Source organism: Trichosurus vulpecula, chromosome 4, assembly GCF_011100635.1.
Source record: "Trichosurus vulpecula isolate mTriVul1 chromosome 4, mTriVul1.pri, whole genome shotgun sequence".
NCBI lineage: Eukaryota > Metazoa > Chordata > Mammalia > Diprotodontia > Phalangeridae > Trichosurus > Trichosurus vulpecula.
The window spans coordinates 239234754-239306842 of NC_050576.1; positions in this window are offsets into that span (position 1 = coordinate 239234754).

Genomic DNA, 72089 nt, shown 5'->3' on the forward strand with positions numbered 1-72089 from the left:
TAAATGGAAAATTGCAATGCAGAAAAGCCCTCTTAAAAGAGATAAGATTTGAGCTCCAACTTAAATGAAACCAAGGACTCTAAGAGTAAGAGGGTTCAAGGAAGAATATTGCATTGGGGGAAGAAAAAGCCAAGACATGGAGATAAGAAATTGAACATAATTTCTGAGGAATAGCAAGTAGGTCAATTTGGGTAGACCATAGAGTATGTGTAGAGGAATAATTTGTTCAAAGCCTAAAAAAATAGGAAGGGGTTAGGTCACACACGAAGTGTTTTAAAAGACAAGCATCAACTGTTGTATTTGTTGGCCATTGTTTACAGAATGGAGGGTAGCAGGAAACTTGGTAAGACCTATGCTTTTAGAAAATTATTTTGGTAAGTGCAGAGGACGGATTGGTATAGGGAGATACTTGAAACAGATCCAATAAAAAAGGAAAATAATGTACTGCACTGAAAACAGGACAGAACTTAAATTTATTTTAGATATATCTTCATTAATCTGTGCATAACTAGGGGGCTGTGGGGATCTTTGAAGTGTCTAACATCTTGTTATTGGATTCTCCAGGAAAAAACACATTTGGCTTTGGCAGAGTTCTGAAGACCTGGGCAAATCATTTACCGAAGAATCAGAAAGAATGTTAAATTGCCCTGTTTCTTAAACTTCAGGTCAGTTCTGGTTGTCTACTGTGTATCTGGCACTATTACAGTAGGTTCTAAGGATCCCTAAATAACCATTAAGCAGCCCTTGCTCTCAAGGATTTGACTTTCTTTTGGGTTTTTTTTTAGAGATGGGAGGGGTAACTTGTACACAGACAAGGAAATATAAAATATGTGCTCAGAAATTACAATGTAATTTGCTGGTAGGGGTTGGGGGAAGAAAGAAACAATTATGAAATTTGGAAGTGTCACCTGTTCTCTGATTTGGCAGAAGCCAGGGAACCTATGAGAAGTCTGTGAGGAGAGAGAATAATCCAGGGAAGGGGAACAGGTTAGCCAAATATACCAAAGTAGGAAATAGAAAGGCGAGTAGGACTGTTTGAGCCGAATGAAGAATGAATATGGGTCAGTAATGTGTGCTAGGTTGGAATCCAAGTGCTAATACAAACATGTAAAGCATAGATGTTTGTACTTATCATAAAGGAACTAGGGAGTCACTGAAGCTTCTTGAGAAGCAGAATGACATGGTCAGATATGTACTTGAAAGATACCATTTGGAATGCTGTGTATAGATAAACTGGAGAGAGAAGAAAGTAGTATTTCTACATGCTCTAGTTAGTGTGATGTTTTGCAAATACATTAAGAAAATAATGAATAGGTGTTTAAAAATTTTAAAATAATGGAGTCTCTGAGTGTAGCCCCATGTGCAAATAGGGAAAAAATATTCTCTAATTTTAAGAAAGACTGACATTCGGGGGATCAGTGTCTAGAGACACATGCCTGTAAGGTACTGAGCCTTTCTTTAACTAAGCCAAAGAGGCTTAATTAGCCTGGTTTGGGGCAATGAATAGTAATGTATTTACTTATCCCATGGGAATGCTTTAAGGCTTAATTAATATTGCAAATCATTCTTATGTCCTTGAGTGAAGTGCAAATTATTATTAATATTATGTTGCTGGGTTGAATTTAATGAGGTAAGCCCCATTAAAGAAACCAGCAATCACTAGATTGAGTATCACAAGAGAAGAAACAATTGAAGTTATTTGACATTACAGTTTTGAAAGTTTCAGAGAATCCTATATTTTCTTAAAGTTTTTAAGGTTTCTGTCAGTGTGACTTGGTGCAGTAACAGACAGAAGCTCATCATGTGATTGAGCTTTGGTAAAGAGCTCATAAACCTACCACCTTGAACAAGCTGCTAAAGAGTTTGGCTATTCTCAGATGTGATATATCCCCATGTTGACACATCACTTTGTCAATCAGCAAGCATTTATCAAGCACCAAATATAGTCAAGGTCCTGGAAATACAAATATAAAAAATGGAGCAATCCCTATTCGAAGACTTTAAATGGAGGATTGGGGGCCATGGTAAAGTAGTAGTTAGGGGAATATATAGAAACCCATAAATTAAAAATTGTCAAGTGCTTACCATGACAGAACACTGTGATTCATCTCTGGGGATAGCGATAGAAAGGTGGGATCCCTGCCCTTGAGGAGCATGCGTTTCTCAGATAAAAGGCATATATAAGGGTTTCACAGGTTCACATCAGATGAAAATGTTGATGATCTTTAGGGTTTGGTGGCAAAGTAGATGCCAATATATTTTCTTGAATGGTATTTCCAGTGATGCACCATACTTGTTTCTGATCAGAAAATTTGCCAGTCCAGAGGACTTGGGTGGTGAGAACTTTCTTCGTAATGACTAGAGTAGACGTAATTACTTAGGGAATGGGAACCCCAGATATTGTAGAAGAAACTAACACATCTTAACACGTGTTGTTTCCCTTGGAGATGGCTATGGATTCTGAGCTGGAAGCTGTGCCAGGCATTGGAGGTAGGAATGATCTGCTCTACCTGAGATTTGTATCTACTGTCAATCTATCATCAATGAGAAATGGACAATGGTTAGTGTTGGTAGTAGTAAGGATAGTTGGTCCACAGGGATTTCTCTTCTAGATTATGGCTGTGGGGGTCAAGCTAGGAAAAGAAATGTTGGTGTGGAGAACCCTGTTTTATTCAAGGTTCTTGGACTCATTCCTAGGCTATCTCCATAAGAGAAAGAAGTGATGTTGTATGTGAGGTAGTAACAGTGGTTTGACTGAACTGGACATTGCCATCTCTTCTCTCTCCCTTATATTGCTTTGCTGTTTCAGCCATGTGGGCCCAGTGGGTGGTATAATACAAAATGAGATAATAAATACAAATGAATACAAGACTTTTAAGAAATAAGATTAACTAGCATTTATCTAGCACTTTAAAGTTGGTAAAACACATTAAGGGAGTTCTTTCATTAGATAAAGTACATTATAGTTGGTGAGAGACAGTAGAAGTTGCCAGGATAAGGAAAGCATTTGCGTTAGTGAGGGTATTTGAGCTCTGTCTTGAAGGAAGAGAGACATTATGAGGCAGGTGAGGAAGGAGCATATTCTAGGCACATGGGAAGACCAGTTCAAAGGTAAAGAGACAGGAGATCAAGGGCTATGTGTGAGAAACAAAGATAATGCCAATATCCCTGGATCATATAGCACTGAGAATATTATAAAATGAGGCTGGTAGAAAAAAATAATAAAAAGTTTAATAAATGATTCTCAGAATCTCAGAAACATAGTGGAGCTCAGAGGTCACCTACTTTAACCTATATCCGAAAAAGAAAGTCATTCACAAGATTCTCTAGGAGTAGCCATTTACCCTTGTTTTCAAAACCTCTTAATGAATGGGAACCCACTATGACGTCAAGTTAGTCTATTCTACTTTGGGACAACTTTAATTGTTGTGGAATATTTTCTTTTCTTTTCCCCTGACAGCCAGACTAAATTTGCTTGCTTGCATTATCCATGCTTTACTCCTACTTTTGTTCTCTATAATTCTCTAAGATCAAGAAGAAGCAAGTGTCATCATTCTTCCCCATGTCATTCCTTTACATTCTTGAAAATATCATTTTGTCTCTAAATTTAATTCAGAAGGTGGCATATATAAGCTGTTTTCCAAACAAAGATACTGACAAGACTTGAGATGGTCAGCATACATGGACAGGCAGAAAAATAATCTAATTTTAAAAGCAAAACAATAAGTCATCTTGGAGTAAAACATAGCTTTCAGGTCATGTGTTAGTTATGCCTCCTTTCAGTTAGACACATGACACTTTTTTTCTGCTCAGGCAAATGTTAACAGTAGAAGCTGAGTAGTATTGGGCAGTTGTCATTTCATTGCCTATGAATTCCTTTGCAAGAGAGTAGATTTCAATTTGGAAGTTGAGTCAGTTGACTTGGCTGAGTGACAGAATTTCAGTTTATGAGATTTTGGTTATATCAATAAAAAAACCTACATTACATCTGGGTGTCTAGTGACAAGTAAACTCTGAGGTAGTATAGTGGCAGTCATAAAAAAGCCATACAGGAATAAATCCATAAATCATCAGCTGAGTAGCACAGAGCACATGAGTGCTATGAATGTCAAGTTCCTACAGCAGAGAAAAATTCGGCAAAATGATGTTGCCCAAAATTATTCTAGTAGAATCTCCAGCTGAGAAGAAGGGTCAAAGAAGCAACCTCATTGAATCAATCTGTGGCTTCTAAATCAAAGCAATGATCAAAAGATATTACATTTATCAGTTCCAGTGCCAAGATGGTGGAATGAGGAAAGAACCCTTTGAAACTCTCTCAAATTCCCCTCCAAAGAACTAGAAAACTTACTCAGAATTTCTCTCAGAGCAGGGAAATAGCTAACCAGTATGGTAAGAAAGGTCTTCCTCACTTGAATCGGAGGGGAGCAAGGTCCAAGAGCAGCAGCAGGCAGCCTCACAGTAGAAGGCCTGCAGGAAGGATTCAAGACTGAGTCAATCCACCAGTGAGGCCCCACTCACGTGCAAACCAGCAGACCCCATGCAAGTGAGCAGTCTATGTAACAAAGGAAGCCCCACCCTCCTCAGCTGAAGCTATTAGCCAGGTCTTGACTCCATTGCTGACCAGTAGTAAAGTCCTTCCCTGGGGCTGGCCAACATTATGACCCCACCCTTGGGGCCTACAGTAGCAGGGCCCATCCCCTGGGAAAGACCAGCAACATGATCCCCACTCCAGGGCCAGTCACCAGGAGGACTATTTCCAGAGAAACCTAGAAGCAAGGCCCCACAACTGGAGGAGGACACAGCTAAATCCCCCATCCAGGAGAAAGCAACAAGGAGTCCCTATCCCCCACTACAATCCAGAAAGGAAATCTACCCTTCAGAGAAAGCAAGTAGATAAGCCCTGAAGCCCAGTGAAAGTTAGCAAGACTCAGAGCCCAAGCACAAAAAGCTTGGAACAGTACAAGACTAGAGCCCAACTCTCACATAAAAACATTAAGTCATAAAAGAGGTGGAAAAATGATAAACAAAAAGGGGGAATAAAAGAGCTTAACTACAGAAAATTACTATGATTGGGAAGATTAAGGCATAAATTTAGAAGAAGACAATAGTGTCAAAATGGCTACATGTGAAGCCTCAAAGCAAAAGGCATTTTGGTCTGTGGTGCAAAAAGAATTCTTGGAAGAGTTTAAAAAAGGATTTTAAAAAATTGCAGCATAGTAGAAAAATTCAGAAAAAAAATGAGAGAAGTGCCAGAGAATCATGAAAAAAGAGTCAATAGCATGGAAAAGATATAAAAAAAATTGCTGAGGAAAATAACACCTTAAAATAGAATTGGCCAAATGTAAAAGGAAGTAGAAAAGCTCACTGAATAAAATTATTCCTTAAATATTAGAATTGAATTAGTGGAAAACTAAAGACTCTATGAGACATTAAGAGGATAAAACAAAATCAAAAAAGTAAACAAAGAGAAGAAAATGTATAATGTTTCATTGGTAGAACAACTGACCTGGAAAAGAATGGATCTAGGAGAGATAATATAAAAATTATTGGACTACCTGAGAGCCATGATAAAATAAAATTAAATTAAAATAAAGAAAAGACTAGACAACTTCTTTCAAAAAATTATCAAAGAAAACTGCCTTGATAACTAGAGGGCAAAATAGAAATTGAAAGAATCCACTGATCATCTGAAAGAGATGCCATCATGAAATCTGCAAGAAATATTACAGTTAAATTCCAGAGCACTCAGGTCAAACAGAAAATAGTTTGATCAGCAAGAAAGAAATCATTCAAATACTATGGAGTCATGGGTAGGATCATACAAAATTTAGTAACTACCACATTAAAAGCCAAGGGCTTGGAATATGATATTTCAGAAAGGAAAAAGATATGGGGTTACAACCAACTACAACCTACCAAGCAAAACGGGGTATAAACCTTGAGGATAGAATGAATTTTTAATGATAAAGAGGACTTTCAATCATTCCTCATGAAACAGGAATAGTTGAATAGAAAATTTGACTTTCAAATGCAAGACTCAGGAAAAGCTAAGAAATGTAAACATGAAAGAAAAATCATAAGGGAGTAAATATGGTTAAACTGTTTACCTTTACATATGGGAAGATGATACATGTATCTTCTAAGAACTTTTTCATAATTTGGGCAGTTAGAAAGATTCAACATAGAAAAAAAGGTGCAGTAGTGAATTGGTTATGTTGAAATTATGTAAAAATATAAAAAAAATACAGGCAAGAAAGAGGCATTCCTTGGGAGAAGGGAGAGAGGATGAATGGAAAAAAAATTATCTCACATAAAACAGGTACACAAGGAAAAGCTTTTACAGTGAAGGGGAAAATTGGGGAGGGGGGCATGGCATGGGCTTGCATCTAACTTGCATCTAAACTGTTTCAAAGGGAGAATACACACACACACACACACACACACTCATGCACACATGATAGGTAATAAAAATCTCTTACCTGTGACAGAGAAGTAGGAGAGGATATATATGGGTAGTGGTGATAAAAGGAAAAATGGATAAAAGAAGGCTATAGTCAGAAACAAAACAGACTTTAAAGGAAAAGTAAGATAAAAAGTGTGAAATATGAATGAAAGAAAATAGGATGGAGAAAAATTCATCGTTAGTCATTAAAACTGTGAATTTGAATGTGATGACCTGAGCTATAAATGAAAAGTAGATAGCAAAATGGATTGGAAACTAGAATCCAACAATACATTTTGTTTAAGAAACACACTTGAAACCAAGAGACACAAATGTAGAATCTATTTTGTTTTAACTAAAGTTGAAAAAATCATAGGCAAAAACTTTTGAAATTTATCTTGCCCTACAAGAAAGGAAGGGAAAATGGGATGGGAGGGGAGTGGGGTGACAGAAGGGAGGACTGAACAGGGAACAGGGCAACCAGAATGTACGTCGTCTTGGAGTGGTGGGAGGGTAGAAATGGAGAGAAAATTTGTAATTCAAACTCTTGTGAAAATCAATGCTGAAAACTAAATATGTTAAATAACTAAATTTAAAAAAATAAAAAAATAAATATATAAAAAATCATAGGTAGCAATCATAATCTCAGACAAAGCAGAAACAAAAATATACATAAATAACAGAGATAAGCAGAGAAACTTCATGTTTCTTGAAATGAATTGCAGACAATGAAGTAATATCAACACTAAACATATATGCACTAATCGGTATTGTATCCAAATTCTCAAAGGAAAAGTTAAAATGAATTAAAAGATGAAATATATATATATATATATATATATATATATATATATATATATCTTTCCCCCTATATTACTGGGGGACTTCAAATTTACTCTCTCAGATCTAGATAAATCTAATCATAAAATAAAAAGAAATAAGTTATGGAGATGAATAAGGTCTTGGAAAAATTGGATATGATTGATCTCTGTAGAAACGTAGAAAACAGAATGAGTATAGAAAGAAATATAGGTTTTTCTGACTTGTACATGGCATCTTCACACACATTGACCATGCATTAGGGCAAAAGAGCAGAAATTTTAAATATAACCTTTTTAGACTACAAGGCAATAAAATTATATTAAAGAAACAGCCTTGTAAAGATAGATTTTTTCCATTGGAAACTAAATAATTTAGTTGTAAAGAATAAGCAGGTCAAAGAACAATTCATAGAAACAATCAACAATTTCATTAAGGAGGATGATGAGATAGCATGCAAGAATTTTTTGGATGCAGTCAAAGCAGTACTTAAGGGGATGTCTATATCTCTAAACATGCCATCAATAGAAGAGAAAGTACAAATCAATGAAGAGGATGTTTAACTTAAAAAATAGAAAAAGAATAAATTAACTATCCCCAATTAAATATCAAAAATGAAAATCCTACAAGAAACAGAAGAAGAAAGGAATGAAAGGATCATTAATAAGAGAAAGCAATGTGGCACTCAGGTAGTTAACATGTTTTGAGAATAAAAGAGCTGATGTCCAAATAACAAAAGAGAAGAAAATAGCATGAATAAACACGTCAAGTAATTGTGGAATCCATTTAAACTGGTCCAAGTTATGACGAGATACAAGCAAAAAAAAATCCTATCACCTGATGGAGAGGATAAATTACTGATGGACACCTCAAGTACTCTGCTAGTATCCATACAACATCAATAGGAAGGATGGCAGCACATTAGGATGATGGATACTTTGTGTAGGAATTATATGAGGATATGGATAGAACAGAATTAAGTGAATTTAGAGGATGGGCATGGTTTGCAAACTCCACTGGTGAGTAGGGTATGTCCATCAATGTATCCATCAATTTACTGACATTTGCAGAATGGAGAAAAGGAAAAGAAGAGAATGGATTATTAGTTTAGAGTATGTGATCATTCTCCTTGTTCATGTTCTATAGGTATACATTACATTTTATCAAAATGAAAGGAATTAGCATCTTTTGAAAATTTTGACTGCAAATAAGGGGAGTAGATGAGGCATTGGATCCTAGGTGGAGAGTATCTTTGAAGCAATTGTGTCCAATTCCTTCTTTTTATATCTTTTCAAAGACTCTTAATCCCAAGAGATTAAATAATTTGCTCAAGATCACACATGTATAGTAAATAAGAAAGCTGAGATTTGCCCAGGGTCTCCTACTCCAAATCCAGAATTCTTTGCCCTGTGCAATTCTTGAGGCTTGAAATATTGTTAATTGATCACATGCTTCAGTTTAGTAATAGAATCTCAAGAAATGATGATTTATCTCTTAAATAACATCATCGGCCAAAAATAATTATCAAACAAAAAAAAATATATAGCTCGACGGTGTGCTTCCCCATACTTTACTGTTCACCTTCCTATATATCTCTACTTTTAAAAAGTAAAGGGCAAAAAGATATTGAATATTTCTAGAAACAATGACAGATCTTCATGTCATCCAAAGTATCAGATATCATGCTTGCTCGAATGGAAACAACGTGCAACTCTCCAGCCTCATGAGGAAGCAACCAAACTTCTCTCTTTAAATGAACCTAGTGGGCTCTCAGTCTGTATATCATGGTCTCTAAGCACCATTTTACCAGTGGATTTTAAATTAATACTATGGGAAAGGCAAGATTTTCTTTTATGGGTACTGAAGTTGGTTTATAAGGACCAAAAAAATATCTATAATTTTATCACGGTGGGTGAAAATAGAATAAATGACCAAAGGATGTTCTTTTTTCTGTTAACTTTTTTGTACTTATTATGCACACATTCCTATGCAGCAACACACATAAACACAGACACACACAACACACATGAAAAATGAATGCCTACTTGACACGTATATACATTGCACAGAAACAAAATAACATGATCTTCATGTTGATCATAGAAATAAAATGGAAATTACATTGTGATATTGTAGACAAAAAGGATCTCAGGCCTTGTTTAAGATGAATCATGGTAATGTGGCATACTACTGCAAAAAATGGCCAGTTAGCCAGGCTTCCATTAGAAAGAGTCAACTGCCTTGAAACATTAATAACAGTGTTGGAATGATATGAGCTTGAGAAAGACATTCATTTTTCTTGCTACTAGATCTGTCCAGAGAACAATTCTTGAAAGGAAAGCACAGCCGTGAAGCATGTTCCTCTGTTCTATATTTTTGATATTCAACCTCAGCTTATGGTGATTCAGTATGATCCAGTATAAGTTCCTTCAGGATGAGGACAGAGATGGTTTGATTTTTGGCTTTGTAGCCTGAGAGACAATTACAATGCCTCCATGTAGTATATGCAGAAGAAATGTTCATGCACTGACTGAGAGAATTTGATTTATTTCAATTAATTGTGACCCAAACTCCTCTGACACAATAAGGAAATTAAAACAGCAGATATACTAGTGAATTTAAATTGATCTATTTTTTTTCTTTAATGTAATTAAATGGCATGTAATATATTTGTATAGTATTTCATCCCTGTGATGCCTCACGATTTGCATTGAATTCTAAACACCTAGAGTACAGGGATAGATTGTCAGATTATATATACATATATATGTGTGTGCATGTGTGTGTGTGTGTGTGTGTGTGTGTGTGGGTGTGTGAGGGAGTGTGTGGGTGTGTGTGGGTGTGTGGGTGGGTGTGGGTGTGTGGGTGTGGGTGTACATGCATACAGAGAGAGAGAGAGAGAGAGAGAGAGAGAGAGAGAGAGAGAGAATTACAATCAAATGTAAGCTCTGTCAGAGGGCAGAATCTGTTTTCATTCTCCACAGTTCACCCACCCACCTTCAATCATTTCATCATATCACTAGTGATTAACACCAGGCATTACATAGGAAAAAAAACACTTAATTAACAGGGTATAATTATTTAAATTTTATGTACAACACCAATTACAGCAGTGTGCCAAAAGGTTTTTAATAAATGATCTTTCAAATGTTTCTTAAAATTCTGATTCCCTGTTAAAATTAATTCATTTTTTTGATCTAAGCCATGTGTATGTTTGTGTGTGTATATTTATTTGCATGTTTAATTATCTTTTGCTCAGTTCAGATAAAAGTGAGGCTCATGTATCACTCGGTCCCCCTACACCTTCTTTACACAAGGCAATAAAATCTTCTTTAGTGTATCATTTCCATTTTCTTTTCTTTTAAGATTCTCATAATATATTAAAAGTTCTCACAGGCTTCTATCTTTTTTACTTCCTTGATACCTTGTGTATTTTGCAGTTAGTTTTCAGAGGAACACTTGTTTCTTCTTCTATCATTAAAAAATAATAAGAAAACATAATCGTCTTTTATGCCATTCCAGTTGTTCAAATATATTTACCTTTATGTGTTTCTTTTGACTAAGGCATTTGCATTTTAAAGCATCTTTTGGTGGATGCAGATAGCAACTTTGTTCATACATCCTTTATAGTTAATTTGCATATCTTAATGTTCTCTCAAAGTCATTCTTAAAACAATGTTGCTGTTACTGTATACAATGCTATTTACTGTACACAATGTTCTCTTGGTTCTGCTCATTTCACTCTTCATTCTTTTATTCAAGCCTTTCCATGTTTTTTTTTTCCTAAAATCATTGAGCTCCTCATTTCTTATACCACAGAAATTCCATTACAATCATATACCACAACTAGTTCAGTCATTCCCCAACTGACAGGCATCCCTGCCATTTCCAGTTCTTTGCCACCACAAAGAACTGCTATAAACATTTTAGACCATACAAATCATTTTCCCTTTTCCCTAATTATCTTTAGAAATAGGCCATCTAGTGGTATTGCTGGACCAAAGGGGATAGGTAGTTTAATAACTGGGTGTGATTACAGATTGTCCTCCAAACTGATTGTATCAGTTCACAGTTCCATCAACAATGATTTAGTGTTCCAATATAATTTTTCTTAATGCATATTTCTATGTCACCCTTTTGCTAAATGAACTTCAGTGACTTACTGTTGCCTATAGGATCAGATATAACCTTTTCTGATTTGACATTTAAATTCCTACATAAGTTGGTGCTGTCTTAGCTTTTCAGTGATATTATACTTTACTCTCTTCCATGCATTTTATACTGAAGCAACATGGGGCTACTTTCAGTTCCTTAAGACAATCCATCTCTAATCTTTATGCCTTTATACTAGTTTCCTATTGTCTAGAATGTTTTGCTACTCCATCTTTATGCATTAGTTTCTCTGAATTTCTTCAATATTTAGATAATCAACACGTGATGGTATACACATATAAGTAATCTTTAAGATGAAAGAGGCTGAGGACAGTTGAACACTTGAGCTTGATAGTTATGACTTAACAGTGTGCTAAGCCAGTTGGTTGTCCACACTAAATTTGGTATCAATATGGTTAATCTCAAGGTCAAAGGAACACCAAAGTACCTAAAGAAGGACAAGCTGATCCAAGTTAGACATGGAGAAGGACAAATCTTGGATAAACAGCAATGGAATAGAAAGCATGAGTCACTATTGTACTTGCAGCTTGGGTAAGAAATGGAGAAGCCATCTACCTCCTGCTCCAAAAATAAAATAGCTTTAGCTTAAAGACCAACTATTTCAACAAATATTTATCTTATCCTTTAACTTCTAATGTCTCTGTGTTCTGTATACTTTCTACATATTATTTTCTCTCCCTAGTTGATCACATGGTATCTTTCACATTTGAATGTAAACTCTTGAGAGCAGGGATTAGATTTTGCCTTTTTAATTTTTTTTTGATATCTTCAGTGCTCAGCATAGTTCCTGGCAGACAGTAAGCACATAACAAATGCTTGTTCACTTGACTTGACTAGGCTGTATATTCTTTTAATTTTTTCTTTTAGAATTCTCATTTAATTTATAATATTATTAATGAAGAAAAAAATTCTCTCCCCTTATTTCTTCCAGGAATTCTCATAGAGCTTGTGAAAAATTTGTGATTTTCTTTGAGACTTCAATTATACTTAATATGAAATTATTCTGTTGTGCTGGTTTTATGTTTTGGAAGTCTCCTTTATCATTATGTTCATTTACTATCTCTATTTTCTTCAGTTTGTGCATTATTCAAGCTTTACTTCCATAATTTGTAGTTTCTATGGGAGGATAAGAATTGTAGTTTTATGGAAGGAATTTAAAAGCATATTTTGGTATCCTAATATATATTATCTTGTTCTTGGCAATAAGGTATGGTTTCTTTGAGAACCTCAGGAACCTGTCTAACATTGGGTACACTTTCCTTGTTGCTCTCCTGGTTTAAGCCTCACAGGGCACTGGGTTGCAGTTTGTAACCAAAGCAACATAGTTACAGGCTCTGTTTTCCTAGCCAACCTTATCCAAGGCTTCTATCTCCTGGATTCCAGTGGGTATCATTAGATTCAGGCCTCCCTAGCTTCCTCCTGATTTAGAAGGCTTCAAAAACTTGCCACTGGGCCAGACCTTTCTGCTTGAACTCCTTCTCTAGTGTCACTGGGCTTGTGGCTATCTGTTCATATGAACCTGAGCTGACACAAATACACTTTATTCTTCCTTTTTGTATTTCTTGACCTTTATTCAGTTAATGCTCTTTTATCTCACCGTTGCTGAAGTACCTGTAAGGAGCTGGACTATCTTGGTACACTTTACTATCTTGAGGAGAGTTTTCTGAGGTCTTTTTTGTAACAATAATAAAATTAATAACTATGATGACAATGATAGCAATGCTCAGCTAGTTGGCATAGTGAGTAGAGCACCGGCCATGGAGTCAGGAGCACCCGAGTTCAAAAACAGCCTCAGACACTTGACACACTTGCTAGATGTTTGACCTTAGGCAAGTCACTTAACCCCAATTGCCCTGCCTTCCCCCTGCAAAAAAAAAAAAGTATTTTGATACAGAAGCATTCCTAATCAAGCCCTTCAAAGAGATAGTGAAATGGTTAAAACAAATACAGTAAAAGGATTGTAAACTCACTTGAAAGAAATTAGCAAATTCCAAATAAGAATAAAACCAAACTAATTTCAGAGAAACAACATGCTCAAAATGTATCAAGGAGGTGATAAGACATTCTAAAAGAGGGGCAGCTAGGTGGTACAGTAAGTAGAGCACCATCCCTGGAGTCAGGAGGACCTGAGTTAAAAACCAGCCTGAGACACTTGACACACTTACTAGCTGTGTCACCTTGGTCACTTAATCCCAATTGCCCTGCCTTCCCCCCTCAAAAAAAAAAGGCATTCCAGAAGGAAGCTACAAGATCGCAACTAGATGAAATTCTGATAACATGTCCAGGAACAGAAAGTAATTGTATTGATAAGGCAAAAGGAATGAAGTGTTTCTTCTGAAAAAAATAGCATCAATAGAAAGTCACTTTTTTGGAAACAATACTCAGAAAATTTGCTATATATTAAGAACATAAGATAAGAAGTAGCAGTAAGAATGTCTACGGCACTTAGAGATGAACATATTTTTAAGTGTCATTATTCATCATGGCTGTTATACAAATTTGTGTTTTTTCTACCACATGCTGTTGTAGAAATTGTCTTTAATTTTTTTTGTTGTTGCTAGCATATTTTAGCAGAAGAACAGGGCATGGATTAAAGACTAAATTCAATAAGGAAAAAATCTGGGGTTTAATAGCTTTTGAAAAGGATTTTGTGGGGATTCTCCTAAGGTTTTGTTTTTTGTTCTCTGCCTTGCTCAATCAATGACCTACCCAATTAACTGTTAAGACATTAGACTTTTCAACTCAAAGTGACAGCTGCAAGAGGAGTGGCTCATAGAGAGGGTCTGGTAAACCAACAGCTTCCAGAAATTTTCATTTATGGCAGTCATCCTTCCGGAGACCCACTCTCATTTCATAGTTTATTTTCCATTGCCTTAAAAGAAGTTTTCCTCTTTTCTCTATTAGAATATTTCAGCTCAGTTCATTGACCAGCAAGTCCAGTGTTTAATTGCTCTTTAAGGGCTCACATTTTGGGGATGGCAAGCCCATTGTTACAGTAGTTAAGTTTCCAATGGGCTTGTATACCAAATACAGATGGTCCTGTAATTAAAATCAAGCCAACCTAGTAACAGCTGCAAACTCTTTATTTCAACAATATTCCTCCCATCCTGGCCCCCACTAAAAATGAAAGAACAACCAAAACACACTTTTTAATTACATAAAAAAGAACACTGTGTGCATTTAAGTTAGACATCTATAATAAAAGTACAAAGCTCTTATTCAGCACAGACACTTTTCTGGCTAGAAGACAGGTACAACTTTTATAGATTTATTAAAGTCCCTCATTTGTTAGTCTTTTCTTCATGAGGTTAGGAATAAGTCTTAGTACTACTTTGGAAATCATATAATCCACACTTCACCTTTCACAGAGGTGCAAACTCCCTGTGAGCTCCAGGGAGGTCATATAATTTAATAGAAGCATGATTTGAACCCACATCCTGGGATTTCAAATTCAAACTTTCTTTTTGTTTAAATAAATTTTAATGACATATTAAAAAATAATACTCCAGCACCACCCCATTTTAGAGAACTATACCATATGACAATTAGTGCTTGTAAAAATTTTAAAAAGGAAAAAATGGAGAGGAAAAGATCAGTAAAACTGATAAATGCAATAAAAATTATGAAAATAGGTGTGAGGTACAAGACTTGTTTACCTACTTCGGCAAAGAGCTAGAGTGAAGTAAATTTTCATATGACTTCTTTTGATCTATGATTATTCTGTACAGTTTTGCAATGTTAATATTTTCTTTTACTATCTTTTGTTGGTTTTTAAAATTTGCATTGTTGTAGTCTTTGTTGTAGGCTTCTAGGTTGCACAGCGGATAGAACATTGGGCTTAGAACCAAGAAGACTAATCTTCACGAGTTCAAATCTGGTCTCAGATGCTTACTTAGCTAAGTCACCCTTGGCAAGTCACTTACCCCTGTTTGCTTCAATTTCACATCTGCAAGATGAGCTAGAGAAGTAAGTAGCAAACAACTCCAGTATCTTTGCCAAGAAAACCCCAAATGGAGTCATGAAGAGAGAGATAGATCCAAAACACAACAAAGTCCTTGTTACATTATTTCTTTAGCTATGTTTAACTTCATTCTGCATTACTTCATGTAGATATTTCCAGGATTATTTGTATTTATCATATTAGTCATTGCTTACATCATGGTAATAATACATAATATCCTTGTAATAAAATTTGTTTAGTCATTCTCCATTCAATGAACATATACAATTAAAATATTTATTTTCACAAATATGCTATTATAAGTATTTTATTTTATAAGTAGACATTATGGCTTTCTTGAGTTACAAGCCTACCAATGGAATTTCTAGGTCAATGGATATGGATATTTTAGTTATTTAATTTGCATAATTACAAATTGCTTTCCAGAATATTTGTAGTGATTTACAGCTTCACCAATAATGCACTAGTATGCCTGTCTTCCCATAAATCTTCTGGCACTAACTATTCACAACTTTTGTCATCTTTGCCAGTTGATAGATCGTGAGGGGAAACATAAGGTTTGTTTTGATTTGCATTTCTTATGTTTTTAGTGATTTAGAATATTCTTTCAGATAAATGCTAATAGTTTTCATTTATTATTTGAGAACTGTTTGTTAATATTTTTAACTACTTTTTCCATTGAGAAATGGCTTTTGGTAATAAATAAAGGTATGTATATATGTATATGTGTATGTATATACACACACACAGACACATGCACACACACACACATATACACACACAAATGTAGGTTAAATATTGATGTAGCTTGAATACATATCTTACATATATATATATTGAAAACTAAGATGCATTTACAATTATGCATATATATTCACATATGCACACAAAGACATATAAACACACATGCCAAAACCTTATAAGATAAATTCAATACTGAGATTTCCCTCCAATCTACAATTTCCCTTCTTATCATAGGTCCATTAAATATGTCTGTGCTCATGGTCCATTTTATATAAGTTCTCTGTTTTATCTTTATTAAATTTCTCTATAACTATGTTTCAAAAACTCTCCTACCTGTAACATTGAGTGGTATATGCTTTTCTTCTATTTTTAAAAGTGTGAACTTTAATATTAAGGTCACATAGTCATTTAAATGTATTGTGGAATATAGTGCAAGGTGTTATTCAGTGTCATATTTCTTACAAATTGATTTTCAACTTATCTACCAATAAAAACAAAATAAAACAATTAGGAATTTTTTTTCTTAAGTAAATCACGTTTTTTTTTTAATTTAAAACACTGCACAATTGAATTCACTTTTTCTCCCTGATTCTCACTTTTCTAGTCTTCTCCATTGATCTATCTGTTTCTTTTTCTACCAATACCAGATGATTTTGATTACTGCTGCTTTGCAATATAGTTTGAGATTTAAAAATACTACTCCTCCTTCAGCCCTATATTTTAAAAAAATATTTCCTTTGATATTCAAAATCTATTTTTCCCAAGTGATAGTTTTTTTTTATTTTATTGAGGTCTGCAAAGTATCCTTTTGATAATCTGATTGGTATATCATTAAAACTATAAATTAATTTTGGTAGTATTGTCATTTTCATTATAGTTGCATGACCATGCCTTAAGCACTGAATTATTAATTTAGCTATTTAAGTAGTTTTGAAAATATTATTTCTTTGAATAATACTTTGTACTTGAATTTATGCAATTATTCAATATGTTTTGATAGATCCATACACACACACACACACACACAAACACACACACACATCACACACATATCCATATACATACATTCATATGTATCATTTTATACTTATTTATAATGGGATTGATCTTTTTACTATTACCCCTTGGATTATTCTTAGTGTTTTATAAAATACTTTTTGATTTTTCACAGTTTTTTACAGCCTACAATTTGTGAATTTATTGTTACAATTTTGATCTTTGTGAATTTCTTTGGATTTTCTAAGTAAGCTATCATATAAGAAACCAAAAACAGAAGTGATTGATTTCTTCTTTACTTATCTCTATACCTTGAATATCTTTTCCTTGTTGCTATTATTTGCCTTTTAATAACTTTAACAAATAATGAGGAAAATGGATATCTTTGCTTTATTCCTGTATTTATTTGGAAGGATTCTTTTTTTTTTAAATTTTATCATTTTTATTTAATATTTTTGTTTTCAACATTGATTTCTACAAGATTTTGGGTTACAGATTTTACTCCCATTTCTACCCTCCCCCTATTCCAAGATGGCATATATTCTGATTGCATCCTTCCTCAGTCAGCCCTCCCTTCTGTCACACTACTCCCCCCATCCTCTTTGCCCTTACTTTCTTGTAGGGCAGGATAGATTTCTATACCCCGTTCCCTATAAAACTTGTTTCCCAGCTGCATGCAAAAAAAAAAAAACAAAAAACTTTTTTTTTGAGTATCTGCTTTTAAAACTTTGAGTTCCAAATTCTCTCTCCTCTTCTCTTCACACCCACCCTCCCTAGGAAGGCAAGCAATTCAACATATATCACGCATGTATCATCATGTAAAACACTTCCACAAGGCTCATTTTCCAAAAGGCTAACTATATCTCATTCCATCCTATCCTGTCCCCCGTATTCATTTTTCTCCTGTGACCCTGTCCCTTTTCAAAATGTTTGCTTCTGATTACCTCCTCCCCCTATCTGCCTTCCTTTCTATCATGCCCCTTTTTTATCCCCTTCCCCTTACTTTCCTGTGGAGTAAGATATCCAACTGGGTGTGTACGTTATTCCCTCCTCAAGTTGAATCCTATGAGAGTAAGATTTACTCATTCCCACTTGCCTTGGCCCCTCTTCCCTTCCAACAGAACTGCTTTTTCTTGCCACTTTTATGTGAGATAATTAACCCCATTTTATCTCTCCCTTTCTCTCTCTCTCAACATTTCCTCTCTTACCCCTTAAATTTATTTCATTTTTTTAGATATTATCCCTTCATATTCAACTCATCCTGTGCCCTCTGTATATGTATGTATGTATGTATGTATGTATGTATATATGTATGTATGTATGTATGTATATATGTGTGTATATATTCCCCTCAACTACCCTAATAGTGAGAAAGGTCTCATGAATTATACACATTATCTTTCCATGTAGGAATGTAAACAAGTGATGTGATTCATTTGTGTAGACATTTTATATGTTTTTTGAGATTATCTCCATGACTTCATTTTATAGGTTTTTACTGTATAAATGTGCCACTTTTTCAAAGGCTTACTTGTATCTCTTAAAAGTAATTTGAAATTTTTATGTAATCCATTGTATTGATTTTATTGTTAATGTTAAACCACCAGCATATAAATACAACTTAGTCATAATGAATGATTTCTTGGGGAAAGTACTGTTGTCCACTTCAAAAGTTTTTATTTATTTTTTGATTTAAAGTGCATTAATTGTTCTTAATTTTGGTTTTTGCATTCCTGTATTAAGAAATAGTACTACTTTTGTCTCATAAATTAATATGGAATGCTGCTTTCACAATATTAGAGGATTTTTTTGTTGTCTGGGCATCAATTATTCATTACAATATTGATATAATTATGCCTTGACTATATAAAGCACAGGAGTCATACCACCTTCCCTACATTTAGAGTTAGATCTGTTTCATTTTCTGAAATTAGGTTATTTAAAAACTCCATTTGGTATTTTGCACATATTTTTAATTTTTAAAACTTTGAAATTATTCCACTCTCTTTTGTGTTCAATTTTAGTACCACATAGCTCTATAATTGGTTATAGTAATTATTTTAATTTCTTCCAGTTTTATTGCAATTTTATCTTGTTTATTTGCTTTTAAAAATGATTGCATGTCCTCTTTTTTAATCACATTGGCTAGAAGTTTATAAATTTTATTGGTGTTTTCAAAGAAACAGTTTTTTTTTCTAAATTTTCATTTCCATAGTTTTTTTTTAATTCATCTTTTTTTTGTGCTAGGATTTCCAGTTTATTTCTCTAATAATTTCCATATAGTCTCACATACTTATTTAACATGATAATATGTTTGCTTTCTAAAATTTAAATGTGTATTCATTTTGTTAACATTCCTTTTTTATTTTGCTATTGAGTGTTTTCAGGGATATGATTTTTCCCAATTAAGACTGCTTTTTCTGAATACCCAAAATTTAGTTATATCCTGTTAGCATTATAATTATTTTTACCATAATTATAATACAAATGTTTGTATGATATATTTTTATCCACTAATTTTTTAGGATCAATTGTTAAGTGTCCACAAATGCTTCCATTTTTGGTTTGTGCTCCCTGATATGATTCATATTTTTATTGTGTCTATAAAAGATGTATTCTTTCTATTTTTTAGATTTGTTTGTCATATCTCTGTGCCATAACTTATGATCACTTTTTTGTAAAATTATATGTGTTGCTAGAACAAAAGTATATTTTATCATTCTGATTTAGAAGCCACTAAGATCTATATTTCTAGTTTAACTAGCATTAGTTTAATTTTCAATTCCCTTCTATTTACTTATTTATTTTTGTTAGATTTATCCAAAACTTAGACAGGAACCCAAACATATCTTGCCACTTATATTACTATTTTTCTTTGTATTTCAGTTATGTTTTCCTTTGTGAATTCATACGACAAGCCATTTTGGAAATATAAATTTAATACCGGTATAGGTTCACCTGCTCCTTCCCCAAATGGCTCTTTTAAGTGTAGTGTAGTTTCCTTATTTATATTTTGTTGTTGTTGTTGTTGTTATTGTTTTTTCTTTGTTTGATGGCATACTACAATTATTGGTCTTTGGTATTCACCTGACGCATAGTGATTTTTTTCAAACCCTGATTTTTGTCCTGAATATCTCTTTGTTTTTTAATGTATTATAGATTGTCATGACTTGTTTTCTTATCCAATCTTTGAATGTTTTTTGCATTTTTTTTGTTTAATCCATTAACATTCATGGTTTCAAAAGGTAAGTTTAGATTTTCCTCTGATTTTTCATACATGCACATATACATACACATACATACACATGGATTTTTTTTCACGCCACTGATAAATATAGTACTTTGCCTCTACAGTTATATTAGCATAATTTTTACTAGGGCAACCCTTTTCCCATCAGCAATTCTCCTCACCATCAAACCCTATCACTTATTATTTGTTACACCTTTCCTTTATTTGATAGTTTGGTTTAACTTACACATTCCTTTTTCCTTCTCCTTTTTATCTAGTTATTTACCCCCCATTTTTTTCTTTCTCAGTTAAGTTGTAAGTTACATTTCTCTTCTTCTCCTTCTTTCCAATGATTTAAAATTCTTTTTTTGTCTTTTTCTGAAAAAAAAAATATTCTTTTCCTAATTTGTTTTTTCATTTTTATTTTCCTTTTCTGCCTATATTATACATTTATCCTTTTAAAAATAATCTTTATGTATATATATATATATATATATATATATATATATATATATATATATATATATTTAGTCTTTTGGTCAATATATCCCTCTTATATTTAAAATCATTGACATTTTTCTGGTTTCGCTTTTCTAAATAGTTTCTATAATTGTCTGATGAAGCTTAATCCCAGCATCCCTTTTTCTGCTGTGTCTTAATAGACGTTACTTCAGGTGATAGAGAGGATATTGTCCCATAGTAGGAATTTTCCTATAGCCTATATTTTTTATAATTATTTATTAATTTAATATTTTTTAATTTTCAGCATTCATTTCCACAAAAGTCTGAATTACAAATCTGTTCCCCATTTCTATCCTCCCCCCTCACTCCAAGATGGCATATATTCTGATTGCCCCATTACCCAGTCAGTCCTCCCTTCTGTCACCCCACTCTCCCCATCCTCATTTCCCTTACTTTCTTGTAGGGAAAGATAGATTTCTATGCCCCATTGCCTGTATGTCGAAGGGCTTGTAATACGATCTTCCGGAGGTCAATGGAGCTGTGATTAAAACCAAGAATCACCTATCCAGCAAAACTGAGTATCATGCTCCAAGGCAAAATATGGATTTTCAATAAAATAGAGGACTTTCAAGCTTTCTCAGTGAAAAGACCAGAGCTGAATAGAAAATTTGACTTTCAAACACAAGAATCAAGAGAAGCATGAAAAGTTAATCAAGAAAAAGAACAAGAAAAAGAAATTGCAAGGGACTTACTAAAGTTGAACTGTTTTGTTTACATTCCTACATGGAAAGATGATGTCTGTGATTCATGAGACCTTAGTATTAGGGTAGCTGAAGGGAATATGCATATATATATATTCATATATATATATATATATATATATATATATGTATATGTGTGTGTGTCTGTGTCTGTGTGTCTGTGTGTCTCTGTGTGTGTGTGTGTGTATGAGTTGAAGATGAAGGGAATATATCTAAAAGAAATAAAATCAAATTAAGGGATGAGAGAGGAATATATTGAGAGAGGGAGGCAGGGAGAGATAGAATGGGGTAAACTATCTTGCATAAAAGTGGCAATAAAAAGCAGTTCTGTAGGTAGAGAAGAGAAGGCAGGTGAGGAGGAATGAGTGAATCTTGCTCTCATTAGATTTGACCCGAGGAAGGAATACCATACACACTCAATTGGGTATCTTACCCCACAGGAAAAAAGGAGGAAGAGATTAAAAAGGGGGGTAATGATAAAAGGGAGGGCAGATTGGGGTGGAGGTAATCAAAAACAAACACTTTTGAAAAAGGGACAGGTTCAAGGGAGAAAATCCAGGAAAGGGGGATAGGTTAGGAAGGAACAAGATATGGTTAATCTTTCACAATATGAATATTGTGGAAGGGTTATACATAATGATAGGCATGTGGCCTATGTTGAATTGCTTGACTGCTTAGGGAGGATGGGTGGGAAGGGAAGAGAGGAGAGAATTTGGAACTGAAAGTTTTAAAAACAGATGTTCAAAAACAACAAAAAAAAAGTTTTTTCATGCAACTAGAAAATAAGATACACTGGCAATGGGGCATAGAAATTTATCTTGCTCTACAAGAAAGGAAGGGAAAGGGGGATGGGAGGGGAGTGGGGTGACAGAAGGGAAGGCTGACTGGGGAACAGGGAGACGAGAATACACGCCATCTTGGTAGAAATGGGGAGAAAATTTGTAATTCAAACTTTTGTGAAAATCAAGGCTGAAAACTAAATATATTAAATAAAAAAATTCAAAAAAATTATCTCTTCTATATCTGTTGTCCAGGTGAGTGGTTTTTCCAATGAGATATTTCACATTGCCTTCCATTTTTTCATTCCTTTGTTTCTGTTTTATAATATCTTCATTTCTCATAAAGTCACTAGCTTCCACTTGCTCCAATCTAATTTTTAAGGTGGTATTTTCTTCAGTGATCTTTTGGACCTCCTTTTCCATTTGGCTAATTCTGCCTTCCAAGCATTCTTCTCCTCATTGGCTTTTTGGAGCTCTTTCGCCATTTTGCCATTTGGGTTAGTCTATTCTATAAGGTGTTATTTTCTTTAGTATTTTTGGGGGTCTCCTGTAGCATATCATCGACTTGTTTTTCATGGTTTTCTTGCATCACTGTCATTTCCCTTCCCAATTTTTCCTCTACTTCTCTAACTTGCTTTTCCAAATCCTTTTTGAGCTCTTCCACGGCTGGAGACCAGTTTGTGTTTTCCTTGTAGGCTTTTGGTGCAAGCTCTTTGACTTTGTTAATTTCTTCTGGATTTATGTTTTGGTCTTCTCTGTCACCAAAGAAAGATTCCAAAGTCTGAGACTGAATTTGAGTCAATTTTTGCTGTCTGGCCATCTTCCCCGCCAAGTTACTTGACCCTTGAGCTTTTCCTAGGGGTATGACTGCTTGTAGAGTAGAGAGTAGTTTTTTCCAAGCTTGAGGGGTTGTGATGTTGTTTTCAGAAGTATTTCTACACAGCAAGCTCTGGCACACCAGCGCTCCTCCTCCCCCAAGAAACGCCAACCCGGACCATGACTCTGATCTAAGCTGGATCTGCACTCCTGACCTGAACCACCACTTAATTCCTCCTACCAGGTGGGCCTGGTGCTAGAAGCAACTGCAGATGTAGCTCTGGAAGCAGCGTCAAACCTGCACCACCCTCGCTGCCCCGAGGGCAGTGGTCGAACCGTGAACTCCTTTCACTCTGTCCCTGAATTTCTTTTTCCCACTACACTTTTCTGTTGTCTTTGTTTTCTTTGGATTGAGAAGTCTGGTAACTGCCACAGCTCACTGATTCAGGGCACTATGGCCTGTTTCACCTGGCTCCCATTCTGGTTCATCCCGGGTGCAGCCCACGGTATGTTCTGCTCTGTTCCACTCCAAGCACTGTGCAACAGACCTTACACAGCGACCACCCATAAACATACACACACATATCCCCAGTTTTCTGCTTTCCTTTCAATTTTGGTTGCATTGTTTGTTTTTTGATGACATTTTCAATTTTATATTATCGAAGTTATCCATTTTACATTTTGTGATGCTCTCTTTATCTGATTTAGCCCTAAATTCTTCCTTTATCCAATGTCTCCTAATTTGCTTCTGGTACCACTATTTATGCATAAGTCAGGTAGCAATTTAAAAAAAAAATCTTGGTTTATGGTGTGACATGTTATAGACCATGATATTTTAAGCCTGTTTCTCCATGAACACTTCTCTTTGACTTTTGCTTTAATATTACCTCTTTTGATAGCTTTAGAAAGAAATCTCTTAATGGTCTATCAACTGTTGGGATTTTTTGTTGTTTTGTTTTGCTTTTAGTTGGTAGAGGTATTACAGCCTCTATTTCTTTAACTTCCTATATTTCTGTTGTATAAAGAGTGTGAAAAGCAAATAATTTGTTCGAGTGTGTTTTTCTTTTCAGAAATCATTAAAATACCATATAACACTATGTTTACCTTTTTATTAATAGGTAGACTCAGGCTTTCAAAGCATGACACCCTGGGTTGCATATGGAATACTTTACTCTTCGGAAGACTTCCTTCCATTTTTTTCCTGTGGTTTCTAGAGGAAAAAATGTCTAGAATCATTAAAATTTCCTTTCCAGTATATTGAAGGTCTTTTCCCTAGTCACTTGCAAAATTTATATTTGTTAGTAGAATTGTTAAGTTTAACCACTGTGTGTCCTGGAATTTGTAGCTTAAGGTTTCATTTTTTTTTTCTCTTGAGGATATCTGAGGACTCAATTGACACTTTGTTTTCCAAGTTCAGATGTTCTAGAGTGTATTCTATAATTCCTTGAATTATTATGTTCAGCATTTTTTAAACTGTGCTCTTCTGTGAGACCAAATCCTTAAGATTAGGTTTTCTCTTCTCATCCTGTCTTTTCTCATCTTCCTTAAACTAGTGCCTTCTTTCTGTTGATTATCTCCAACTTCTGTATATATCTTGTTTGTATATATTCATTTACATGCTGTCTTTACTATTATACTAGTGAGTTCCTTGCAAACACATAGTGGTCTCTTAAAATTTGTTTTAACTAAAAAAATTAGACTGCCTTAGATTTCAATATGTTTTATTGTAAAAACATCATTTTAGTTTAACATTATTAATTTTGCTTTTCTTCTTCCAGGTTATCTTTCACTTTTATATCTTATCAGAGATGTCTCTTTTATTTACATTGTGAGGTTTATTACTGTAGATTCAAATTTTCTCATCTGTGAATTATTTATGTTTTGCAAGCCATATGTTTTGCTTACACAATTTGTATTTCTCTCTCAAAACTTTTGTGAGTATCTCACTGTGGTCCCATATTTTCCAGGGAATCCACAATGTCCTCTGACTGATTAAACATTGATTCATTTTCTGGTCTCTTGAAGTATTTATTCATAGATATTTAGGCTTGTTTAGCTGATATGGAGACCATAGTCTCTCATTTTGTTAATGTCATTCCTATCAGCTTACCTGTTTATGCTCAAGACCTATTCTTAATTAAATTTTATTTCTCTTGAGATCTTTGGCAATTCCATTACTTTTTCCCTTTAAATCTCCTATTGCTCAATTTCTGACTCCTTTCCCTTGATGGTAATTTCCCTGTACTTTGGCTTTTAATGATGCCATAACCTCTTTCCATTCAAGTGAGTTCCCATTTTTCAGATTTCAGTTTCTGCCTCAAGTGACTTATGAGGGACAGAACTTGTCCAAACTGAATCCTTGACAATTTATTTCAAGTATAGAATAGTGCCAAACGTATATTTACATTTCTTGGCTCTGTTACTTTGATTCCTCAGTTTTTTGGATATGCTTTATTGAAGCAGAATGCTGCTGCACTCCTGTACTGGAATAGAAAGCTTCTGCCTTTTAATTTACCTGTGAGAGGGAGGGCAAAGTTGAGTTCTTGTAAAATTTCCTTTCATAGCCTGCTTACTAAAGCCCTACTATTGCAAGGTTTTGGTTGGTAAGGGAAAAGAAGGGTGCTGAGCGAACATGTTATGGATTAGAGATCAACTGTTAGTCTCTCGAATTGTTCAATTCAAAACTTCACTAGATTATTCCCTAGTTAGTGTTCTTAGAGTCATAGGACCAGGAAAAAGTTGAAATTTCATTATGTTTTTATGCAATTCCAAATTTGGAAAGTTGGAGAGATACTGAACATAGGAGGAAATATTGAATATTCCATCTTGTTGATTACATGAATTCTTGATGGTAATGTGATTAAACATCTTTCCCTGCCCATTCAATAGGCCTCAGGTGGGGCCAGGTAAAGGAAGCCTGATTAGAGGTATGCCTACACCTTTGTGATGCTAATCAGGATTGAAGATCTTTGCTACACTCTTTTGCTAAGTCGATGTTAAGCTTCAGGCCCAAACCCTTTTGCTTATTGGGCATGAAGTTCTAGGACCCTAAAAAGAGTATATATACCCAGGAGGTAGCCATTAAGAATGAAGAATTCAGAAGTCACAAAGTCGTAAGTGAGAATTCAGAATCCAGCCCAAGGGGAAGAAGAAAGAACTCCTAGACAAGAAAGTGTTTGGAGCAGAGATTGGAAACCAGGGTGCTTCAGAGACCAGAGAATTGAGGAGAGAGAGAATGCAAGCAAGCAGACAGTTAGGATTTGTGAGTGTTTATGGGGAGGTCCCAGCAGGGGATAAGGCAGGATGACTTGGTTCCTTGCTATAATATTGTGTTATAATTTCCTTGTGGCTACATTGAGGTGGGTTTATTGGTCTTGGAATATAATTACTGCTATATCTAATTGGAGATTTTTTTCCTTGAGCTTTGATCCTCTGGTGTATGAATAAATGGTGTCTGCCTTCTACCTAGAGATGTTTTCATACTATGTGATTCAGAGCAATACAGGTATGTTCATGGTCATGAATCTTGCCTTACTGATACGAATTCTTAAGCCCTTTTAAAATTGTGCTATGCTTCCTCTCCTTGAAGTAAGCCTTACATTTCTTTTAGCTATATAAATGATGTTTTTCTTCCCTTCAACTTTGCCATTATCCTTCTCTTCACAATGTAAACTCCTAGAGGGTGGAGATTGTTTTCATTTTGCCCTTGTATCCTTATCGCCTGGCATATTGCCTTTCTCAAGGTGAGTACGTGGTAAATGATTGACAAATGAGTCAAAGAATTTATGAATGGATGAGTGAGTGAGAGAAAAATTGTCCACCTCATAATGAATACTTACTATATGAATGGTGTTCAATCAACATTTCTATAGTAGTTTAGGATCACACAATCTTATGCTTAAAATCAGAGATGGAAGAGATCTTAGAAGTCATGTAGTTCACACTTCCATTTTATAGTTTGGGAAATAGTGACATAGGGATGATAAATGAATAAAGATTACAAAGGTGAGTGGAAGAGGTGGGAATCAATTGCCAGTAGTTGATTTGACACATAACATTCTTTTCCCTCTCTCTCCCTCTCCCTTTTACTCCCTCTCTCCATCTTCCTTCATCTCAATTCCTGTATTTATATCTAAATATTTTATTTTCAGATACCTGTGCTGGCCCAACCTCTCTACTGAACTCCAATCTTGAACTTACAACTGCTTTTCACACATCTCAAACTGGATTCCAGGAGACATTTGAAATTCAACATGACCTAAACTAAACTCATTATCTTTTCCCCTAAACATTCCCTCCTTCCAAACTTTCTGATGGCTCTTGAGATGATGATTCATACTTCCAGTCTTTTAGGCTCACAACCTAGAATTTAATCAGGACTCCTCACTATCTCTCATCTCTCCTATCTAATCTGTCACAAAAGTTTTTCAATTTCACCTTTGCAATATCTCTCTACCATTCTACTTTCTGTCCTTTTATACTGCCTCCAATCAGGTGCAGGCCCTCATCAACTAATAACTAGTATATTGTAATAGACTGCTGGTGGGTCTGCCTACCTCAAGATTTTCTCCATTCCAATCTATCCTCCAACCAGGTACTAAAGTGATTTTATTAAAGGGCAAGAACTGTGTCAGCCCCTAACTCAATAAACTCCAATGGTTCACTATTGCCTTTAAGATCAAATTCAAAATGGTCTGCTTGGTATTCTAATGATAATAGTCTGTCCCCTCCTGTCGTTCCATTCTTTTTATTCCTTAGCACAAACTATTTGAATAAGTGAGACTGGCACCCTGGCTGTTCCAAGAACAAGATACTTTATCTCTTGTTCCAGGTATTTTCTCTGGATGCCCCCTCCCACATATCTAGACTGCTCTCCCTACTGTATGCTACCCACTAACTTCTCTACCTTCCTTTAAGTCCCAAACAAAATTCTTATTTAGCTTGCAGATTGTTTCTATGTATTTGTTGGCATGTTGTCACCCCTATTAAAATTTAAGATCCTTCAGGGCAGAGATTCTTATACATCTTTCAATATCCTCAGAGTTTGGAATAGTGCCTGGAAAATACTAGACAATTAATACATTTTTATTGATCATATATTTTGGAAATATTGAGATTTATCTATGTCTATATCTATAATATATCTATACATGCACACACATATGTGTGTGCATATATGTGTGCAAATGTATCTGTGTACATATATATATATATATATATCTCACATTAAGTTATGCTGAGATAGTATTATAGTATATATGCTATAACTTATTAAACAAATAAAGGCAACCCAGATGGTAAAAGTCCTCAATATAGTTCACAGGATTATGGGTGTGAGGTAATGGGAATGTTTAAAGAAGAGAATGGAAAATTCAGTGGCGACAGAAATAATGAGTTTGAGGGATTAGATAAGCTTTGTTTAGCTTTAGAGGAAAGAATTCTGAGTAACAGGTAAAATGAATAGGAAAACAAAGATCAAATTTAGCCTTAATGCAAAGAAATATATTATAACATGGTCTGGAAAGGGCTTTCTAATGAGGAAGTATTTCCTTCTTCAATGACAATTAAAGCAAGAATTGAAAGACCACTTACATGATACACCGTAGTGGCATTATTAGCTGGATATATTTTAGATTAAATGGCTTTTAATGTCACTCTTTCTTCTGAAATGATGAGAATCAGGGGAAATATTCTGCAATAGCTACATCGATCATATCAGCAATTTATAGATGGACACAAGAGGCCAAATTGTAAGAAAATATATTCATTATAAATTTTATTGCATTTTGAAAGTCATAATCTATGTTGAAGGCCAGTAAATTTTGAAAAAAAATTAATATTTAATTTAACTTGTACATACAGTTTATTTAGGAGTTACCAAAAACTCTGGGCAACTGACTCACTTTCTCAGTGCCCTGGAGTGTTCCTTGAAGAGTGGTGGAGGGAGTTTCTTTAATGGTAATTTCCAAAATGACTGCAATCACAGTCCAGTAAAAGGAAGACAGAAATTGAATAACTGGCAAATGGCTAAGGCATGGATCTTAACTTGTCAGATGAGATATAATTGAAAAGCATTGGGCATATAAAGGATGTTTGGTATTAAAATAAAATGGAAACACTTCACTTCTATAACTGCTTGTCCTCCTCACTGGGCTGAACAACTTGCCAATAACTTAACTTTTTCTCCTACTATTTATTTCATAATTAAGCTTTTGATATCTGTAGTTCATAGCACTCAGTCTGGCACATAGTAGCCACATAAAGTAATAATAGTTCAAGAGATAGATAGAAAGATAGATACAGACAGACAGACAGATTTTCTATGAGCTAGACATGGAGGTAATTTCTAGGGATACAAATGCAAATAAATTAGACAGCATCTAATCTCACGAAGCTTACATACTATGTGGCAGGACAACCTATAAAGAGAAGCTTGAAAATGAAAATGGGGAACAGAAAGTATAAGGCAATTGGTGATTAGGAGGAAAACAATTCCAGAGAGTGGAGTTCTTAAAAAGGTGAAGCATTGCTGAGAACCCTCCCAAAATAGTATTTTGGTAGACAGTCAATAATAAAGAGAGGGAAGATTAATGAAAATATTTCTCCAGGTTAGTGGTAATGATAATGATGATGATGATGATGATGATAATGATGATGATGGCTGATAGATTCATAGAATCATTGACTTTGGGCTCCAAAATTTCTCTTTTGCGATAGTAAATTTAAAAATTTGGTCATCATTGAGAACGAAAAGCATCAGATATTGCAATGCTTTCTGTTATATCTGCCTATTGTAAAGTGTTAATTTTATGCAGAATATTGAATTCAAAGTGACCAAATTTATGCTTTACTAAGATGTTTCTCATTTATTATTTTTATTTTATACTTATGTATCATTAAAGAAATAAAAATTTTTGAATCAATGTTAAAGTGAAAAAAAAAATTTTGCAGCAGTGTGGGACAGTGGGAAGAGTATAGGTCCAAGAGTTCACAGAAGTACCAGTTTGAAAACCACCTTTGACATTTATTAGTTTTGTTCCAGGTCAAGTGACTTCATCCCTCTAAGCCTTAGTTTTCCCATTCATAAAGTGGGGTTAATAATGCTTGCACTAAGAATAACTCAGACGTCTTTAGAGGAACACACTTGAAGCATAAAGGTAGTAAGAAACGTGAATTTTTTTTGGTAAATGTCATTAATATTAGGAAAATCTGAAAAAAACATTTGAGGACAAGAAGGCAAAAGAAGGGACAGAGATTTACATAAATATCCACAATAATATTAGTTTATTAATTCAGTCACACACACACACAAACACATGCATGTACACACATGCAATAAAGGTAAGCATGCTGTCTCTACTAGTTGTGATGTTCATACTTTTGATAAGCTATAAATACTTTCATATAATGCAGTAAGGTCCAACTTCTAGATTGTTTTTCCAAAATAGTACATAGATGCATATTAGGCCAGTTGTATGATAAATCAGATTTGTGTTGCTTGGTTGTGGTGGTTGCCTTTTGGTTCTGATCCAAGGATTTTATCAGGTTAGGTGAACTCCCAGTAAGGAAAGTCCATCCATTGAAGCAGTTGAGAACACATACACACTGTACATGCATATGTATATATGTGTATGTATGTATGTGTGTATATGTGTGTGTGTGCATGTATATATGTATATGGGGAGAGTTGTCTGGGGAAAAATGGGAAATTAAATGATTTGACAACAGTAAAGCAGGAAGTATATATCATCAGTATGACTTAAACTCAGTTCTTCCTGACTACGGGAATAGGCCTTTACGCACTATACCATGCTGTCTTCCTAATAGGGTTTTTTTAAAGAAATTAATTTTTTGGTGTATGTATGTGCATGTACAAATAAATGTACATGTGCATATATGGACATACATTTGTATGTGAAATGTATATGTGCTATGAAAGAAAAAAGATGTCCCACAATTAACATCATTTTATGTTAGTTACATGTTATTTATCATGTGATAATTTATGCAATTATATATTATGATATAAATGATATATATGTATATATAAAAGTAAAATTTAAAATGATGCTAATTGTGAGACTTTTTTTTTTCTTTCTTCATTATTTAGTTATCATATATAAACATTATCTACCATTGACAACTAGTTTTGTGGCTTGGAAATCAACTAAACTTAATATCATTTGAATGATAGTTCAGTGCTGTATTTTTTTTAAAAAAAAGCAATAAAAGAAATAAAGGAAAAACATTTTTCCTCCACTATCAGAAAATGAAGACTTTTCCACTATCCTGTAAGAAAACTTGTGTCCACAATTGGATAAGTTCAATAAATAATTTCCATGAGTTTGTTTGGAATATTTGTTAAAAGAAATAATAGCACTTGCTTCTGTGAAGGACATTAAAGAGGTCTTTGAATAATGAAGGGAACAGTAGAAATTAAATAAACCTGATAGCTTTTATTTGTTTTATTGCCAAGATATTTTATGGCCCGACAGCGGTTGCAGTGTTTCCCTAATTTTTGCTATAAAAGGCAAGTAAAACAACAGTTTATTGTGGCAATACTTCATATTGGCCTACTTCTGTAAATTGTCTTTAAGCTCTAGGGTAAAGACGAGAACATTCATGTTTTTAAATTGGATACAAAAGCTGTTTCTACGCTGGAGCAGCAAGGGCATAAATTGCTACATGGAGACTATCCGATATGTCTCAACATATTGCTGCTCAGCAAATTGTAAACATTTGGGGGCTTGTTTTACTTTCCACCATTTTAGTTAGAGTTTCTGCTGAATGTTTTTAAGGGGACACTATAAGTCATTACGATTTTTTTAGTTCCCCAGAAACTTTCTATGCTAGTTCACCTTCCATATTTCATAATGCCATTTTGTCAATTTTCAAGGTATTTTCCAAAGGTTAATTAAGTCACACAGTATCTCTAGGGGGAAGGCTGGCAAGGAGAAAGGAAGTTAGAAAGAATTAAGGTAATTGTCCATGTTAAAATTATGGGTAAGTAGTTAAATTTGAAATCACTATTATAATAGACACTTTAATTGAAGGCAAGAATAGCTCCAATTTATACAGTACTTCAATGTTTGAAAAAGAAAAACTTTACAAATACTATCTCATTCTTGTAGCAACACTGGCAGATAGGTGCTATTATGATCCTTATTTTACAGATGGTAAAACTGAGGCTGAGATATTTGCTTGTCTAGGATGACAGAAATAACCAAGTGTCTGAGGCTGGATTTGAACTCAAACTTTTGTGATTTTGAATCCAGCACCCTTTCAACTGTATCATTTTGTTTTCTCACATTGTAAGTGTTATTAAAACTTACCTTAGATTCTTTCAGTCTACAACATAACAGAATAACAAAAACTTAGTTGGAAGTGAACTCAGAAGCTATCTACTACAATTTGGACCAAAACAAAAATCCCCTAGACAACCTATCAGACCAATGGCCATCACTCTCACTGCTGCCTCCTGAGGCATTTCCAGAAGAATATCATGAAATTATTCCAGTCCTCTTAGGGGCAGCTAGGTGGAGCAGTGAATAGAGAGCTGGGCCTGGATTCAAAATGAACCAAGCTCAAATTCAGCTTCAGTCACTTACTAGCTATATCACCCTAATGAAGTCATTTAATCTTCATTTTCCTCAGTTTCCTCATCTGTAAAATGCAGATAATAGCAGCACTTACCTCTGAGGTTTATTGTGAGGATAAAATGTGATAATAAATATAAAGCACTAAGCACAGTGCCTTACTATATAGTAAGAGTTAAGTAATGATAGCTATTCTTATTATTCAAGAGGTGAATAACTCTGGGTGGAATGTGACATATTTTGTCAGATGCAGTATTTAAGGTGGTTTTGCTAGGTTGTCTTTTTTATATTTTAATAAAGGGTTAATAGGGTGGTAAATCACATAATGACTGTAATGTAAAAATGTAGAAGCACAACTTAAAATAGTTATTTTTTTCTTTATTTTAGTAAGGAGTTGGGAACAGTGGAAGGAATCCTTATCAAAACAACATAAACTATTTTCATTCATTTCTTCCTTGAGAGCAAATTAAATTCAAACTCAATAAATATTTCTTTTTTAAACATTTAATAATATTTTATTTTTTTCAATTATACATAAAGATTTTATTCAGCATTTACTTTTGTAAGATTTTGAGTTCCAAATTTTTCTTCCTCTGTCTCTTCCCTCTCACCTCCCCAAGAGTGTAAACAATCTGATATAGGCTATACATGTACAATCCTGTTAAACACTCAATAAATATTTCTTAAACACCTACTATGTACCTGGCACTAGGTTAGGTTGAGAGAGAAAGACAAAAATGAAATCCCTCTTTCCTGCAGGAGCTCTGTTTATACACTGAACTGCTTTAAAACTGTTTTCTTAAGGAAAATGAGCCTTTTACATAATTTAAGATTACAATTAACATTATGCAAGCCTCTTCTTATTCAGTTCACCTTCCATGTCTCAACACCATTTTGAATACAATTCACAAGTTATGTTAATTTACACTCTTAGTATTTTTGCTCAACCTTTTATCATGCTTCTTTTCTGTCTCTGTGTTCTTTAACAAAATTGTGCGTATTAATATTGGATCGCAAACACCAGAAATGTCATAGTTTTTCTATTAAGAACTGGATAAATGAAACTAAAGAATAATTATCTAATATTTCTTAAAATCTATAGCCAAATGAGACCTTCAACAATTGAGCCATCCAATATTTTTATCACATACATCAGGACATGGAAAGTCTGTGTATTCATGCTGGGTCACAGTCATACAGGTCAGTGAGTGTATAAACAGGATTTGAATCCAGACCCACTAACTTAAAATCAAGGATGATTTTCCCCACTAAATTATGGTGGTTCTCTATGCTATTTATGACTATGAGCCAAATAACTGATATTTTGCTAGCTGAGGCAGCACGTGGCATGGAGGAATCTGGAGCTGGGCTCAGGAAGATCTGAGCTCAAATCAGTTGGCTTCAATTTCCTCATCTGTAAATTGAGGACGATAATAGCCCCTACTCCTTTGAGTTGTGAATATCAAGTGAGATAACATATGTAAGTAACTTTGCAAACCTTCAAAAATGCATTATATAAGGTAAATGTTATTACTATAGGCTTAACAGAATCATAGCCACTTTGATGTGAGTGTTTACTTCCAACTGCCCAAACTGCAAGGTACTCCCATGTCATTCCATGCAGCTCTGATTATTTTATTTCCCAAATTTCTCCAAAGGCATTCTTTCTAACATAGGTCTCTTGTCTTTGAATGGATGTCAAAGGAGCTGTTGTATTGTCCATCTATTATCCCTTAATGTCTCTGTATAACCATTCTACCTTTCTTCCAATTAGGTTTTCTCATGACACACTTGAAATTTGTTTGTTTGTTTGTTTGTTTGTTGTTTTTATTGAATAATTCTTCAATTGCAACGTCCTCATGCTTGACAGGCATCTCTCCATTTCCATTATTGGTAGCTTTAATTCTTCCCCAGCCCTCTCAGTTTCTGGTGCTTTCCAGTCTGAGGCTATAATCCATTTACAGCTTATTTATCATGTATATACCAATATGAATATATATTTTGTTCTCTTCTAGAATTCCAGGCTCCTGAAGGTTGAGGTCTGCATTTTCCTTGTATCCCCATTGCATACCAAAGATCAGAATTTTTAAGTAATTAATAAAGGTTGGTCTATTGATCAAGAGACTTGTATTCTATGATTCAGCTGCACAGTATCAGTGGAAAAATACTGATGTTAAAAATGTAACTTTGTTTTTGATGTTATTTAAAACAATTTTCCAAAAACAATCACACCCTTTACTCCTACTGTACAACTATGGGTCTACTTGCCTGGACTCCTGTTTCCCTAGGGAAGAGGAGAAATATTCCATGGAGCCCTAGATTTTTCCCTTGCAGGAAAAAGCAAAAAGACCATTCCACTTTATCTCCATCCTAGTCTCCAACCTTGGAGAAAGAGGAGTAATAGCAAGCCTCCAATTCCTAGCAATTTACCCCTCCCTGAACTGCTGAAGGCCCCTAAATGTGGCCAAGTCCCTACAGACAATGAAAACCTGGAGGAACTCTTTCCTCAATGATTAACATAATCCTACCTGGTTATAACTTCCCCCATTTCAGTGATTCTTAACCTCTAGATATCATTCAAACCAATTCTTTTTCCTTCGCTACCAGGTATCTTACTACCATAACCCTCACCACCAACCACACAAAATGTCCCCACTCTAAATCTCCTCACCCTTTACATTTTGACTCATTCTCCTGATTCACTACTGGATCAAGATAGGGGGAGTTGGATTACTCCTTGATCCCCATTGCCATTTCTAAGTTGTTCTTCCAACACAACAATAACCTTTATAACCTTTTATATACCTTTTGAGATCCGCGCAATGTATGATTGACACCCTATCAAAATTCTGGTGGTTCTTGTCTACCAGGACACTGCTTAATTTCCTTTAATGATTTCAGTGCCTCTATAATTGTATTTCTTCTCCTCAATTCCTGCTTTCATTCTAGGGGACTTCAATTCACACACTGATATTCCCTCCAACATATATTCCTTAACTTACTCTTTTCAAATGACCAACTCCTTCATCACCTTAGATATTAAGATGGCCATACCTTTGGTCTTGCCTCCACCTACAGATATATTTACATATTCACAAACTCTGAAGTGTGCTTACTTAATCACAGTCTATTGCTATTTCACTCTTTCTCTTCTCTCACCTCAAACTCTTTTCTTCATCCACACTGTGATCTCTGATCCCTCAATCCCTCCTTTTTTTCCCTGCTGGTCATAAATTCTAAAGTAGTTATACTCTTGTCCCCATTTTAACCCCCTTGGTGAACCAGTTCAACTTCACACTCTCTTCTTGTCTTCAGAGCCTTGAAACCTTATTATGTCACCAGTCTTGTCCTGCCAAACTCCATCCATGAGTCGTTTCCACAATCTACTTCCTTTTCTTCTAAACATGTGCTGATGAACAAAGCTGGGGAAAAAAAGAATAATGAAATCTTGCTGACTAGATTCACTACGAATCGATGTCACATAATATCACCCAAACCCTGAGGGTTTCAAGGCAATACTCTATATTTTCTATTATTTTAATATTTGTTAAATGGAGAAAGAAGAAACAAATGACTGACATATTGAAAAATAATGTTTAAGTCAAAAATTGTATTCAATCAATAAATCAATGGACAAGTGTTTTAAAATATTCACTCTGAGCCATGACCTGTGTTCAGTGCTACTGACGTAAAAAGGAAACTGTTCCAGCCATCAAGGAATTTGCATTTTATCAGAAGAAATTATGTTATAAATAGGAATATGCAAATAAATGAGAAATACATACTAGATGCCTCCTTTCACGCTGGGGAGGGGGTTGGGAATTGGGTAAAGGGTCAGAAAAGTGATGGCAAGCAGGAGAATTTCATCCTGAAAATCAATCCTCCAGAGAAAAATCCTCTTCCATGCAGACTCTGACTAGAATGTTTTCTCATAAGATTGACACACTTTGCATGGCATGTCTCCCTGTTTTATATTTCTTTTACTAGAAATAATAATATGGTTATTGGAAAAAATGTTTCTGTTTATACCTTTTAAGGAATCCTGCCACTCCCAGAGAAGATTCCATTACGAGACTGGACAGGAAAGCTGAATAGTCCATTTCTACAATGTGTTTTTTTTTTCTTTTTATTTTCTTCTCACCCTTCCCCACTCCAGAAATGGCTACCATTAGAAACAAATAGGTGTGTATGTCTATGCACGTATATATGCATGCATGTGTGTGTGTATATATATACATATATATACACATACATACACATATATGTATATATACACATATATGCATGTATACACATACACACAGAGACACATGTGTGTATACACACATGTATATATGCATATACATGTGTATACATATATATTACCACACACATATATGTATATATATTACCATTTATCAATTCTTTTTTCAGAGTCATATAATCGTACAACATCTTTCTTCATATGTGCTTTACAGTTAATTTGGGTATTTATAACAGTCAAAATAACTTATTCATGCAAAATAATTCTTAAAACAATATTCCTGTTACTGTTTAAAACGTTCTCTCTTGGTTCTACTCATTTCACTCTTCATTATTTCATTATTTTGTTCAAGTATTTCCATTTTTTTTCTAAAATCATTGAGCTCATTATTTCTTATAGTACAGTAGTATTCCATCACAATTATATACCACTACTTGTTCAGCCATTCCTCAATGGATGGGTATCTCTGCAATTTCCAGTTCTTTACCCCCACAAAAAGACCTTTAATTCTTTCTAAAAAATTCTCTGCATCTTCTAGAGCAAGAAAAAATATTTAGCCTTAGAACATTTCGCTGTAAATCTATCAGTTTCAATTTAATTTGAGATATTGGGTTTTATTAATAAAAATAATGCAAATATAGATATAACTCATTGGTTACCAAACATTCCATCATGAAATGAAGCCTTCCTAAAGTCTAATCAGGGGCTCAGTAGTGGCTCCCTACACATCATTCTTTGCTTTGAATACCTGCCCACCCCTTCTAGCCTCAATTTCCCATAGAAAGTAGGATCGGTCAGTCCCAATAAGTCCAAATGAAAGGGCACATGCGTACCCACACAGGAACCCAGACATCAGCACTGATGTAATATGGATTTGACATTTCCCAGACTGTGTCAAATCATCTCTGACTATAAACCTGCAGAGCCCATTTTCTCCTATTGTGATAATAATACACCCCCATACGAATCAACATTTCTACCAGATGGTTTCAAAATATTATTCCATTTCCCTTCTTCTCACTTTATTTATGGTTGTGAGAGCATTACTGAATAGACAGGAATTGCTTAGGAATACTTTGTCTTCTAACGGGATTCTGTTATACCTGCCGTGTTGAGGCTTTGTAAATTCTGTGCTGGAAAAGTTCAAGCCAGGAGTCACTGGAGGGAAAGTATATGTTTTCTGCAGCTTGTATGAAGATTTAAGATAGAAGAAGAAAGAGCAGAGGGAGATGAGGAAGATATGTCGCCTGAAAGATCACCTTGACATCTTTGACATCCATTAACTATGCCAACATCATTCTCCACAGTGTTCCTTCCTTCCTATACCGAGAATCTCTCATTAATGACCAGCCTCTACAGTGTTTTGGAGAATTCACCACTCCTCAGTGGACAAAGGAAAGAAGATAGTTGGCTTTGGGAAATAGGTATAGTGTTTGCTGTTTTTGTATTTTCCTGACTTTATTTTATGTTATTATAGTATATGGGTTTCAAAGTATCAGTGCAGTGTCATGGTATGAATAGTCAATAAACCTATCAAAATATTTATTTTGTTCTTACAATGTGCTAGTTAATTGGGATAAATATGCATAAGTATAGAGATCCTCAGGCCTCAAGAATTTTATCTTGCTTTGGGATGGAAGGTAGGAGCAGTATATTAAAGAATGTTAAATACAGGATATATAGAAATGTAAGTAAAAAGCAATTATATTTTTTCTGGGTGAAGTAACACCTTTTTTTGTGGGGGTAGGAAGGTGGCTCAGTGGATAGAGTGCCAGACCTGGAGTCAGGAACTGTGTGAACCTGGGCAAGTCACTTGACTCTGTTTGCTTTGGTTTCCTCATCTGTAAAATGAGCTGAAGAAGAAAATGAGCAACCACTCCAGTAACTCTGACAAAAACAAATAGGGTCAAAAATAGGTGGGCAAAATGAAAATAACTGAAAATTAAATAACACCTCAGAAAACTGGGAGATATATATATGTATATATATATGCATATATATACACACACATATACGTACATAGAGATATATACACACATAAATATATTTATATACATATATGTTTGTACACACACATATACATGTGTTTCTATATATCCAAATGTGTACACATATATTCTTATATGCTCACACATACACACACATATGATATGTATGCTGTACACATTTTTCACATGCTTGTGTTCTTTCCCATTAAAAAATAAATTCATTATGGATAGTTTTTTTTCCCATTATTTTTACTTGTGTCAGAGTACCCAATAGAGTGCTTGGCAAATACTGGCACTTTATAAATGATTGACAGATGGCTTGATTATGGGACAGGAAGGACAGCCATCCCATGCAGAAGTTGTTTGGGGATGAATTTAGAATAATCTCAAGAGCATTAATTTGAATACACATAATCACAATCCAAATGTCAACAGGATAGAAGGAGCAAAGAGGTGCTCTGTCTATATGTCATTTCTATTTCCTAAAATAAATCCTGAGAGGATACATGTGTATGTGTGTGTTTATATATGTATGTTTATAATAGAAACATATACACAAATATGTTTGCACATACATACACATACATATATTATATAAATACATATACCTGTACACATAAACTTTATTCTTTTGTATGCCAAGTGTTATATTTGTACGTATATTTATGTGTATGTGTACACACATAGACACATAAGTTTTTGGCATAGAATGCTGGACACAATAGTCAGTCCATTGATTCTGAGTGAGTAACTGAAATATAAGAATAACTAAAACCCAAATATTTCCTGAAGTGTTGTTGTAACAATCAGGCTAGCAGCTGCTGTGGGGGTGAAAGACCTGCCAACAACCAGCACACAGAAAGCTGCCAACACAAGTTCTTTGATCCGCTTTACTAAGGAAAGTAACATTAAGGGGTTAACAATCTCAATTTAATTCAACATACAAATATCATTCACTTAGTTCAGGGGAAAGAGCAGGCACCCTGAACTTCAGATCAAATACAAACAAATTACAAACATCAACAGACAGACCTTGTCTGATTCAAATCTCAATGCAGAGTTACCAGGGTTTAACAAAGTCTGAACATCCGGGTTAACAGGCTGCGGGGCTCTTAACTACAGCAGCCCAGAGTCTCCACATCAGCACTCCATCAAGGAGTGAGAGCCCCCAGCAAATAGCTGTGTTCTTGCTTTTTATACACACTTTAGACATCATCAAACCTCATCTGAGCAACCAGAACTTAGGCTCCTACTATTGGCTCTATTGGCTCTGGTCTTAGCAACTCCCCTTAGGATGCTGAGGTCTTCACACCCACATAGGCTTAGCACCTAGGAGATAGGGGTTTAGACCTGGGGTTTAGCACCTAGTAAGATTCAATCAAAGACATCCAACTTAATTGATATTACAAGTGTCCAGGTCTTTACAGCATTAAGGCAGAATTCATGACTTCGAAGAAAATCATGAGCATGCCTGAATGGTTAGGAATCACAGGATATAAGGAATTATCTAAGTAGAAGGCAGAGGAATTAAAGCATTTATTCCAGCTCCAAAGTAGCAGACCCATGGACCAATGTCCGCAATTCGATATCGTGGCCAAAACCTTCCAGATCCAATAAGCCTGCCTCACAATAATAATCAGGAGGTCACAGAAAAATATTATGGCAGTAAGCCAAACCATACTTGTGCTTCTCTCCAATGCTACGGCCCTTCTGTAAGAAGATCACTCACTGGTCTCAAGCACCTGCTCAGCACTATCTGGTCTGTAAGCTCTGGAAGATGGTTCTTGGGTCAGTCCTGCTCTCAGTAGTAACTGCTGCTTCAGCTACTTCTCCTCTGGCTTCCACTGCACCAGCTTCTGCTGGTTCTACTTCCACTGCTCCTCCTCCTGCTTCTGCCATGCCTGCCTCTCCAATCTCTGTTCTCTCTTTTTATACTATCCTTAGATGTCATCCAATTGACTAGAACATCATCTGAGTGACCAGTACTTAGGCACATACTATTGGCTCTGCTCTTAGCACCTCCCCTTAGGGCCCTGAGGGCTTCCATGCAAACACTGGTTTAGCACCTAGTAACTAGGGGTTTGGGGCCTACTTAAGAGTGAAGATCTAATCAGACCTCCCTTCATTGGCTCCACATGGAGCCCTACCTGAAGCCTATTCAAATGGGCTGGGAGAGATCTTCTCACTTACTGATTGCCTTTACAATCTCGAAAAATAAAGGAGTTCAGTAGAGGAGAAACCATCACCGTTTTGTTTACATAGGAATGACTTTGGTCATATAGTTACTCACTGGAACTGGACACTGTTTCCCATCCCAGGATCACTGTAATTTGAGAACCACCAGTCATGATATGTACTTCACTTCCTCCTCCCTATATAATCTTTTCCACCTTCACAGCAGCTACTTTGCTCCTGCATAGATACCTTCCTTATTCTTCTTACAGCTTCTTTTAACACTGTCTTCCCCTAGTACAATATAAACTCCCTAATAGTAGGAACTAACTTGTTCTCATATTCTTTCTTTTCCAGTTACCCAAAGATAGTGAACTTTTAATAGTCTATCTATCTATCTATCTATCTATCACCTATCTACTTATCTACCTGCTTGTCTGAGCATCTAACTAAAAAAGACAGGTGGAGGTGGACATTTTAATCCATGACAAAAATGACATTATAGTGCTCTTGAAATCGGCCCATTAATGGAATATGATATTAGTCGTATATCTTAGTTCTGTAATTTATGTTATTTTGTTTTGAGGAGAAAGGTAAGATAGAGAGGGATGGATCTATTGTTGAGGAAAAGATTTTATTCTGAGATATAACCACTTTGATTACATTCATTCTATCAAAGCTGTTTCTGGCTTCTTAGATTTTTTTTTTTCTTTTCCTAATTCCTTGTCTATAACTCAAAAGAATGTGCTGAAATGACAGAATTTGGTGACAACTTTAAGCTTTGTATTTCCAATGAGGAATTGTAGCTGCATTAAGGCTTTCTTTTGGGCAGATTAACATCTATGTTTTGTTACACTCATGCAACTGTCAGTCTGAAATGCCAGTATTGAATTCTTAATGTTTCACATAATCAGTTATGTGATTTACCTGTGATTTCACTGCAGTTGGCTCATAACTTCTTTTACATGAAGGGCCAAATCCAGAAAAGTTAAGAAGGTAATATCTATTAGGTTGCTTCTCAAATTACCTTCAGTATCTCCTATAGCCTATGTCCTAGATAAACTAAGTAGCATAGTAAATGGATTCCTGGACTTGGAGTCAGAAAAAACCTTAGTTCAGATCTTGTCCCTGACTATTATTTGACCTGGGTAAACAATGTGACCTTTTTCAGTCTCAGTGTGTTCATCTGCAAAAAAGAGGTTAATAATAGGAACTAACTTGTAGGGTTTATAGGATTATTGCAATAAATAAGAAATGTAAATAATTATAGCCTCATATAATTTCTAGTAATGATCATGATCGTGATCATCGTGATGGTGATGATGATGATGATGATGATTTTATACTTCCAGGTGACAAAAATACAGTTACTGAAAATACCTGGTAATCTAGGGATCTCTGCTATAAATTTCTATTTTCTCTGTATAGCATTCTATCATATTTCTGATTCCAATAAAAATTTCCCTATCCCATATCCCATTCCCCCAGACCTTACCTTAGCAATATGGTAAGGTGGAATAATTACATTAATCTTGGATTTAGGTCACCTGGAATTTTCCTGCTTCATCTGCCTTAGCATAGAAAGCAAAGTAGGAGAAAAACATCTATCTCTATTTCTCTGTCTCTCACTTTGCCTATATATGTGTACATATGTATACATTAGATTAGAATCTATGATCTCATGAAATCTAAAAATCTAATGCTGGTGATGAGATCAACAAAATAATGGTTAAACAAAGGCATGTATATTTCATAAAACATTTCTAACTGTGTGAAAGATAGCACAACTTTTATAGGGGATGTATAAGAAGCTGAGGGAAAATATAAGAATCTTATTATTGGCAGGTACGCCAGAAGCCTTCTGTACCAATTGGGACCAGAACAAGAATTGTGGCATTTTTCATGATGTACTCTGCATACAATTTAAATAAATAAGGTGTCATACACATTTTCCAATCTTAAACCCATCGTTTGTTTCATGTTTGGTTCTAACTGTTACTTCTTGGCTGGCACACAGGTTCTACAGAAGACAAGTAAGCTGATCTGGTACTCCTATCTCTTTGAGGACTTTCTACATTTTGTTGTGATACACACAGTCAAAGGCTTTAACATGTCAGTGAAGCAGAGGTAGATTTTTTTTTCTGGAGCTCCCTTGCTTTTTCCTGTAATCCTGTGAATGTTGGCAGGTTGGTCTCTAGTTCTTTTGCCTCTTTGAAAATCATCTTGCTCTTCTGGTAATTTCCAATTCCCAATTTGCTGAAGCCTAGCTTGTGGAATCTTAAGCATAATCTTGCTGGCATGAGAAATGAACACAATGGTTTAGTACTTTTAACATTTTTCAACATTTCCCTTCTTTAAGACTGAGACGTAAACTGATCTTTTCTCTTTCAGGGGCCACTGTTGGGTTTTTCAAATCTGGTGGCATATTGAGTGTAGCATGTTTTGACAGCATCATCTTTTAGGCTTTTAAAAAGCTCAGTGTTATTCTGCCACCTCCATTAGCCTCATTGTTAAGGTCAATTTGACTTCATTCTCTAGGATATATTGCTCTAGATCCAGAGCCACATCATCTTCTTTATCAGTGATGTTAAAATTTTTCTTGTATAGTTCTGTTGTATTCTTGATACCTCTTCTTAATCTCTTCTACTTACTAAATCCCTGCCATTCTATCTTTTATCATGTCCATTTGTGTTGATGTCTTTAATTATCCTGAAGAGATCTCTTATCTTTCTTTCTTATTCTATTCTCATCCACCTTTGGTTGCAAAGTATATAATGAATCATATTATGATATTGATCATCTGATGACATCTATGTGTAGAGTAATCTTTTGGGTGGTTGAAAAGAAATGTTAGTTATGACCAGTCAATTGTCTTGACAAAATTGTATTAGTCTTTTCCCTGCTTCATTTTGTATTCCAAGGCCAAGCTTGACTTTTATTCCAATTATCTTTTAATTTTCTACTTTAGCATTCTAATCCTGTATGATGAATGTGACATCTTTTTGTTGTTGTTTTATTTCTAGAAGATGTTGTTGGTCATCATACAATTGGTCAGCTTTGGAGTATTTGGCATCAGTGCTTGGAACATAGACTTGTATTACTGTGATATTAACATTTTGCCTTGGATTTGAATAGATGTCATTCTGTCATTTATGAGATTATACCCCAATACTGTTTTTCTCACCCTTTTATCAACTGTGACGGTTACTCCATTTCTTCTAAGGGATTCCGACCCATTTTAGTATACATAGTGATCACCCATTCCTGTCCATTTAACTTCACTAATATCCACAATGTTGATATTTAATCTTTCCATCTCCTGTTTGATCACATCCAGCTTAGATATAGATCTTAACATTCTGGGTTCCTGTGCAATATTGAGCTTTACAACATCAGACTTTCCTTTTGTCACCAGACACATCCTCAGCTGCACTTCCTTTTGAATTTTCCCCAGGTGTTTTATTAGTACTGGAGCTACTTGTAGCTATCCTCCCCTCTTTCCCAGTTGCAGTTTGGATACCTTCTGACCTGAGAGGCTCATCTTCTGGCATCATATTTTTCATCATTTTAATACATTTCATGTGGTTTTTCTTGGCAAAGATTTTGGAATAGATAACCATTTTCTTTGCCAGTGGAGAATAATCACCATTTGTCAGAGCTCTCCAATATGACATGTCAGTCTTGGGTAACCCCGCATGGCATAGCTCATAGTTTTATTGAGCTATACAAGCCCCTGTGCCATGACAAGGCAGTGATCCAGGAGGGGTGGGAAGAATGACTAGGCTCTTATTCTTCTTTATCTAACTGTGGAGGTATCACTGCATAGTACAGCAAACCCTGAGTACACCGACCCCTGAGGCTTGCAGCCTGAAGGAATGAAATGTGGCTTCTTGAACTTCCGGAAGACATAATGGCCAGGTAAACGGCTCTAATCCCTCCCCCCCTCACCCAGAGAATTCCTTGGGAAAAAAAAGAACGCTGGAACAGAAGACAAAGAAGTGGGGCTTCAGTGGTTAAATACTAGAAGTTCTTTAGTTCCAGAGGGGCAGAGCCGGCAGGGGTCAACACCAGGAGCCCAGACATAATCTTGCTCGCCCAGGGGAAGTGCCAGAGATCAGCTCAAACAACAAATAGCTGAGACCATTGCTGAAGAGCAACAGTGCTGGAGAGCACCCCCAGGGAGTGAGACGTCAGGGAGCCAGACCCCTCCCCCACACCTCAGGAAACTGAAGGCTATAATTCTAGACTCACAATCCCCAGAATAAGAAAGCTGAGACAGAGAGCCCTGAGCCCTAAAGGCAGAAATTTGTTGTAAAGCCAGGAAAAGGCTAACCAAAATGAAGAAGAACACAAAAAAAAAAAAAAAAACCGAGGACAATATATTCTTTTTACGGAGACAGGAATGATCAAAATACCAATTTGGAAGAGGGCAGCAATGACACTACAGACATGTCGAATACTTCAAAAGGTGATGTGAACTGGTCTTCATCCCAAAAAGCATTGATGGAAGAGCTAAAGGAGGAATTTAAAAACCAAATTAGGGAGGTAAAAGAAGATGAAATCAAGTCCCTAAAGAATAAGATGGCTATGGAGATACAGAATCTAAAGTGAGAAAATGACACCATGAGAGGTAAAATCAACCAACTGGAAAAGGAGACTCAAAAGCAAAATGAAAACACTAACTGGTTAAAAATGAGAGTTGAGAGGGGGGCGGAGCCAAGATGGCGGCTGATAAGCACGGACTAGAGTGAGCTCCGTACCGGAGTCCCTCCAAAAACCTATAAAAATGGCTCTGAACCAATTCTAGAACGGCAAAACCCACAGAACAGCAGAGGGAAGCAGGGCTCCAGCCCAGGACAGCCCGGATAGTCTCTGGGTGAGCTCTATTCCACACGGAGCTGGGAGCTGGGAGCTGGGAGCTGGGAACGGAGTGGAGCAGAGCCCAGCCTGAGCGGCGTGGACGATCCAGTCCAGAAGCCGGGCGGAGGGGGCCCTAGCGCCCTGAATACGTGAGCAGTTGGCAGACCCCTCGACCCACAAACACCAAAGACTGCGGAGAAGGTTAGTGGGAAAAGCTGCGGGAGTGGAAGGAGTTCGCGGTTCGGCTTCCAGCCTCGGGGGCAGCGGAGGTGGGGCAGCTACAGCTGTTGTTACTTCCGGCTCCAGGCCCACCTGGTGGGGGGAATTAAGTGGCGGATCACAGCAGGGGTGCACAGCCTGCCGAAGATCTGAGCCCAGTCTGGACTGGGGGTCCTTGGGGAAGGAGGAGTGCGGCTCTGACAGAGCTGGCACCTCCCCCCCAAACGTAGAACATAGAACTCTGTAATCTACAAGCAGTCATACCCCACTGAAAAACTCAAGGGTCAAGTTAGTTGGTTGGGAATATGGCCAGGACGCGAAAACGCGCCCAGATTCAGTCTCAGACTTTGGATTCTTTCTTTGGTGACAAAGAAGACCAAAACATACAGCCTAAAGAAGACAGCAAAGTCATAGAGCCTACAACCAAAGCCTCCAAGAAAAACATGAACTGGCCCCAGACCATAGAAGAACTCAAAAAGGATTTGGAAAAGCAAGTTAGAGAAGTAGAGGAAAAATTGGGAAGAGAAATAAGAAGGATGCGAGAAAACCATGAAAAACAAGTCAATGACTTGCTAAAGGAGACCCAAAAAAATACTGAAAAATACACTGAAGAAAACAACACCTTACAAAATAGACTAACTCAAATGGCAAAAGAGCTCCAAAAAGCCAATGAGGAGAAGAATTCCTTGAAAGGCAGAATTAGCCAAATGGAAAAGGAGGTCCAAAAGACCACTGAAGAAAATACTACTTTAAAAATTAGATTGGAGCAAGTGGAAGCTAGTGACTTTATGAGAAATCAGGATATTATAAAACAGAACCAGAGGAATGAAAAAATGGAAGACAATGTGAAATATCTCCTTGGAAAAACCACTGACCTGGAAAATAGATCCAGGAGAGATAATTTAAAAATTATTGGACTACCTGAAAGCCATGATCAAAAAAAGAGCCTAGATACCATCTTTCAGGAAATTATCAAGGAGAACTGCCCTGATATTCTAGAGCCACAGGGCAAAATAGAAATTGAAAGAATCCATCGATCGCCTCCGCAAATAGATCCCAAAAAGAAATCTCCTAGGAATATTGTTGCCAAATTCCAGAGCTCCCAGATCAAGGAGAAAATACTGCAAGCAGCCAGAAAGAAACAATTTGAATATTGTGGAAACCCAATCAGAATAACCCAAGATCTGGCAGCTTCTACATTAAGAGATCGAAGGGCTTGGAATGCGATATTCCAGAGGTCAATGGAGCTAGGATTAAAACCTAGAATCACCTACCCAGCAAAACTAAGTATCATGTTCCAAGGCAAAATATGAACTTTCAATAAAATGGAGGACTTTCAAGCTTTCTCAGTGAAAAGACCAGAACTGAATAGAAAATTTGACTTTCAAACACAAGAATCAAGAGAAGCATGAAAAGGTAATCAAGAAACGGAAATTGCAAGGGACTTACTAAAGTTGAACTGTTTTGTTTACATTCCTACATGGAAAGATGATGAGTATGATTCATGAGACCTCAGTATTAGGGTAGTTGAAGGGAATATGCATATATATATGTTTATGTATATATATAAGTGAATGTGTATGTATGCATGTATCTATGTGTATATGTATGTATGTGTATGTATGTGTATATATATATATATATATATATATATATATGTAAAAGAGAGAGAGCAGACACAGGGTGAGTTGAGGATGAAGGCAAGATAGCTAAAAGAAATAAAATGAAATTAAGGGATGAGAGAGTAACTTACTGAGAGAGGGAGATAGGGAGAGATAGAATGGGGTGGATTATCTCCCATAAAGGTGGCAAGAGGAAGCAGTTCTAGGAGAGGAGGGGAGTGGGCAGGTGAGGGGGGAATGAGTGAACCTTGCTCTCATCAGATTTGGCCTGAGGGGGAATACCATACATACTCAGTTGGGTATCTTACCCCACAGGAAAGAAGAGGGAGGAAGATAAAAAAAAAAATAAAAGGCAGGGGGATGATGGAGTGGAGGGCAGATGGGGGTGGAGGTAATCAAAACAAACACTTTGGAAAGGGGACAGGGTCAAGGAAGAAAATTCAATAAAGCGGGATGGGTTGGGAAGGAACAAAATGTAGTTAGCCTTTCACAACATGAATATTGTGGAAGGGTTATACATAATAATACATGTGTGGCCTAGGTTGAATTGCTCAACTTCTTAGGGAGGGTGGGTGGGAAGGGAAGTGGGAAGGGAATTTGGAACTCAAAGTTTTAAAATCAGATGTTCAAAAACAAAAAAACTTTTTGTGTGCAACTAAAAAATAAGATACACAGGCAATGGGGCGTAGAAATTTATCTTGCCCTACAAGAAAGGAAGGGAAAAGGGGATGAGAGGGGAGGGGGGTGATAGAGGGGAGGGCTGACTGGGGAACAGGGCAACCAGAATATATGCCATCTTGGAGTGGGGGGGGAGGGCAGAAATGGGGAGAAAATTTGTAATCCAAACTGTTGTGAAAATCAATGCTGAAAACCAAATATGTTAAATAAATAAATTGCATTAAAAAAAAAAAAACAAACAAACAAAAAAAAGATACTGAAAAAAAAAATGAGAGTTGAGCAAGTGGAAGCTAATGAATCTATGAGGCACCAAGAAGTAGTAAAACAAAATGTAAAGAATGAAAAAATAGAAAGGAATGTGAAATATCTGATTGGGAAAACAACTGACCTGGAAAAATAGATCCAGGAGAGACAATTTAAGAGTTATTGGTCTACCGGAAATCCACAATGAAAAAAAGAGCCTTGACAGTATCTTCAAAGAAATTATCAAAGACAACTGCCCAGAGGTCCTAGAACCAGAGGGCAAAATAATCATTGAAAGAATTCACCGATCACCACCTGAAAGAGATCCCAAACTGAAAACACCAAGAAATATTATAGCCAAATTTCAGAAATATAAACTCAAGGAGAAAATACTGCAAGCAGCCAAAAAGAAGCAATTCAAATATCGTGGAACTACAGTCAGGATCACGCAGAATCTCTCAGCTTCCACATTAAAAGACAGGAGAAATTGGAATATGATATTCTGAAGGGCAAAGGAGCTGGGACTACAACCAAGGATCAACTACCCAGCAAAACTAAGCATAATTTTTCAGGGAAGGAGATGGACATTCAATGAAATAAGGGAATTCCAGACCTTCCTGATGAAAAGGCCGGAACTCAATGGAAAATTTGATCTCCAAATACAAAACTCAAGAAAGACATAAAAAGGTAACCAGGGGAAAAACCCCCACAAACCTTATTAACCAATAAGGGCAGGTTGTTTGTATCTTTATGTGGGATTATATCATCTTACGTAAGTTATAGATATATAACATACATATATATGTCAGTTTTGAGAATGGTACAGCTATTATGACAATTGAAAGGGATACACCTAGATTGTGAATGCTTGTATAAATTAACTGATGAAAGGATAAAAAACATAAGTAAGAGATGTAAAGGGAGGTGCTATGAGAGAAGAGGTAAGGAGGTAGTAGAAAAGGGTAAATTACACCAAATGAATAGGCACAAAAAACATACTTTGGTAGAGGGTAAGAAGGGAGGGAGAAGAGCAGTATTTGAGCTTTACCATCAACTGATCTGGTTCAAGAAGGGAATAACATGCCCTGATAAGTTTAGAAATCTAACTTGTCCTACGGGAAGTAGGAGGGGAAGGGGGGAAATGGAGGGGGTGGTCAGAAGGGAGGGGAGAAGTAGCAAGTGGGAAATGGTAAGATAAGGGAGGGGAATAAAAAGGGAGGGTAAACTGAGGAAGGTGGCGGTCAAAAGCAAAACTTTGTTGAGGAGGAGAAGGGGACAGGGAGAAATAAAAGCATAAACAAGGGGAAATAGGATGGAGAAAATGACACATATAGAAATCATAACTGCAAACGTGAATGGGATGAACTCTCCCATAAAACAGAAGCGGATAGCAGAATGGATTAACAACCATAATCCTACAGTATGCTGTTTACAAGAAACACATTTGAAACAGGGGGATACACACAGGGTAAAGGTAAAAGGCTGGAGTAAAATATATTGGGCCTCAGCTAAAGTAAAAAAAAGAAGGTGTAGCAATCCTAATCTCAGACAAAGCAAAAGTAAAGATAGATTCAATTAAAAGAGATAAGGAAGGACATTATATCCTGCTAAAAGGCCCCATAAACAATGAAGCAATATCATTGTTTAACATATATGCACCAAGTGGTAAGGCATACAAATTCTTAGAGGAGAGGTTAAGGAGTTACAGGAAGAAATAGACAGCAAAACTATAATATTGGGAGACCTCAACCTCCCCCTTTCTGAACTTGATAAATCTAACCTCAAAATAAATAAGAAAGATGTTAAGGAGGTAAACAGAATTTTAGAAAAGGCACATATGATAGACCTCTGGAGAAAACAGAATGGGGATCTGAAGGAATATACTTTCTTCTCAGCGGTACATGTCACATAACTCAAAAATTGACCATGTACTAGGGCATAAAAACCTCACAATCCAGTAAAGAAAGGCAGAAGTAGTCAAAGCACACTTTTCAGATCATGATGCAATAAGAATTATCTGTAACAAAGAACCATGGAAAAATAAGCTAAAAATTAATTGGAAACTAAATAATCTAATTCTAAAGAATGAGTGGGCAAAAGAACAAAGCAGAGAAACAATTAATAACTTCATTCAAAAGAATGGCAATAATGAAACCACATACCAAAACTTATGGGATGCAGCAAAAGCAGTTCTCAGGGGACGTTTTAAATTCCTAAATGCTTACATAAATAAAATAGGGAAAAAGGAGATCAATGATCTGGGCATACAGCTGAAAAAGCTAGAAAAAGAGCAAATTGAAAACCCCCAATTAAATACCAAATTAGAAATACTGAAACTCAAAGGAGAGATTAATAAAATTTATACCAAAAAACTATTGAATTAATAAATAAAACAAAGAGCTGGTTTTATGAAAAAACCAATAAAATTGATAAACCTTTGGTCAATTTGATTAAAAAAAAGAAAGAAGAAAATCAAATTACCAGTATCAAAAATGAAAAAGGTGAGTTCACCTCTAAGGAAAAGGAAATCAAAACAATAATTAGGAATTATTTTGCCCAATTGTATGCCCATGAATTTGACAACCTTAGAGATATGGATGAATATCTACAAAAACATAAACTGCCTAGGTTAACAAAAAGGAAGTAAATTTTCTAAATAACCCCATCTCAGAAAACGAAATTGAGCAAGCCATCAATGAACTCCTTAGGAAAAGATCTTCAGGCCCAGAGGGTTTTACATGTGAATTCTATCAAACATTTAAAGAACAACTAATTCCAATACTTTGTAGACTATTTGGGAAAATAGGTGAAGAAGGAGTCCTACCAAATTCTTTTTATGACACAAATATGGTACTAATCCCCAAACCAGATAAAGTCAAAACAGAGAAAGAAAATTATACAACAATTTTTCTAATGAATATCGATGCAAAAATTTTAAATGAAATTTTAGCAAAAAGATTGCAGCAACTGATCACGAGAATAATACACTATGACCAGGTAGGATATATTCCAGGAATGCAAGGCTGGTTCAATATTAGGAAAATTATTAGCATAATTGACCTTATCAACAAAAAACTAGCAGAAACCATATGATCATCTCAATAGATGCAGAAAAAGCCTTTGACAAAGTACAACACCCATTCCTATTAAAAACACTAGAAAGCATAGGAATAAATGGAACCTTCCTTAAAATTATAAATAGCATCTACCTAAAACCATCAACAAGCATTATGTGTAATGGGGATAAGCTCGATGCATTCCCAATAAGATCAGGGGGGAAACAAGGATGTCCATTATCACCGCTATTATTCAATTTGATAATAGAAATGTTAGCTGTAGCAATAAGAGAAGAAAAAGAAATTGAAGGAATTAGAATAGGCAAAGAAAAAACTAAATTATCACTTTTTGCAGATGATATGATGATTTACTTAGAGTATCCTAAAGAATCTAGTGAAAAAAAAAAACACTTTAAATAATAAATAACTTTAGCAATGTTGCAGGATATAAAATAAGCCCACATAAATCCTTGGCATTCTAATACATCACTAACAAAGCCCAAGAGCAAGAGATACAAAGAGAAATTCCATTTAAAGTTACTGTAGATGCTATAAAATACTTGGGAATCTACCTCCCAAGACAAACCAAGGGTTTATATGAAAACAATTATGAAAAACTTTTCGTACAAATAGAGTCATATATAGATAAATGGAAAAAAATATCAGTTGTTCATGGTTAGGCTGAGGTAATATAATTAAAATGACAACTTTACCTAAATTAATTCATTTATTCAGCACCTTACCCATCAAACTACCAAAAAATCATTTTACAGAGCCGGATAAAAAAATAATAAAATTCATCTGGAAGAACAAGAGGTTTATAATATCTAGGGAATTAATGAAAATACATGCTAGGGAAGATGGCCTAGCTATATCAGATATTACACTGTACAGTCATCAAAACTACCTGGTACTGGCTAAGAAACAGAGTCATGGACCTGTGGCATAGGTTAGGTATACAAGATGCAGAAGTCAATAACTATAGCAATCTATTCTTTGATAAACCCAAAGAAGCCTAAGAATTCTGGGCTAAGAATTCACTATTCCACAAAAACTGCTGGGAAAATTGGAAAATGATATGGTAGAAACTGGGCATAGACCAATGTCTTATATGATATACCAAAATAAAGTAAAAGTGGTTTCACTATTTAGGAATACGGGATGATACTATAAGCAATTTGGGAGAGCAGGAACAGTTTAGAGTTGGTAAAAAGATATGAATAGGCAGTTTTCAGAGGAAGAAATTTAGGATATCTATAGGCATGTGAAAAAATGCTCTAAATCACTACTGATTAGAGAAATGCAAATAAAAACAACTCTTAGGTACCACATCTCTCCTGTCAGATTGGCTAAAATGACAAAGCAGGAAAATGATAAATGCTGGAGAGGATGTGGGAAAATTGCAACACTGTTACACTGCTGGTGGAGTTGTGAACTCATCCAGCCATACTGGCTTGCAATTTGGAACTATGCCCAAAGGGCTATAAAAATGTTCTTACCCTTTGACCCAGCAATACCAATTCTAGGGTTGTATCCCAAAGAGATCAAACAAATGGGAAAAGGACCCACATGTACAAAAGTATCTATAATGGCTCTTTTTGTAGTGGCAAAGAATTGGAAATCAAGGGAATGACCATAAATTGGGGAATGGCTGAACAAGTTGTGGTATATAAATGTAATGGAATACTATTGTGTTATAAGAAATGGTGAAGATACAGACTTCATAATAACCTAGAAAAACCTACACAATGTAATGCTGAGTGAGCAGAGCAGAATTAGGAGAACATTATACACAACCACAGATATATGGATTTTGTGATGACTAGCCTTGATAGACTTAGCTCTTCTCAGCAATACAAGGTCCAAAGACAACTCCAAAGGACTCATGAGGGAAAGAGATATCTACATCCAGCGATAGAACTATGGAGACTGAATGCAGTTTGAGGCAAACTGTTTCCTCTCCTTTTTTTTCTTTTGTTTTTGTTTTTATTGGTTTTGTTTCTTCTTTCTCATGATTCATCCCATTGGTAATAACTCTTCTTTACAACTTGACTATTGTGTAAATAAGCTCTATGTGAAGTTATATGTACAAGATATATCGGATTCCATGCCGTCTTGGGGAGGAGGGTGGCAGGGGGGTTGAAAATCTGGAACTCAGGATCATGGGGAACTGAGTGTTGTAAACTAAAAATAAAAAAAATCTTAATAAAAAACACACAAAAAAGAAAATGCTAATTATACTTTTGTGAACTGGATATATTTTTTTTCCTAAAATCTTCCCAAGTTCATTAGTGTGTTATGCAAACTTAATTTAGTTCAAAAGTAATTATTGAAACCTACAATATGCAAGACACTGGATAGGCACTACAGATATGAAATATAAAAGAAACAGATGCTGGCCTCATGGAGCTTCTATTTCAATGGTAAGATATAAAACTTCAATTTCAATTAAGCTGCAATTGTGTAAGCATAGTCTATATACTGAACTCTGTGTTAGGTTCTGGGAATACAAAAAAAAATGAAAAGTTCTTTCCTTCAAAGAGCATAGAATTTATTACCATAGAGAATGTTGAATGTGAAGGTGTTTTCTTCTATTTTGGAGGGAAATTAAAGTCAAACTATTGACAGTATCAGAAGAAAAGAATATGGAGTGCTCAAACCCTCACATGGCAAGGCTGGCTGTTTTTTTTTTAGCTGATTCAATTAGCTGATTCATTGAATCAGTTACCAGAATGAACCTTAGAGATCATCTTATTTGATTATTTTATATATAAGGACAAGGTTAATAGTTGGCAAATAAGGTATATGATATAGATATTGCATATCCAGCTTTTAGGAAAACTTTTGATGAACACCTATCTCATAATATTCCTTTGGAATAAGATAAGGAAGTAGATAGTAAATGTGGCTATGAAGAGATGTGTCCAAACTGCTTAGGTGGTTTTATCATTTATTTAATATTTAATTGTATATAAATATACAATATAATTTTACATAAACAATAAATTTATAAAATAATTTCTTTTATTGAAAGAGGAGTTATTGAGTGTCAACACACAGGAAGTTTCTAGTAGTATACACCAGTGTACATACACATAGTATATGTAAGGTTTGTCTCTATCTCATTTAACATCTTTTATCAATGACTTTGGCAAAAGCATCTATTACGTACTGATAAAATGTTCAGGGGACAAAAAAAACTTTGGAGAGATAGCTAACATACTTGATGGAAGACTCAGAAACCAAAAAGGTCTTGGCAGAATAGATCATTAAATTAAAAATAATAGAATCACCACAATCATTATCATTATCATGTAGCATTGATTGAAAACCTGTTTTATGACAGGTACTGTGTTAAGCACTGGCCGTACAGAGAAAGGTGAAAGGACAGTCTCTGTTCTCCAGGGGCTCACAGTCCAGTGAGTGATACAACATGAAAACAATTGTACATATGAGGTACATAAATTTAATTAAGAGATAATCTCAGAAGGATGGCACTAGCAAGGTAAGGGGAGAGAAAGGCTTATTACAGAGGCAAGGTTTAAGCTGAACCTTTAAGGAACCAGGGAAATAAAGTCCAATAAGGGTACATGTATAGTCTTAAACTTGAGTACAAAATGAGCAAAATAAAAACAAAAAATTCACAAATTAGTTGGTTGGACGTGGTCCTTTATTCTCAGAAGAGGACCGAAATGACACGCCTATGCTAGAGTCAAGTTTCAATGTTTCTGACAAAGAAGGCTGTGTGCTTGCTCCCACACTTTTTAGCATGATGTTTTCAGCCATTTTGTCAAATGCTTTCAATGAAGATGAGCATGGCATCCAGGTCGGCTACAGCAATGATGCTAAATACTCCATCTTGAAAAGGCTACAAGCCAAGACCAAAGTGGAGGGAAAGTTAGTAGGAGATTTTCTGTTTGCAGATGATTGTGCACTCAATGCACCCTCTGAAGCTGAGATGAAACAAAGTATGGATCAATTTTCTGCTGCTTGTGCTAATTTTGGTCAAGAAAACACAGGTATTCCATCAGCCACCACCACACCATCCATCCATACACCCATCAGTTACAGCAAATGGAGAAGTTCCGAATGCTGTGGATAAGTTCATTCACCTTGGTAGCATACTTTCCAGGGATGTACACATTGATAATGAGGTTGACACATGCACTGCCAGAGGTATTTTAGTGTTTCGGAGGCTCTGAAGGAAAGTATGCAAGAGAAGAGGTATTATGCTGACTAACAAACTGAAGAGCCATGGTGCTGACCTCATTGTTGTATGCCTTTGAAACCTGTGCAGTATACCAGTGCCATGCCAGGAAACTAAATTGCTTCCATTTAAATTCACAATAATAAGATAGGGGGAGGCAATGTTAGAAGTTTTGAAAAAAAAAAGTTCTTATTTTAGTGAAGTACAAACATAAGTCAGGAACAGAATGTAACAGCCAAAAGGAGAACATAAATAGATGCCATCTTGGGTTGCATTAATAAATACATTACTTATAAGAATAGGGAGATAATAGTTTTACACACTCAGGCCTCATCAGACTTCAGTATTGTATTATTTCTTAGGAGCTACAGTATAAGAATGACATTGATAAGATGGAGGATATTTAAAGGAGTCCAATCAGGTTGTAGCAGAGGGAGTCTATACTATATGTGGCTTTTGAGATTGTAATTCTTTCATTATTGGTATTTGTAATTCAGTGCTTAGAGTTCTTGGGTGCATAGTAGGGCTTTAAATGCTTTTTAGTAACTGAATGATTAATGTTTAACCTGGAGAAGATAAGACTTGGAGGGATATAATAGTTTTTCTCAAGTATTTAAAAGGTTGGTACATAGAAAAGAGATAATCTTCATTCTGTACAGGGACAAAGGGTGGAAGTTGGCAAATTAAGCCTTCATGTCATGAGGAAAAAATCCTTAAAATTAGAGTTGTCCAAAAGAAGAATGGCTTGCCCTGAAAGGTGATGGATTTCTCTTTCTTTAGTTCTTGAAGCAAAAGCTGAATGGGCATTCACTTGGTGTATTAGAATGGTTTTTTGGGGTTTTTTTTTAGAGAGCAGGTAGTAAAGACATTTTAACCCTAGTGTTTAGTACAGTGCCTAGTACTTAGTAGGCACTTAATAAATGTATATTGCCTAAATTAGTAAATAATTATTGACACCCTTTCCAACCTTTAAATTATGTGATTCTGTGATGTTGAAATTGAATCTCATGGAGGGGAACATATTTATCTAAGATCACATGGGTATAAGTAGCAGCACCATTATTACTCAGATATCTTTTGGTTGAGCATCCAGGTCTAAATTTCTACACTTTTTCCCTTCAGTTTCCCACCTTTGAGAAAATACCTAATATTTTATATGTAGTTCGTTGACCATGACCATGAGAAAAACAACCTTCCAACAACAAAACAAAACACTTTTTTATGTTCTGCTTTTTAAGTCATTATTAGACTTGCAAAATAGTGAACATGCTAAATGAAATTCCATATTTATTAATGTTATACAGTATGATAGGACAAGATGCCCATTTTCCTCTTCAGCAACTACCACCTTTCCCACAAGAAATTAATCAGTCATGTTTTTGTGCTGCTCTTAAACCTAACGGCATAAATTTATTTTTAATGGAATAGATTGAGTAAAGGAAAATTCTTAGGCTGAAACAAACTTCCTGGGCGGGGGAGGAGGTAGAATGCTATCTATCCCACCTACTCTACCCCCAAATTAAATCCCTCATATGGCATAATATTTTGTGATTGAGTGTGTGCTCATTTTAATTTGATTCTATCAGTTTTAACAACATTTGCCTTCTCCCTTATGACCCAGAAAATTGGTTCATGTCTGTATATCTTGGTTGTATCTACATCATTCAATTCAATTCCCTGATTGTGTACTGAGTGTCTCCTATGTTCCAAGTCCTAGGGAAAGGTAACTGTTCGGTATGTTTTAGAAGGGATTCTGAGGCAGGTTGGCCTAGAGAGCCCTGAGACATCTCTAGTTCTAATTTCCTATGATTGTATTATTCTCTGACTGTCTCCTAAGGCAGGGAGGAGCCTCACTTTTGATCTGCAATGGAGGAGGTAAGCACCATGATGTATTCACAGATCCTTGAAATGTTCTTGAAATATAAATAAGAGCTGCCGAGGCAATGCTGAAGTTGAACGAAATACTGAGACGGGGTTTAGCTCTAGGCTTTAGCCGTACAAATAACTCATCTTCTAAGTCCATGTACCACACAGATGATGGCATATTGCTGTACATTCCTTTAGGGATACAAGAAATTGTTAACAGAAAACAGGGAGGGGAAAGCATCTCGAAACCCCAGGATATTTTTCAGTGTATCAAGTACTTACTTTGAAGCCATGCTGAGCAGTTCTCAAGTGCCACACTTTCTTTATTTCTTACTGTTTTGGGACTGGCCTAAGTTACTGCAGTAAAGTTAGGGCCCTCATTCCCAACTACGTGAGTCAGCCCTTCTCCTCCTCCCATCATCAGAATAATCAGGTAACCCACAACAAAGTCTCGAGGGGACCAGGTGACACCTTTGGTTGTCTGCTGTGTGTCCAGTCTGCTGCAACTCTGTCAAAGGCTAATCAGTCACTGTCACTTCCTATTGAGCCAAAGGGAACCAGTTTTCTCTAGTCCTCTGTCCTTTCACCCTGGATGAATGAATGATTTTCAGCTTCTAAAGGGATAGTGTTCTAACTGACTTCAAGTCTCTTGTCCTCTGAAAGCCACTCATAATTTTTGTTTTGTTATTTGGGAATATTGTTATACAATAGATGCAATATCATCACAGGTTGCCTCAAAGACAAAGAAATGAAATTTGGGTTTGTAAAGACCCTAACTTATGCATTATTATTCTTACATTTTACATTTATGAAGTATAATAATTATAAGCAGCACAGTGCCTGGAACATTGCAAATATTAATAAATGTTGATGACAATGTTGATCATTATGGTATCAACACTTTTAAGGAGTTGTGTGTGTGTGTGTGTGTGTATGTGTGTTTCTGTGTTGAGGAGTGCTGTCCATGTATGTGTGCATCTCTTCTCACTATCAGAGGATAGCAGAATCTCAGATTTGGAAGGACCTCAGTGGTCATCAAATATACCCCCTACCTGAATACATATTGACTGCATAATAAAAGCGACAAGTTAAGCCATTTGCTCCAAGACTTCCAGTATGTAGGGATGTGGTAATTTCCCAGGCAGCCCATTCTACTTTGTAACAGCCCAATTATCAGAAAGCCATTGCTTTCCTGGAGCCCAAATGTTCCTTTTAGGGACTCCCACACATAGCTCCTACTTTTGCATATTGAACAATTTGATTTCCTCTTCCACGTCAGCCCTTCAGATACAGGAAGGCAGCTAATAATAGCCCCTCCCCTCACCCAGGTACTCTTTAGTTAGAATTAAACAACCGCACATGCCTCAAATGATTATTATATTATATGGCCTTAAGACCCTTCAGCAATCTCATTTTAATACTCTCTAGCTTCTTAATGTCTTTGAGGGAAGCAACATGGTATGTCAGAAAGAGAGCTGACTCCAGAATAAGAATACTTAGGTTCTTACACCAAATCAGAGACATAATTGTTTAAAAATTTTGACCTCTGTGTGAATTTGAGTGCAGTCATTTAATCTCCTTGAGCTTCAATTTATTCATTTGTTAACTGAGGGGGGTGGATTTGTTTGCTTTTTCAGTCTCTTCCTTCTCTCTCTCTCCCTCTCTCTCTCTCTCTCTCTCTCTCTCTCTCTCTCTCTCTCTCTCTCCCTCTCTCTATCTCTCTGTCTCTGTCTACTTGTGTGAGGATATTTGTGTCTGTCTCTGACATTGTCTTTTATAAATGTTAATATAAATGTAGGTAGTTAGAGAAATCTAGCTCAGGTTCTACTTAGATGTGTCTGTCTATCTATCTATCTCTCTATCTATCTGTCGATCGATCGATCGATCTGTTTGTCCATCTAAATGAATAGGCAGTAATTGTTATTTATGTAGCAACTTAACATTTCAAAATACTTTGCATACCTTATCTCTTCTGATTCTTACAACAAATTTGTAGGTGCTATAATTATTCCCATTTTATAGAATAAGAAACTGAGCTTGAGATAGATTAAGAAGGTTAAGAGGCTTGCCTTGGGTTACACAACTAGCATGCATCTCTAGGTGGGGGGGTTGAACTCAGGTCTTTCTGTCTGCCACCTTATCTGTCATGCTTCCAGGTATCCATTTATGAATTTCTTCCAAGGTATGAATCCATCATATAGGTCCTGCTGATTGCAAGTCCACCACTGTATCCCCTATTCAATGTTGCCTCCCTCTATAGCATTAGATGATATAGATAATTATATGTGTACACATACATATATATATGTACATGTGTATATATTATATATAATATGTAATCTGTATCTGTATATCTATCAATCTATCTACCCACATACATAGCAAAAGTGACTGCAAAATTAAAGTTACATCTCAGATTGACTTTTCCCCTTAGTCATTACCTCCATAATCTCCTAAGAGTAAGGATAGATCTTTAACCTTACAGCAATTTTCATACCAAAAAAAATAGTTTCAAGAATTGGCAATTATTTGGGACCTAAAATTATCCAATTGTTCCTAATCTTCCTGATTAGGTATTGATACAAACTTCAGTTTTGTTATGATTATTTATGAAATTCCATACAGAAAGGTGTAACAATGTTGGGTGTTATGTGATGTCTGAGGGGGAAGATCATTATAGATGGGTGGAATGAAAATGTCTGAATTGTGTAGAACTCTTTAAAGTTGCAATACATTCAGTACATTATTACATTTTAGTCTTATAATACCCTTTATGTTACTACAGATATCTACATTTTACAAACATGGAAACTGAAGCTCAGAAATATCAAACAACTTGTATCTGCTCATGCAGTTGGTGTCAGAGTTGGGATTTAAACATGTCTTTTTTTAAGAAAAATATTTTGTTTCCTAGTCAGCTTTCCTGGCTGCTCTGTCTAGCCCTGGCAGTACTTCACTTATGTTATTGATTCATTGATTGTGGTAGGGGAATTGGAACACCCCTTTTACCCCATTGTCACTTCTAGGCTCTCTTACCATCACTTAGTGTGTAGAGCACTGGGCCTGGAGTCAGGATGACCTGAGTTCAAATGTGGTCTCAGACACTTATGGTGTGATGCTGAGCAAGTTACTTAATTTCTGCTTGCCTCCTTTCTTCAAACATAGAATGGGGATAATACTAGCACCTACCTTGTAGGGTTGTTGTAAAGATCAAATGAGCTAATTGTTTTAAAAGATTCTTAGCATACTGGCACATAGTATATATCCTATATATGTTTATTTCTTTCCCCACTGTGAGGTTCATTCAGTAAACATTTGTCACACTATCAAAATTCTGGTAGCTCTCATATACTGTCCTACTTGACATTCTCCATCCTTCCTCTATGAGTTCATTCCCTTGTTCAGTCTTTCTTTCCTCTCCAACTCCTGGCCTAATTCCAGGGGACATCAATGTACATATTGATATTGCCAAATACTCTGATTTGGCACTTCCTCAACTTACTCATTCCCCATGACATAATCCTCCATCTTACCTCAGCTACATACAGGGATGATCATATCCATCATCTCACTAACACCCACAATTATTCTACATCTATGTTCATAAACTCCAAAATTTCTTAACCTCATATTGTTTTGTTATTCTTGCATTCCTTCTACCCTGCAACTTCAAACCTTATTCTTCATCAAAACCCTCACTGCCTCCACTCCTCTATTCTTTACCAATCTATTAACCTTTATTGGCTATATTGCTTGTCCTTCCCTAGTTGGCCCCCATTGCAACTCTACATGGTCTTCTCTCAAGTCCTTTGCTCCTTTCTCCTATCCAATTTCTTGTCCTGCTAAACCCCAACCTTAGATTACTTCCGCTCTACGTTTTCCTCTGTCCCACTCACACACTACTAAATGAAGCTAAAGAAAAGTTATAAAATCATGTTGATTGGCTCTACTACAAATGTGCATTATAAAATATGAATTAGGATATCACCAAGGCAAGACAATCCTATCATACCTCTAATCTATTTACTAGCCTACTCACCACAGTGTTTTCTTTCTACTCCTGAAGTGTTTCACAGTTCCTTCACCTCTCACCATTTCAGCTGCGAATCTTGATTCACATTTCAAGGAAAATATTTAAGCCTTTCACCAAGAGATTCCTCTTCTCCTCTGTTCCTCTTCTCAAATCACTCAGAAACATTTTGCCATTATCATTTCCTTCTTCAACCTTGTTTCACATGAATAAATGACCTTTTCCTTTGTCAGGGCAAAACCACCTACATACTCAACTATTCCTTGTAATTCTATTCCAACTTCTTTAGCAGACTGACCTGTCATTTTTACTCTATCATTAATCCTCAATTTTCCCCTGTCTACTGGATACTTAGCAATGCTCATAAACATGGAGAGAGAGAGAGAGAGAGAGAGAGAGAGAGAGAGAGAGAGAGAGAGAGAGAGAGAGAGAGAGAGAGAAAAGGAAGGAAGGAGGGGAAGGGAGGGAGAGAAGAAGGGAAGGAAAGAGGAAGAAAGAATAAAAGGAAGAAGATAATAAAGAAAACAAAACAAACTCCTTTGGCATAATCATCCACTTCTGCTAGCTAATTTCTCTACTCCTCTTTCTTATTATGCCTACACTCTTTGAGAAGGCCATCTACAATAGTTGCCTCAGCTACTTTTCGTCCTTTTTTTTTTCCTTAAGTCTTTGCATTTGTTTTCTGATCTCACCATTCAATGATAAAAAACTCTCTCCAAAATTACTAATGATCTCTAATTTGCCACATCCAATAGCCTTTTCTCATTTTTTATCCTTCTGTATTACTTTTACCAGTAACTATGACTATGCCAATCACTGTCTTCTTTGCAGTATTCTCTTTTCCCTAGGTTTTCTACAACTGCTCTCTCCTAATTATGTGACTACTTATTTTAAGTCTTATTAGTTGGGCCTTCATTCATGTCATATGCATCAACAGTAAAGGTCCTCCAAGGCTCTCTCTTGAGCCATTTTCTCTTCTCCTTCAATTTACTTGTAAATCTCTTCAGCTTCCATGGTTTTAATTATCCCCTTTAAACAGATAACTGGCATATCTATTTGTCTGGCCTTAAGCCCTTTCCACCATTCAGTGTCACATCTCCAATTCCTTTTGGACATCTTAAACTACATATCAGTCTGCATCTTAACTCAATATGTCTAAAACTAGATACATTATCTGCCATTTCTGAAGCCCTCCACTCTTCTTTATTTTTTCATTATTGTTGAGGGTACCATCATCTACCCAGTTACTAAAATTTACAACCTAAGTGTCATACTGCCACCCCACCTTCCCTATGAAATCAGTTGTCAAATCTGCTATTTTCAACATTAATGATGTATCTCATATACATCCTCTTCTCTCCTGTGAGCCTCATGCAAGAATTTATCATCTTATACTTGGAAGATTTCAGTAGCCTGCTAGTTGTTCTCCCTGGCTTAAGTTTTTCCCCTCTCCAGTGCATTCTCTGCTCAGTTATCAAGTCTATCTTGCCAAAATGCAGGTATTCAACAATATTGGCCTCCTTGTTATTCCTTCCACATGATGCTTCATTTCCAGACTCTCGGCATTCTACAGCACTGTCCCCAATGTCTGGAATGCTCTTCTTCCTCATCTTTGCCTACTAGGTTTCATGTCTTCCTTCAAGTTTTAGAGAAATCCCCTCTTTCTACAAGAAACCTCTCCAGTCCTTCTTAATCTTAATGCCTTTGTGCAGAGATTAACCCAAGTTATCCTTGTATATGTTCTCTCTATAGATAATCATTTTCAGGTTCTCTCCCCAATTAGTGTGCAAGTCATTTGAGATGTTTTTTCTTTTCCCCCTGGTTATTCCTAGTACTTAGAATGTCCAGTACACAGTAGTGCCTTAGTAAATATTGTTTGACTGATAAGTTGATTATGGGTTATAAAATTCTATGATTCTGTGAATATAATTTCCTGTTTTGCTATTCTATCACAGAAAAATAATGTTCACACAGTAAAGGGAATAATCATCATATTAATTATCAGGAGAGTGGGGAACCTTATATCAACTATATCACATTCAAGAGAAAATGAATGATTATTAAAAGCCAACGTGAAATTGAATTTCAGAAAGGCATTTGACAAAGGTTTTCTTGATATGGCAAGTTAGAAAGACATGGTCTGAACCAGTGATGTCGAAGTCAACTAGACACTGGAACCACTAAACCATAAATAGTGATCCATGAGGGCCACAAATTGACTTAGAAAACCTGACATGTTTGTTTATTTCTTTCTTGTTAATACATCAACACATTAAAATCCAATAGGATCTATATTTTAATCTGGCTTGGGCTACCCTTAGGAGTGTTGTGGGTCACATTTGGCCAATGCTGGTGGCTTTAACACTTTTAATGCAGATGAAAAACAGTTAAAGACTAGGAATTAGCTTGCAGACTAGACTTAAAGAATGTTAATTTAATCAATCAAAGTCAGTCCAGAGGATTTATCTAGTGAAGCATTCCAGGTCTTCTTCTGCTCAACATTTTTTTGGTCAACATCATGGATGAAGTAACAGATGACATCAATTATACAAGCTTATGAGGGAAAAGATAATTAGTTGGATAAAAACTTTGGGGATAAAAATGTTTTTAACTGAGTTGAAAAGGGAGTTAAAGGTCAAAATCTGAAGGTCACCTTTCAGCTTTACTTATTTCCTTATTAATCCTACATTACTCCCACAACACACTTGACATGCCAACCAAATAGTCTCACTTGATCTTCCATATCCTGTCTCCATTCCTTTTTATTGGCCACTCCCCTTCCTTCACAAAATGTGCCCTTTCCTTAAAATTCACTTGTTATCATTTTAACTTATTTCATAGACTCAAGAACCACCTCTTATAATGATTTTTTCCTGATTTCTGCAGTTGTTAGTACTCTCCATCCTGCCTCCTTTCTTTCATTTATGTATTTAGCTTGCATGTATTTTCTATTTAAGAAATAGTGGCACAAAGAATACAGAATCAACTTAGATGTCAGAAAAACCTAGATCTCAGACCCATCTCTAGCACATACTATGTTACCCTGAGCAAATCATTTAAGCTCTCATTTCCACAACGAACTCTTAAAGAATGTAGAACATTTGCTGCTCTAGACAGATGGAGAACACTCGTTCATTAGGAGTTGTCTCCACCTATGAAATCATGGGGCTAGGCCAAAAATATTGAGGATTTACTCTTATATGTAAACTTATATTTCTACCCATTGTAGAGCCATGTCATTGAGGGCATGGATTTTTTTTTTTGGTAGGATGAGGGCTGGAGTATATTTTTTATCTCCAAGTCTTAAAAGAGGAATGGTCACATAATATATATATATATATATATATATATATATATATATATATATATATATATATACACACACACACACACACATATAATATATTTTATATATATGTACATATATATAAACACACACATATATATACATGCACACATATATATACATACATACATACATACATACATACATACATAATTGAATTGAATTCAACATGAACATGAATTGAACATGAAATAAAATTAAACAAAATAAATAAAAATGTGCTTGGATTCTGAAGTCATTTGATAATAGGAATGTTTTAGTTGTCATGAAGAGCATTTGGAGAGGGTAGTAGTGTAAAATGACACAGATTCCCAAAGAGGTGAAGCTGACCAGTGTTGGAGACAGAAAAGTGGCCCAAAAGTAGCATTAGGGATCAAGAAATCTACTGACATCTTCTCTAGACACACTCAGAGAATGGGAAGGCAGGGGAAGAGTTTGAGAATAGGAGTGACTCTATAGACAAGAATTTGAAGACCTAAGGGAAATGATGATTTGCATTAACTATGGGGCAGGAAAAAAAAACAATAAGAGGAAAGATTTGTGGAGGGGAGTTGGTTAACTAGGAGAGAATGTGTAAGTTTCTCTACTTTAGCTTTTACTGTTCAATATTTTTACTAATAATTTCAAAGCAAGAAAATAGATTTCATAATAATAGTTAAATTGAAAGTTTAGAGTTGAGAGTAATAGAATAGAAATGCTGAATGAAGATGTCTACAATAATAGGCTAAAACTAAGAAGGAAAAATTTAAGGGGGAAAAATGGAAAGTCTTATACTTACATTCAAAGATCAATAGAAAAACATTCATGAGACCTGGGAAGGGACAGAATTCATGTGATCCAGATCTATTTTAGTTAAATCAAATTCAATGCTTAAGAAAGTGCGTTGTAGCTCCCCCACCTTCCACATGACTAAAATTCTACAATAAATTAATAAAATTGTATGGTGGCCATAAATCAGACAATAATAGTCTTAATATGCCCGGTCCTTTTTTGACCAGTCTAGAGTATTATAATCATTATTAAGTTCTGTGTTCTGAAAGCTTATAAAGTAAGGAAAAGAAGACTATAAGCAGTCTATAGAACCTGCGGCTGCATAATCTGAAAATAAAGATCTCAGGGAGAAAATAATGGTGGTATTCAAATATTTCAAGGTTTGTCACATAAGAGCTAGCAGACATAATGATATTAAAGGATATTTCTATGGCACTGTAAAATTTCCTTAGTGATTTCCAATATATTATGTTAGTTGAGCTTCATGCACTGAAGACATCATTATCCATATTTTATAGATGGAAAAGCTGAGGCTCAAGTTATGAAGAAAATTTCCCATGGCCACACAGCTAGTAAATATCAGAAGCAGGACTTTACTCCAATGCTAGCACCTTTCCTATTGCTACTTTCTTCTTCTACTTACTGATGCAACTCCAAAGTCCTGAACCAGCACCAAAAGGTGATGATTCATGGTGTTGGGTTTTGACTCAAAAGATAAATTTAAAAATTAGAGCAGTTTAAAGCAAAAAAAAAAAAAAAAGAGAAGGGAATGAATTCTTTATGAGAGTGATATCCCAAATGAGCACCTAACTGGGATTTGGAAGAGCTATTGACTTGATTAACAGGAATGTTGTACTTAATAGCATCTAAGATTCTTTGAAAAAAAAAAAACACTCTGAGGATTCATCATGCTTTGTTAATCTAATTTCACTCCCAAATTGTGTCACTAACTAGATCACTGTCATCTTTGAATCTCCCTCTTGTACATAAATTGCTATATTTGGTGTCACAAAAGGATAGGTTCTAATCTTACCCTTGATATTTGCTAACTGGATGACCCAAGACAAGCACTGGAGGTCTGAATCTCAACACAGTAGAATGGGGATCAAAATATCCTATAGGATAGTTATGAAGACCAAGTTAAATAATGTCTTAAAAATTGATATGAAAACTTTTTTTTGAGTGGAGTAGACCTGGGATTTATTTCATTGGTATTGCAAAATCTCAATATGGAAGCTCTCTGTACCAATTCAATAATTCAAATCAGTATTTGACAATCATTTGGAGACTTTAATAATTTCCTGGAGATATTAAAAGACTTGCCCAAATTTACACAGCCAAGGCATGTTAGACATAGACTTTAAAGGTGGGTCTTCCTTACTCAGAGATCTCTTTTTACTATACCATTGTGCCTCTCATGCAAAGCCAATAGAAGCAAATTCAGTTTCCTCTTTGGGTTTGCATGCACAGTCTCTTTCAACTTGAACATTTTGTGCTTTGCTGATATTTTCCTTTAGCACACAATCCTGTCTCCTCTTTTCCTACTTCCTATGTAAGGACTATGATTTAGATTTATACCTAAGTGTATTTCCCTAAGTGTAAAATGAGATTATTTGCATTTCAAATCCTCCTTGTGTATCTTAGGCTACTGAAGTTCTGTTGTCTTTCGTTTAACTTTCTGATTATTCTAACAACTGGTGTGTGTGTGTGTGTGTGTGTGTGTGTGTGTATCCACACATGCTCAATAGTATATATATATGTCTCAGTTATTTGTACCAGAGCTTATAATTTGCAGAGGAAAGGAATCCATACTACATGTAAAATCATTAATTTTCATAATCTTATCCAATATCTAGAAAATTGTATCTGCCTTCCATTTGTAACGAGACCTTCATGGTTCAATTAAACAGATTGTTCTGGATAAAATATAAACCAAGGTTTTTTTAACATTAGATGATTAAGACTTAATGATTTTCATCCCCACAGGTAAATAAACGATTTGTTTCGGGAAAGGAGGAAAATTCTCTCTCTCTCTCTCTCTCTCTCTCTCTCTCTCTCTCTCTCATCTAAATACTATCATCTATTTGTATCTATATATGTATATATGTCATCTATGTATTTAATATATTTCCTTCCCTCCTTTCTTTCTTTCTTTCTTTCTTTCTTTCTTTCTTTCTTTCTTTCTTTCTTTCTTTCTTTCTTTCTATCTCTGTCCTTCTTTCCCCCCTTTCTTTTTCTTTCTTTCTTCTTATCATCTATTTATTTGTGGGTTGAGCTCTCTATCCCTACCTATCAACCACCACAATTTTGTAATTTTATTTCTGTTCATTTATCTATTGATATTTTATGGACTTTTTAGTTTTGTAAAGCTCCTTATTTACTTTTATTCTTTAAGTGCCCTGTGAGATGGATATTACAATATTTATCATTCCCATTTTACAGATGACAAAACTATGATTCAAGTAAGTTAGAAGATTTACTAAGATTGGCTGGAAAATGAAACTCATAAGGGTGAATAATTTATGATAAAACGGGAAAGCAAGTGGGAGACAGTTTGTGGAGATCTTTGAATGCTATTCTCATAAATTTGATTTTTTTCCTCTATAATTAATTTGGTGCCAGTAATAATGTTTTAGCAGGAGGTTAACATGGTTAGCTAGCCTTGTGCCTTGTACAGATACATATGTCTGTAACACATGTTTTGAAGGTAAAAAAGAAGACAAATGGAATTCTTGAAATATTTTTCTTTCCCTCTATTTGAAATAGACTTTCCTTAAGGTTTTCCTTAGTGGCGATTATATCAACACAATATAACATCCACATTATTCAGAAATCTAAAACAAACAAAAAATTAAAATAACAAGAACACATTTCTGCCAGATGTCAGCCTTCAACATCAAGCCATCATCAAATAGTAGGATATGCAGAGTTCCCTGTCATTAGGATGTCAGTTCACACTATTGATTGAATGCCCTCACACACAGATGGCATCTTGGAGAGTTCTCCATGCTCTTATTGATACTCAGAGTCCTAAAAGTGGTGCCACAGTTCTCTAATGCCTGGGTTGGCTGATGTTGTGGTTCAATATCCTAGAAGTTACTAAAGAAAAGATAGAGTTGCCGAATGGAAGGTCAGTCTCAGCTGCCTGAGAGTTGAAACTGCATCAAGAATTCATTTTGAAACACAAACCAGGAAGGGTTTGATAATGTGTCTTCACCAGATTTCCTACTATCTGGGCCTTGGTACACAAAACAACCCCTGGTACCGTGTCCCTTAGTTTCTTTCTGTGGTCAATTGGTTAAGATCTCATTTCTGTTGTTATCTTCTATGAGCTATAGAGAAAAGCCTTATAGAACTTTACTATGAACTAATAAAAAGAAAAGAAGGAGTGATTAGGTGGTGGTATTTTAATTATTGTCTTTTTCTCAATGATGATGATGGTGATGATGATGATGATGATGATAGCTAACATTTATATAGTCTCTAAGGTTTGCAAAGAACTTTACAAATATCATTATGTTTATTGTCACAAATCCATGGGGAGAAGGTATTATTATTAGATTAAAAAATATATGTGAAGTAATTGCCAAGCATTTCATGGTTTGGGGGGGAAGCCTTAACAATTGAGATATAAAGCTTTAAGGAGTTGGCACTTCAGTAAAGCCTTTATGGAAATTAAGGATTCCAAGAGATAAGGGCAAATGGAGAGAATATTTCAATCATGGAATGGAAGGCATGGTTGTGAGGGGTTGGCAAAAACTGTGTAAAGTTATGAAGGTGGTATATAATGTATGTGAAATGGCAAATATGTCTTGTTGTCTGGAATAGAATGTGCATAACAATTAACAATTAAGACTTATGAAAACACATCATAGAAAAATTAATTTGTTCATTAAAACATTTATGTTATAGAATTAAAAAAGGATAATTATATTTACATATTAAGAATATTAGGTGTTTTAAAAGATTTTCTCTACCAATTTTGGATTCTACTTTGAAATTCAAGTAAGAAAGTTATATTTTTAAAATATGAGTTTATTAATTTTTTGTAGATACTTATGCATTTTTATTGGAAAAGAGTGGAAGGATTCCCAAATCACAATATAGCTGTATAAAATAACAGAGCTTCAAATACAATAGGAGGGGGTCTCATTTATCTCACATTCCTTTATCTTTCCGTGTTCTGAAGTATTCACATTGATAAGCCATCTAATTATTTCCTACTTTAATATGTTATTAATATTCATTAAAAGTGGAATACTTTTTATATTAATAAATCTATTAAGGAAAAGGAGGTAATATGTGGAAAACTTCTGGGAACTGAATTTGGCCACTATGATCCAATCAGCATGCATGGCTGCACATATTTGAATGTGAGCCATTCCAATAGCAAAAATCACCAAGTCCAGCCCCACAATTTCAATGAGAATGTCACATTTTCATTCACTTAAAAAACCCCAAGGGCCCAAAATCTCATTTTAGCCTGCAATGTCTCTTTGTCCCTAGTACTAAGATAAATTCCCTTTCTGGAAGTTTGGAAGTTTCTTCTCCCACTTTTGAATGATTGTATCACAAATAAATTAGCTTATTGTCATTCTTCCTTAAAGCAGCAATTTCTTTTTTTTTTTTTCAATTAACTTTAGGTTTCAGGTTTCTGGCCTGCTTCTGAAGAAAATCGTAAATTTGGATTTTTTGGGGGGGTGGTGTTAGTACACAGAGGCAGAGAGAAAAGTATGGTCTAGATTGGGATTATGTCATGCTGAATCTCTCACATATAAAGGGTACTTCTGATGCATGCATGAATCTACAGGCTGCTTAGTCCATGTCATGGATTTCTACAGACTACTGAGTTATCTGTAGCTTTGACTTCTTTGAAGTCATGGTGTTCGGAAAACTGAATGATGGTGTCCAAAGATCAGCCATTGCTACCCCATAGAGGTTTTGCAGTTGGCAATTGGTTGTTTTATTGCAGAGCTACTGACTATGATTTCCAGTGCTTTCTTTCCCCACTCACCATTCTTCCATTACAACTCGACTTGGACCAAATTGCCTTGGTTCTTTGTCTGTAAGTCTAAAAGGAAGATATACACTGAAAAACCCATTTAATACTTACACGGTATCAGAGAGAGAGAAAGATGCAGAAATATCAGACTGCTTGCCCCATGGGTCTTTAGAGAAGCTTGCACATAAATGTGGCCTCTATGGCAAAATATATGCACCTTGCAGCTACAGTCTAGAAAGAGTCATGAAAGGAAAGATAGAGAATCAGTGAAACATGTAAAAAAAAGGGATTTGGAATGCAGACAAGAAAATAAAGGGAGAGGAGACCACACCACCCTCCACCCAACCCCCAATTTTCTCTTGTAATAGGAGAGAGAGAGAGAGAGACAGAGAGAGAGAGAGAGAGAGTAATGGCAAGCAAAGTGGAACTTTTTGTTGCCTTTTTTTAGAGTGCTTCTCAGCACTAAGGCAATCCAGTGCCTTTGATTGAGTCTTGCCTTTGTTTGTAGGAAGGCCCACACCCTCTTGCTAATTAAGTCAAGGGAGGCATGAAACTCTGCAGAGGTTTGAAGCACTCTGAACCTGAAGAAGTGTGTGTGTGTGTGTGTGTGTGTGTGTGTGTGTATGTATACACACACACACACACACATACACACATATATATTCTGAAGTTAGCATTTTGTTTGGGGCTCATTTATTGGAAGGGTTTTGGTATGGAGACTCTAGGTAGCCATTAAGAAGTGCCACTGGTTTTGAAAAACATGGATGTTGGTGCTTCTCTCTCTGGTAACTGTGTACGTAGTGTCTTGGACAGACAGCTAGAACCATGTCTGCCAATTTGTGTTATTTTTCTCTGTTTATATAATTTCTGCTTGTAATTTCTGTTTGTGTTTTCTCTGAAGTTCGGGGTACTAACTTTTTCCCCTGAACTAGATGAATAATATGTATATATTTTTAATTAAAGGGAGATTGTAAACCTCATAAAGTTGCTTTTCTTAGAAAAACAGAT